The following is a 72,089-nucleotide window of genomic DNA, read 5'->3' as shown; positions in this document are numbered from 1 at the left end:
TTAGAAAGCTAAGGAACGCTACATGAAGCTTCACCTAGAGGGGAAGACAGACCTCTTCTAGTTCCAGCAATGATTTTGGGAAGATAGCGATGTCCTTCAACTAAATTAAGAGGGAGCTCTTTACTCTGCAAAAAGTGGATTTAATATTTTTCTCTCTTCTGTTTTTTGGCGTTCCACCTGCCCTCGATTGGAGGTATTGTCAAGGATGGTTAAAAATGTGTTTACCTTGCAGTCTATAGCCTGGCTGCTCGACCTCCTGCACCAGTTACTTTAGCTAGTAACATATATCTATATATTCAGAGGTGTGAAATGCATTTCAAACAGACATGACGTCTTGAACATGATCTAACCGGTGAATGTGTGATAGGAGGCGAACGGTGGAGTAGAGAAGGAGGAGGAGAAGTCATCAGGATCTGACGACAGCAGCAGTGAAGAGGAGGACGTTGTGAGTGCGGGATCTCCTTTTAATGTCTAGTCTGTCCACTAAGGAATTAGAAGTGTTGTGGTTTTACTGAAAGGCTTGTCAAGATGCACCTTCTCACTTTCAAAGTGTCACCTACCATTTACTTGCCAGCACTACCTCAGTCAGAGCTGCAGTGTTGGCTCTGTTCAATGTCGTGATGTTCTGTTACTGTAGAATAAGAAAAAGAGTGGAGTGGAAGGATTGATTGAGATTGAGAATCCCAACCGTATATCCCAGAAAAGTAAGAAGGTGACTGAGCTTGATGTCAACGCACCCAAAGAGCTGTCACGCCGAGAGAGGTGAGGATCTCTCTTTTCCTTCAAGTCTCAGGCCTAATGCCAATGTCTAAAATGAAAGGATTGAAGTCAGTGGATTTAGGAAGAGCCCATTTTGACTTGTTGGTGAAAGTCTTTGGAGTAGGTGTAGGCAAGGATATGTTATCATTCTAAAGTCTTGAAAGCAGGACCCTGTTTGACCATCTTGCTTTCTGTCTCAGGGAGGAGATAGAGAAGCAGAAAGCTAAGGAACGCTACATGAAGCTTCACCTAGAGGGGAAGACAGACCAAGCACGGGCCGACCTCGCCAGGCTGGCCATCATCAAGAAGCAGAGAGAGGACGCACAAAAGAAGAGGGACGGCCTCAAAAAAGGTGAGGGATAAGGAATCTCTCATACTGTGCTTGTCCTTTGTGCTATACTGTCTGACAGGAACACAGGGCTTAAATGGTTAGTCAGAAAGTCATACGGGCACTGTTTATTCAGACAGACTGTGGTTGCTCCTTTTGAATTCAGTGCCTGACTGTCTTTATCTGACGATTTCCTAGAAAAAGAAGCTGAAGACTCCAAGTCCAAGCGTTAGGCCTGTCCCCCGAGGACTTGGCCTGGAAAACGATCTGGGGAGGATGGAGAGACAAGAAGACTGTAGGAGGGGATCGATATGAGGGTTGTCAGCTCAGGGGTAACATGTGCTTGGGCTCCTGCCCTTCATCTCCGATGAGGGAAGGGTGTGAGCCGGGCGTTATGGAGGAGACGGAAAAGGAGCACTTCAGGTTTGCCTGTTTAGTTCCTCCGTATTCTGTGAGGTCACAGCGGCAGGCGTTCTAGTGTCTTCACTCCTCCCCTGTGTTCTAATTCTAAAGCTGCTGGAGATCATTTTTTGATTATATTTTTTTGCATTTTAACACTGTTTACTTATGAATGGGAAGTGTTGTGGGAGGATGAGTAGGGGTTTGTATACTTTCATCTGACCTGTTATTAAGGTGAATCAGGTGGTGGTGGTTGGGACAGAGGAACATGTTATACAGGAAATCTTTATGTATTCTTTATTATGTTCTGTTTCATCTCTACCAGTTGTCTTCATTCACAACTTGACAGTTCAAAGTCATTTGCCTCCAAAGGAAAGATGTGGGAAAGAAGAGGTCCCATAGGCAGAAGTGTCTCAGACAAAACATGTATAAAGGAATGTCAGCCTTTATGCAACTTCTATTTAGGTGTTGGAGTTTTTACCCTTTATTCTGTTGGTGTTTCTGCCTAGACATGTTTAGCGCGTTTCAGCCGCCAGCTGGCTCTAATTTCTGATTGAACCACCTTGCAGCGTAATGTCTTGTAGTCAAAAAGGAGCTCTGTTGGCATAAAAATTCATTGTTAATATTTCATAATTACCTTGAAAAAGCATTGCTGGGGCCTCATACTGTAAGTCTCTTTTTCAGTGCTACGGTTTTCTCTTCTATAATTCTTTTGCCTTTCACAGTTTACACAGGGCAATGTCAATGGTCGCGTTCCCCTGCTCAGAAGTTGCATGCATCAACAATGGTTGCGTGCATCCTCATCGACTGTGGTCAGGCACTAGATTGCTATAACATAATGTGGTTAGCTGATGGGTGAAATACCTTTCTGGGCATTGTAAGATTTGGCATGCATAAGCAACGGCTGGGCAGAGGAACGCGCCCACTCTATTAGTCATAAGGATGCTATGTTATAGTGTGATGGTTGGAACCTGAGATGCCTTTTAACAGGAAAGCAATATTCTATGAATGGAGGTGGCTGAAACTCATTTCTCTCTTGAAAACATACAGTATATACAAAGTGTTTTAATGTTTATAATAATGACTCTCCAGGATTGGTCAATTGTTTGATTTGTCTGTATTTGAGTTCATTTGTTGTATAGAAATAAATACATTAATAGATAAATGATACCCAAAACAATGGTTATTAATTTCTTTTATTGAATGGACTCGTAATACATTCTTAGCCTACGCTGCACCATACACATCACACAGTGCATTTTGAAAGTATTCAGACCCCTTTTTACACATTTTGTTTTGCTCCAGCCTCATTCTAAAATGTATTAAATGAAAAATATTTTCCTCATCAATCTACACACAATACCCAATAATGATAAAACAAAAACAGGTTTTTAGAAATGTTTGCAAATGTATTTTTTTAAAAACAAGTTATTTACGTAACTATTCAGACCTTTGCTATGACACTCGACAATGAGCTCAGGTGCATCGTGTTTCCGTTGATCATTGTTTCTACAACTTGATTGGAGTGCAATTGTCGTAAATTCAATTAATTGGTCATGATTTGGAAAGGCACACAGCTGTCTATGTAAGGTCCCACAGTTGACAGTGCATGTTAGCGCAAAAAGCAAGCCATGTGGTCAAAGGAATTGTCCGTAGAGCTCAGACAGGATTGTGTCGGCACAGATCTGAAGGGTACCAAAACATTTCTGCAGTATTGAAGGTCCCTAAGAACACCGTGGCCTCCCATCATTCTTAAATGGAAGTAGTTTGGAACCACCAAGACTCTTCCTAGAGCTGGCCGCCCGGCCAAACTGAGCAATCGAGGGAAAGAAGTCTGGTTCCCAAGAACAGTGGCCTCCATCATTCGTAAATGGAAGAAGTTTGGAACCACCAAGACTCATCCTAGAGTCGGCCAAACTGAGCAATCGGGGGAGAAGAGCCTTGGTCAGGGAGGTGACCAAGAACCCGATGGCCACTCTGACAGAGCTCCAGAGTTCCTCTATGGAGATCGTAGAACCTTCCAGAAGGACAAACATCTCTGCAGCACTCCACCAATCAGGCCTTTAGGGCAGAGGGGGCAGATAGAAGCCACTCCTCAGTCAAAGGCACATGACAGCCTGCTTGAAGTTTGACAATAGGCAACTTAAGGAATCTCAGACCATGACAAGCAAGATTCTCTGGTCTGATGAAACCAAGATTGAACTCTTTGGCCTAAATGCCAAGTATCACGTCTGGAAGAAACCTGGCACCATCCCTACAGTGAAGCATGGTGGTGGTAGCAATCATGCTGTGGGGACTGAATGGAGCTCAGAGAGATCCTTAATAAAAACCTGCTCCAGAGCACTCAGGACCTCAGACTGGGGTGAAGGTCCACTTTCCAACAGGACAACAACCCTAAGCATACAGCCAAGACAATGCAGGAGTGGCTTCGGGACACGTCTCTGAATGCCCTTGAGTGGCCCAGCAAGAGCCCAGACTTCAACTTGATCGAACATCTCTGGAGAAAGCTGAACATTTGCTGTGCAGTGATGCTCCGCAGCTATTCTGACAGCATGAGAGAAACTCCCCGAATACAGGTGTGCCAAGCTTGTAGCGTCATACCCAAGAAGGCTTGAGGCTGTAATCGCTGCCAAAGGTGCTTGAACAAAGTACAGAGTAAAAGGTTTGAATACTTACGTAAATGTGAAATGTCTTTTTTTAAATTTATTTTATCTAAATTTTGTGATATCCAATTGGTAGTTAGTCTTGTCCCATGCAGTAAATCCTGTACGGACTAGGGAAAGGAAACACTGTACAACTGGTGACCGTGTCAGCGTGCATGTGCCCGGCATAGGAGTCGCTAGACCGCGATGGGACGAGAACATCCCAGCCGGCCAAACCCTCCCCTAACCCGGACAACACTGGGCCAATTGTGCGCCGCCTCATGGGTCTCAAGGTCACAGCCGGCTGCGAGTCAGCCTGGGATGGAACCCGGATCTATAGTGATGCCTCAAGCGCTGTGATGCAGTACCTGTGCCACTCAGGAGGTCAGGTTTTTAAAAATATACTTTTGCAAACATTAAAAACCTATTTTTGTGTTGCCATTAAGGGTTATTGTGTGTAGATTGATAAGGGGGGAAAAAAACAATTTAATCAATTTTAGAATAAGGCTCTGACGTAACAATGTGGAAAAAGAGAAGGGGTCTGAATACTTTATGAATGCTCTGTATGACATTGCAGAAGCTGTAGGCCTAATTATACGGACTCTTTTTTTTATGCCTCTCATATAGAACATTTTGTTCTTGCACACCCCAAGCTTTTCAGAGCTGGACAAAAGATCTGCTTTGGCTTCAGTAGCTAATGTGAATGCTCTGACAGACGGTGTGTAATATGTTGAGTCCACTGCTTGGCTTCTAGGGTGTCGTTGAACAGAGTGAAAACACACAAGATTATGATACTGTAGTGGATTTGGGGGACAGCACTGATGGTCGCTACAATGCATATAGGTGAAACCATTTTTTTTCCCGAGATGGTAGCTGAAGACTATAAGCTTTGGCTATTGCTTATTGCTCATTTTCCACACCGTTCACCAATCTACCCATCACCCCATACCTAGTGACTATCTCTTTGCAATTTCACTGTGACCACCAGGCTGCAGTATTTGATAAGGCCACAACAGCCAATCTACCCATGGGCCGACATGCAACTGTACTGATGTTGTACATAAACTGGACATTTTCAGAAATGTCAACAATGGTATAAGCCTATAAGAAAACATAGCTAGGATAGATTGCTATTATGTCACCACTCACATACCATAGTTATTAGACTCAATATGAGAAGTGACGCCCAGACTTCAATAGATTGTGTTTCCCCTTTTCTCTCTCTCACATCCTGTTCCTATGAGTGCTGTGGACAGACCGCTTTCATTTACAGAAGCAGAGACCGAACAGAAGCCATGAATGTTAGATCGTCCAGTATTATTAGCCCATAATATCACCATAGACGTTGTATTTAGATTCTCATGTAAAGTAAAAGTATCGTGCATAGCCTCAAGTCATCGGGGGACTGATGTTGACACAGACAGGCCTGTATTCAGTGATGTGCTTTGAAAATAAATGGATAGGTGTGTGTGTGTGTGTGTGTGTCTTGGTAAATCCTTGTTAGTAGCTACTACAAGATTCACCAAGGGCCCTTGCACAATCTACTATGCATTATGCATCCTCAACCAGCACACCCAAAATTAAAGATGCAGAATACTACATCTAGGCAGACATACAGTATACAGCAGGGATCATCAACTAGATGGCTGGCTGGCTGAACTGGCTGAAGCCATGGGCAGATATTTTCTTGACCAAGGCCCTTCTCCTCCGATTGCTCAGTTTGGGGGGCGGGAACATAATTACAAATAATTTCTAGATTTCAAATTAACCACAAGAAGCCAAAACGGATATAATATTTGACTAAAACATAATAATTTCAAACCGTGCCTACATTTGTATACAATCACGTCTCTCTATTATGTTTTGGAATACTTGGGAACAGATTTACAAAATTAATATAACTTGGAGCTGATTTCCTGGAGTTTTTACAGTCTATTATGTCCAACAATTAAAATATTTTATTTATGATCCTAAAACATGAGTGTCCACATAAAACCACCCGTGGGTCACCAGTTGGGGAAATCTGGTATACAGTATACTTTGAGTGTACAAAATATTAGAAACAACCTCCTAATATTGAGTTGCACCCACTTTTGCTCTCAGAACAGCCTCAATTCATCGTGGACTCTACAGGGTGTTAAAAGCGTTCCACAGGGATACTGGCCCATGTTGACTCCAATGCTTCCCACAGTTGTGTCAAGTTGGCCGGATGTCCTTTGGGTGGTTGACCATTCTTGATACACACGGGAAACTGTTGAGCAGGAAAAACACAGCAGCGTTGCAGTTCTTGACACAAACCGGTCTGCCTGGCACCTACTACCATTCCCCGTTCAAAGGCACTTAAACATTTTGTCTTGCCCACTCACCCTCTGAATGGGACACATACATAATCCATGTCTCAATTGTCTCAAGGCTTAAAAATCGTTCTCTAACCTGTCTCTTCCGCTTCATCTCTACACTGCTTGAAGTGGGTTTATCAGGTTACATCAATAAGAGATCAAAGCTTTCACCTGGATTCACCTGGTCAGTCTATGTCATGGAAAGAGCAGGTGTTGCTAATGTTTTGTATAATCAGTGTATATGACTCAGACCATTAGTTTATATCATCAATCATACATATGGAAGTTTACATCCTATAACTGTATAGTACAGTAATATATTCCATCAAACTGATCATCCTCAATTAAAGGTGAAGATTACGACATCTAGGCAGGCATACAATGCATTTGGAAAGTATTCAGACCCCTTAACTTTTTATACATGTTATGATGTTACAGCCTTATTCTAAAATTGATGAGACATAATGACAAAGAGACAATAGGTTTTTAGACATTTTTGCAAATGCATTAAAAAAATACCCAGAAATACTTTAATGACATAAGTATTCAGACCCTTTGATATGCGACTCAGAACACTTTCCGAATGCACTGTAAGGCTATCCATGACTCAGATACTGTATGTACGGTGCATTCGGAAAGTATTCAGACCCCTTGACTTTTTCCACATTTTGTTACATTACAGCCTTATTCAAAAATGGATGAAATAGTTTTCCCCCCTTATTAATCTACACACAATACCGCATAATGACAAAACAAAAACAGTTTCTAATTTTTTATTTTGCAAATTAAAAACTGAAATTTCACATTTACATAAGTACTCAGACCCTTTATTCAGTACTTTGGCAGCAATTATAACCTCAAGTCTTCGTGGGTATGACGCTACAAGCTTGTTACACCTGTATTTGGGGATTTTCTCCCATTCTTCTCTGCAGATCCTCTCAAACTCTGTGAGGTTGGATGGGGAGCGTTGCTGCACAGCTATTTGCCGGACTCTCCAGAGATGTTAGATCGGGTTCAAGTCTAGGCTCTGGCTGGGCCACTCAATGACATTCAGAGAATTGTCCCGAAGCCACTCCTGTGTTGTCTTGGCTGTGTGCTTAGGGTCATTGTCCTTTGGGAAGGTGAACCTTCGCCCCAGTCTAAGGTCCTGAGCGCTCTGGAGTAGGTTTTCATCAAGGATCTCTCTGTACTTTGCGCCGTTCATCTTTCCCTCAACCCCGACTAGTCTCCCAGTCCCTGGTCTGAAAAACATCCCCACAGCATGATGCTGTCACCACCATGCTTCACCGTAGGGATGGTGCAAGGTTTCCTTCAGACGTGACGCTTGGCATTCAGGCCAAAGAGTTCAATCTTGGTTTCATCAGATCAGAGAATCTTGTTGTGAGTTCTTTAGGTGCCTTTTGGCAAACTCCAAGCGGGCTATCGCACCTTTTACTGAGGAATGGCTTCCGTTTGGCAACTCTACCCTAAAGGCCTGATTGGTGAAGTGCTGCAGAGATTATTGGGTTTCTGGAAGGTTCTCCCACATGCACATAGGAACTCTGGAGCTCTGTCAGAGTGACCATCGGTTTCTTGGTCACCTCCCTGACCAATGCCCTTCTCCTCTGATTGTTCAGTTTGGCCAGGTGGCCAGCTCTTGGAAGAGTCTTGGTAGTTCTAAACTTCTTCCATTTAAGAATGTCCGAGGCCACTGTGTTCTTGGGGACCTTCAATGCTACAGTGCCTTGCGAAAGTATTCGGCCCCCTTGAACTTTGCGACCTTTTGCCACATTTCAGGCTTCAAACATAAAGATATAAAACTGCATTTTTTGAAAAGAATCAACAAGTGGGACACAATCATGAAGTGGAACGACATTTATTGGATATTTCAAACTTTTTTAACAAATCAAAAACTGAAAAATTGGGCGTGCAAAATTATTCAGTCCCCTTAAGTTAATACTTTGTAGCGCCACCTTTTGCTGCGATTACAGATGTAAGTCGCTTGGGGTATGTCTCTATCAGTTTTGCACATCGAGAGACTGAAATTTTTTCCCATTCCTCCTTGCAAAACAGCTCGAGCTCAGTGAGGTTGGATGAAGAGCATTTGTGAACAGCGGTTTTCAGTTCTTTCCACAGATTCTCGATTGGATTCAGGTCTGGACTTTGACTTGGCCATTCTAACACCTGGATATGTTTATTTTTGAACCATTCCATTGTAGATTTTGCTTTATGTTTTGGATCATTGTCTTGTTGGAAGACAAATCTCTGTCCCAGTCTCAGGTCTTTTGCAGACTCCATCAGGTTTTCTTCCAGAATGGTCCTGTATTTGGCTCCATCCATCTTCCCATCAATTTTAACCATCTTCCCTGTCCCTGCTGAAGAAAAGCAGGCCCAAACCAGGATGCTGCCACCACCATGTTTGACAGTGGGTATGGTGTGTTCAGGGTGATGAGCTGTGTTGCTTTTACGCCAAACATGACAGCTTTGCACGCATAACGTTTTGCATTGTTGCCAAAAAGTTCAATTTTGGTTTCATCTGACCAGAGCACCTTCTTCCACATGTTTGGTTTGTCTCCCAGGTGGCTTGTGGCAAACTTTAAACAACACTTTTTATGGATATCTTTAAGAAATGGCTTTCTTCTTGCCACTCTTCCATAAAGGCCAGATTTGTGCAATATACGACTGATTGTTGTCCTATGGACAGAGTCTCCCACCTCAGCTGTAGATCTCTGCAGTTCATCCAGAGTGATCATGGGCCTCTTGGCTGCATCTCTGATCAGTCTTCTCCTTGTATGAGCTGAAAGTTTAGAGGGACGGGCGGGTCTTGGTAGATTTGCAGTGGTCTGATACTCCTTCCATTTCAATATTACTGCTTGCACAGTGCTCCTTTGGATGTTTAAAGCTTGGGAAATATTTTTGTATCCAAATCCGGCTTTAAACATCTTCACAACAGTATCTCGGACCTGCCTGGTGTGTTCCTTGTTCTTCATGATGCTCTCTGCGCTTTTAGCGGACCTCTGAGACTATCACAGTGCAGGTGCATTTATACAGAGACTTGATTACACACAGGTGGATTGTATTTATCATCATTAGTTATTTAGGTCAACATTGGATCATTCAGAGATCCTCACTGACCTTCTGGAGAGAGTTTGCTGCACTGAAAGTAAAGGCGCTGAATAATTTTGCACGCCCAATTTTTCAGTTTTTGATTTGTTAAAAAAGTTTGAAATATCCAATAAATGTCGTTCCACTTCATGATTGTGTCCCACTTGTTGTTGATTCTTCACAAAAAAATACAGTTTTATATCTTTATGTTTGAAGCCTGAAATGTGGCAAAAGGTCGCAAAGTTCAAGGGGGCCGAATACTTTCGCAAGGCACTGTATATACAGGTGTGTGCCTTTTCAAATCATGTCCAATCACTTGAATTTACCACAGGAGAACTCCAATCATGTTTTAGAAACATCTCAAGGATGATCAATGTAAACAAGGATGCACCTGAGCTTAAATTCGAGTCTCATAGCAAAGGGTCTGAATACTTACAGCACCAGTCAAAAGTCTGGACACACCGTCTCATTCAAGGGTTTTTCTTTATTTTTACTCTTTTCTACATTGTAGAATAATAGCTAATACATCAAAACTATGAAATAACACATGGAATCAGGTAGTAAGCAGTGTTAGACAAATCAAAATACATTTTATTTTTGAGATTCTTCAAAGTAGCCACCCTTTGCCTTGATGACAGCTTTGCACACTATTGGCATTCTCTCAACCAGCTTCATGAGGAATGCTTTTCCAACAGTCTTGAAGGAGTTCCCACATATGCTGAGCACTTGTTGCTGCTTTTCCTCCACTCTGCGGTCCAACTTGTCCCAAACCATCTTAATTGGGTTGAGGTCGGGTGATTGTGGAGGCCAGGTCATCTGATGCAGCACTCCATCACTCTCCTCCTTGGTCAAATAGTCCTTACACAGTCTGGAGGTGTGTTTTGGGTCATTGTCCTGTTGAAAAACAAACGATAGTCCCACTTTCATTTGGTACTGTCCATACATAGCTCGTTTTGGTCACAGGTCAAGGAAAGGCTGAAGAATTTAATCATTTACCTGGAGGTAACACTGTAGATAGCAATACTGGGTGATTTGAAAAGTCATAGTCATACGAACAATAATATAAAACTACTTTTAGCAAAAACGTTTATCTTTAATTTACAATCTGTAGAAGCTATGAGAATACGAAGGTTCAGAACGTTTGTGAAGCATCACAGCACAGTTGAAAAATATATGGCAAATGGAAATCCACTTTGGATGGTGTTAAGAGATAGTGGAAGGGGTTGAATGGAGCTAAATGGTGGGACTAATAACAAGATAATAAATGTAAAATATACTGTGTCTGTAAAATGTGTAAATAGAGTTTCAGAACTTTTGTGAAATAGCACAGTTAAAAATATATAGCAAATAGAAAACCAAATGAATGGACATCAGAAATAGTGGAAGGCCAGGACTAAAAACAAACTAAATATAACTATTGTAAAATAGATTCTGTCTGTGTCTGTAAAATATATATAGTATGTATAAGCTGGAAGTAGAAGCCTAAGTGTTGTTATCTAGTAGTTTACTCCAATTAGGGGAGTAAGGTTTCAGGGAAATAATAAAGTAAAATGCATTTTAAAAAGATATGTATGTGTATTTGTATGTATATTTATATATATGTGGGTATGTGTATGTATGTATATAAATATATATATTTACCCTCAAATGTATGGGAGATTGGAAATTATGCAGGCAATTACATTGATGTGGGTTGAGTCACTGACGTGATATTCCTGTCCAGGTTGACGCCCCCTTCTTGGAGTGATGCCGTGGCAGAGATCTTTGTGGGCTATACTCGGCCTTGTCTCAGGATGGTAAGTTGGTGGTTGAAGATATCCCTGTAATGGTGTGGGGGCTGTGCTTTGGCAAAGTGGGTGGGGTTATATCTTGCCTGTTTGGCTCTGTCCGGGGTTATCGTCGGACGGGGCCACAGTGTCTCCCGACCCCTCCTGTTTCAGCCTCCAGTATTTATGCTGCAGCAGTTTGTGTCGGGGGGCTAGGGTCAGTCTGTTATATCTGGAGTATTTCTTCTGTCTTATCTGGTGTCCTATGTGAATTTAAGTATGCTCTCTCAAATTCTCTTTCTTTCTTTCTTTCTCTCTCTGAGGACCTGCGCCCTAGGACCATGCCTCAGGAATACCTGGCCTAATGACTCCTTGCTGTCCCCAGTCCACCTGGCAGTGCTGCTGCTCCAGTTTCAGCTGTTCTGCCTGCGGCTATGGAACCCTGACCTCTTCACCGGATGTGCTACCTGTCCCAGACCTGCTGTTTTCAACTCTCTAGAGACAGCAGGAGCGGGAGAGATACTCTGAATGATCGGCTATAAAAAGTCAACTGCCATTTACTCCTGAGGTGCTGACCTATTGCACCCTCGACAACCACTGTGATTATTATTATTTGACCCTGCTGGTCATCTTTGAACATTTGAAAATCTTGGCCATGTTCTGTTATAATCTCCACCTGGCACAGCCAGAAGAGAACTGGCCACCCCTCATAACCTGGTTTCTCTTTAGGTTTCTTCCTAGGTTCTGGCCTTTCTAGGGAGTTTTTCCTAGCTACTGTGCTTCTACAACTGCATTGCTTGCTGTTTGGGGTTTTAGGCTGGGTTTCCGTACAGCACTTTGTGACATCAACTGATGTAAAAAGGACTTTATCAACAAATTTGACTAATGTATTGATTGATTGATGAAAGCTACAAGCAGACCACCATAGTCCCTGTGCCCAAGAACACTAAGGTAACCTGCCTAATTGACTACAGACCCGCAGCACTCACGTCCGTAGCCATTAAGTGCTTTGAAAGGCTGGTAGTGGCTCTTTCAACACCATTATCCCAGAAACCCAAAACCCACTCCAATTTGCATACCACTCAAACAGATCCACAGATGATTCAATCTCTATTGTACTTCACTCTGCCTTTTCACACCTGGACAAAAGGAAACCTACGTGAGAATAATATTCATGACTACAGCTCAGCGTTCAACACCATAGTGCCCTCAAAGCTCAACACTAAGCTAAGGATCCTTGGACTAAACACCTCCCTCTGCAATTGGATCCTGAACTTCGGGCCTCCCCCAGGAGGTGCGGGTAGGTAGCAACACATCTGCCACGCTGGTCCTCAATACTGGAGCCCGTCGGGGGTGTGTGCTCAGTTCCCTCCTGCCCTTCCTGTTCACCTACGACTGCATGGCCAGGCACAACTCCAACACCATCCATAAGTTTGCTGACGACACAACAGTGGTAGGCCTGATCACTGACAACAACGAGACAGACTATAGTGAGGAGGTCAGAGACCTGGCCGGGTGGTGCCAGAATAACAACCTATCCCTCAACGGAATCAAGATAGAGGAGAGGATTGTGGACTACAGGAAAAGGAGGACCGAGCACGCCCCCATTCTCATTGACAGGGCTGTAGTCGAGCAGGTTGTGAGCTTCAAGTTCCTTGGTCTCCACATCACCAACAAACTAGAATGGTCCAAAAACACCAAGACAGTTGTGAAGAGGGAACGACATGACGTATTCCCCCTCAAAGATTTGGCATGGGTCCTCAGATCCTCAAAAGGTTCTACAGCTGCAAAATCGAGATTATCCTGACTGGTTGCATCACTGCCTGGTGCGGCAACTGCTCGGCCTCCGACCGCAAGGAACTGCAGAGTGTAGTGTGTATGGCCCAGTACATCACTGGGGCCAAGCTGCCTGTCATCCAGGACCTCTACACCAGGCGTTTTCAGAGAAAGGCCCTAAAAATTGTCAAAGACCCCAGCCACCCCAGTCATAGACTGTTCTCTCTGCTACCGTATGTCAAGCAGTACCGGAGCACCAAGTCTAGGAACAAAAGGCTTCTCAACAGCTTTTACACTCAAGCCATAAGACATCTCTTTTACGCTGCTGCTACTCTGTTTATCATCTATGCTAAGTCCCTTTATCTCTACCTACATGTACATATTACCTCAATTAGCCCAACTAAGCGGGTGGCCCATTGAGTCTGTACTGGTACCACCTGTATATAGCCTCGCTACTGTTATTTTCACTGTCATTTTACATTTTTGTTTTTTTTCTTTACTTTACTATCTATTGTTTACCTAATACCTACTTTTTACTTAAAAAGTGCACTGTTGGTTCGGGCTTGTAAGTAAATATTTCACTGTAAGGTCTACACTTGTTGTACTCGGGGCAAGAGACAAATAAACTATAATTTGGTTTGATATGCCCTCTTACAAAAAAAGCAAACCAGATGGGATGGCGTATCACCGTAGAATGCTGTGGTAGCCATGCTGGTTAAGTGTGCCTTGAATTCTAAATAAATCACTGACAGTGTCACCAGCAAAGCACCATCCCAGCTCCTCCTCCGTACTTCACAGTGGGAACCACACATGCGAAGATTATCAGTTCACCCACTCTGTGTCTCACAAAGGTGCGGTTGGAACAAAGAATCTCAAATTTTGACTCCTCAGACCAAAGGACAGATTTTCACCGGTCATTGCTTGTGTTTTATGGCCCAAGCAAGTCTCTTCTTCTTATTGGTGTCCTTTAGTCGTGGTTTATTTGCAGCAATTCGACCATGAAGGCCTGATTCACGCAGTCTCCTCTGAACAGTTGATGTTGAGATATGTCTGTTACTTGAACTCTGTGAAGCATTTATTTGGGCTGCAAACTCTAATGAACTTATCCTCTACAGCAGAGGTAACTCTGGGTTTTCCTTTCCTGTGGCGGTCCTCATGAGAGCCAGTTTCATCATAGCGCTTGATGATTTTTGCAACTGCACTTGAAGAAACTTTTAAAGTTCTTGATATTTTCCGTATTGACTGACCTTCATGTAATGATGGACTGTCATTTCTCTTTACTTACTTATGTTGTTCTTGCCATAATATTGACTTGGTCTTTTTACCAAATAGGCTGTCTTCTGTATACCGCCCTGACCTTGTCACAACAGAACTGATTGGCTCAAACCCATTAAGAAAGAAAGTAATTCAACAAATTTACTTTTAGGAAGGCACACCTGTTAATTGAAATGCATTCCAGGTGACTACCTCATGAAGCTGGTTGAGAGAATACCAAGAGTGGGCAAAGCTGTCATCAAGGCAAAGCGTGGGTACTTTGAAGATTTCAAATATAAAATATAATTTTATTTGTTTAACACTTTTTTGGTTACTACATGATTCCATATGTGTTATTTCATAGTTTTGAAGTTTTCACTACTATTCTACAATGTAGGAAATAGTAAAAAGAAAGAAAACATTCACAAAAATGTCTACAAACCTGCTTTCGCTTTGTTATTATGAGTATTGTGTGTAGATTTATGAGGAAATGTTTTTATTTAATCCATTTTAGAATAAGGCTGTAACATAACAAAATGTGGAATTAGTCAAGGGTCTGAATGCTTTCCGAATTCACTGTATATAATATTTCACATTGATATTGAAAAACCCCTCTTCCTTTGCTGCTGCTTCAGTTGAGGCAACTTCCTCTTCTCTTAGAGCTCTGTGTGACTGAGTGGCGGTTGAACACAGTCACAGAGCACAATTTCAAAACAAGAACGAATACTGCTGGATGACAGAACATCACACCAACAACACACACTGAAGAAAACCACTTGCAGTGGTGTCTGCTCAACAAAATAATACAGACACTGACTTGGCAACATATGACTGAGGACCTGGCTGGAGTCAAGACAGAGGGATAATTTGTAAGAGGCGGGCTGACTCCTATGCAGCCATGCTGAAATCTTTCAACCTCTTGAAGCAGCTTGGCTCTGTAGGGAAGTAAGTACTTTCATGTGCCATTTTGGACTTTTTGTTTTTTTGGAGGGGGATATATTTGTGAAAATACAATAGCCTATTTCTTTTCAGTTCTAATACAATAGTTATTTTCAAAGAACTTGGAACTAACTGCATAGAATGGAGAATAAATGGTGAGATACTGTACTTCTAACCAATGCTATCAAGTTTTGTGACAATCTAAACTCTAAAGTCTGATTCTACGTTCTAATCTTAGTTATTTTCATCATGAGCATCTGTGGGTGAAAGAAGAACCTTTAGACAAGCTTTTGGTGAGTGGGTAGCCTGTTTGGTCCACAGGAGGTTGGTGGCACCTTAATTGGGGAGGATGAGCTCATGGTAATGGCTGGAGCAGAATCAGGGGTATGGTGTCATACATCACACACATGGATGCCATTCCATTTGCTCCGTTCCGGCCATTATTATGAGCCGTCCTCCCCTCAGCAGCTTCCTGTGGTAAAGTCATCTGACTTCTGCAAAGGACAGAGTATCTTTGGTGTCTGAGGACAACCACAGTGTTTATGATCATCATGCCACCGTTGGTATGAAAGTAGGAGGAAGAGTGAAGCAGACAGGGTTCCATGGTGTAGTGCAAATAGTGGATGACTGTAATGTTTCAACAATCATAACAATTAATCATTATTTTGAATGGCGTCACGGCAAGATGACGTGCATCATGTCTTACTTTGTGTGTAGCCTGTGACACAATGACACAGCAGAGCCATATATTTAGGAGAGTTAGGCCAACTTTTAGAATTTAGAATATTCTTCTAATTCTAGACATTCAGTAACATAGCATTGTTTAAATATTTGCCATGTCATGTTAATGGTGAGCTAACATGGCTACCATAGAATGTTGAAATGTCATGTACAATAAATACATTAGCCAGAAAACGACTGGCCACACCTCAGAGCCGGGTCCTCTAGGTTTCTTCCTAGGCTCCTGCCTTTCTAAGGAGTTGTTCCTAGCCAATGTGCCTCTACATCTGCACTGCTTGCTCTCTGGAGTTTTAGACTCGGTTTCTGTATATGCACTTTGTGACAACTGCTGTTGTAAAAAGGGCTCTATAAATACATTTGATTGATAATGCAGTAAATACATTGGCAAAACTCTCTAAATATATGACTCTGGGGGGTTAAATTGTTAACCCACAAGATTCATATCTACCTCAATTACATCGTACCCCTGCACATCGACTCGGGTACTGGTACCCTGTGTATATAGCCAAGTTATCGTTAATCATTGTGTATTTATTCCTCATGTTATTATTTTTCTCTCTTGTTGGGAAGGGCCTGTCAGTAAGCATTTCACTGTTACTCTACACCTGTTGTTTATGAAACTTGTGACAAATACAATTTTATTTAAGATTCCCCTATACCTTAAAGAGTAAACTGAATGACCTTTGATCCAGTAATGTCCCATGTACAAAAGCCAATCTGTACATTTGTATGTACGTGTATTATGCTTCAGATCAGCAAAAATATGTAATTGGATACCCACGTTGGGTTGTTGATGCCCACACTACCCTGGCTGATAGCTGAGCGTGTCTGCAGCAGGTTGCAACAGACCATGGAAGTGGTGTGTTTGCAGGCCTCCATGCCACTGACGTGTTTCAGGCTATTAATAATCCCTGGTAATTAACAGGCGGCTGCACCAGAACAGAGCTCTAACCACAGTAAAGGAGCCCCTACCTACACTATTCTCACTTTGTTCAGAATAACTGAATGTGATCTTAACTATAAAAAAAACACAGATAGAAAGACACCTATGGGCTTTTGTTGAAGAAGAAAAAAACAGTTAGAAAATGCTTGGGCTTCACTGCAGCTGTTTCACTGATGTAACACTGCTCTCTATCAGATGCTGCTGAAACTTCATTGCCATTCTTTAATTCTCTCTCTTTCTCTCTCACTCTCTCTCTGCCTGTCACTCACTCTCTCATCCCACCTGTAAGTCCCCTAAAACAGCCCCCTCCCCCCTTTTCTGGCCTGGTTTCAGCCCACAGCAGTAGCCTCTACTCTAACTTTAAAGAATATCTCTCAACCCCAATTTCAGCATTTGCCCGACCGCTGTCCATTTTTTATAAAATGCATTTAAGTGAGAAGTTGTGGGTTGGAGGGAATTACTCATAAATATTGATTTGGGGGATGGGTAAACATAGTTGCAATTGATCTCAACATTTTCTCACTAAAGTATACTTACCAGTCCACTGGCACGCTTTTATCATAAAATGATGTGCGTTGTGAGCAAATACAGCTCTGGACAGAAAATATAATCTTTCTAATGTAGTATTGTGTTGGTAGGAACAGTGTAATCATCACCTTGAAAATGAATCCAACCTGCATTGCAGTATTTACACAGTAGCTCTTTTTCCAATGGTCAAATTAACTCAGATTGCTCTTGGCTACTGTTTAAAAACATAGTTACGGTTTTCTTCCGTCGAAGGAGAGTCGGACCAAAATGCAGCGTGGTTATTTTTGATTAATCTTTAATAAAAGATAACTACGAAGCCGTGAAACCCTAAACCAGCCTTATCTGGTAGAGACAGGAACAATCACCCACAAAACACTCAAAGAATATGGCTGCCTAAATATGGTTCCCAATCAGAGACAACGATAAACACCTGCCTCTGATTGAGAACCACTCCAGGCAGCCATAGACTATTCTAGACAACCCCACTAACCACTATCCCATAACCTACAACAAACCCCTAGACAAAACACACCACATAAAGTAACCCATGTCACACCCTGGCCTGATCAAAATAATAAAGAAAACACAAAATACTAAGACCAGGCGTGTGGCTATGAATATGAATGTCCTTGTAGCCTAAATGTTTTCTTTCTTCGTAAAAGCACATAGATGTATGAATGAAACGTTAAGCAAAAATGTTGTATTTGATCATATGCGGAAATGTGCCTTACTGTTTATTTTATTTTGTGTAATGTCAGTATTCGAGTCAAAGAAGCATAGTGCAAAATATACTGTATTGGCACACTCCACTCACCAAGAACATTGCCAAATAAGACTGCAACACACTGTAACACAAATATTGCCTGAAAGCCTTTTTTAACATTATTAATAGGTCACAGGATGCCACAGATCTTCTCACAGAAGATCTGGTTATGGTGAGTTAAGGCTGATGATAAAAGGTGACAGTGGTGGCTCATTTCACTACGTGAAAAGATTTCTCAGTGAATACATTTGTACCTAGCTCAGCGTGAACATAAGATACGCTCTATATCTGTCATTTTCATTGGTCTAAGGTGGAGCAGCGGGTGGAGCCAGCCAAGAAGGCAGCGCAGGTTATTCACAAGAAGCTGCTGGGCTGTCTGCAGAGTCAACTAGGGCTGGACACAGACAGAAGAATTGTAAAGTCTACTCTTTCACCTTTCACCCCTGACCCTTGACTTGAAGTCATTCTATCATGATTATCAATATAAAATTATCTCTCTCTCCAGAAAAAACTCCCTCTCATGCTGCTCTCTGTTAGCATGGCTGAGAGCTTTAAAGAGTTTGATCCAGACTCTTCTATCAGGTACTTTAAGTAACCTAACCATTTATTTAATCATCCAAATGATCAGTTAAAAATTCTTTAATGAATCAATGAGTCTATTTCCTCTCTGATAGGAAAGTATTGGAGATGTGTTGCTTCATGGAGAGTCATCTGGCCGCAACACTGTCTGACTTTGAGCTGAAGCTGGAGAAGGAGGTTTTGGAACCTCTCAATAAACTCAGTGAGGTAAGGGCTGCATTAGCAAGAGTTATTCAGACACTTTTGGATAACAATTTAATTTTGTGATTATGTAGTATTACATATGAATACTTTAAAAACATATATATATATTATTATTCAAAACATGTTATTGCCCCCCCCCCTCTTCTGAGGACAACAGTCATTTTGTTTTATATTTTAGTTTTTTACACTTTTTTGTTACATGTGCATTTTACACACATTTGAGATACATGGTACTTTTACACACAGTAATTACACAACAAAGATATTGTTTTTGGATTATACACATGGCATTTTGGGCTACTCTCAGCCCATCCCACCTATCTCTGTAGACATCCTCTTTTGATATCCACGTGCCATGTATTTTTCAACTGTGATGTGATGTTTTACATTCATTTTGAACCTTTCTCATCGCACGGTATCCACAGATTGTGAGTTAAAGAGGAACATTTTTCCTAAGATTATTATTATATTGTTGATTGATTGATTGACTATGGCTTTCCAAATTGCCCAACACTGCTATTTGTAGGGATCATTTTAAAAGAATGTTGTGATTTTTCAGCCAGAAACAAGCTAGATGGGGACAATACCAGAATAAATTATCTAAGGATTCTGTTTCCTCACAGCAAGATATGCAGAGCTGAGATTGTTGTATGTCCCATATATATAACATTCTGTTGGTGGCAAGAATTTTGTTTAATATTTCAATTGAAAAACTCAATATTGAATGAAGCGTTGTTTTGTATATCAATTCATACACCATGTGCATGGAATCGGTACATCGAAAATCTCTTCCCAGATATTTTTGCAACGTGTATGGCCAGCTGTCAATATTTTTGTCCTCAAATGAAACTGGCATATTTTTCGATATATATGCCAACCTTTTTCAGCCAATTTTGGTCTTTAATATACAGTATGGCAGACAGACAATTCCCTACCTTCTCCACCTTCCACTTGACTCATCCATTTTTGAGGTAATGCTGCAATCAGTAAAACTTTGGATTGAGAAAACATTTCCATATATTTTCGATAGCTGCATATGCGACATAACTACACCATTCATATTCATAATATTTGTAATAAATATAATAACATTTTACAAAATCCATAATGTTTTTTTTATCAATCAGTATATTTGCGTTGAACCATAATATTGGTTCTAATATTTTTTCTGTATTTTCTGGTAGATAATATTGGAATTGTAACCAGCTTTGCAGGACTTTTTTAAGGAAGAGTGATACTTTGAACAAGGTTTCATTTTCAATTGAGAAGTTGTAATCTGTATAAAGGCCAAAAGGCCATTTTTAAACAAAGGATGAGCCTTTCTTAGTAATCTACTGGAGCTTTAGTGAAGCTTTAGTGAGATATGGGCTTCAGAGATATGTAATGACATATGTACACTATCTGTAGGAAGACCTTCCAGAGATTCTCAAAAACAAGAAGCAGTTTGCCAAACTCACAATGGACTGGCACAATGCACGCAACAAGTGAGTCACACGTTCTGTGTGTTTGTATTTCACAGACCCTATATGCTCCAGACAGTACACAGTTCATTTATACATATATAATAACTACCTTTAGTCAGTATCTCCATTGAGTCCTTTCTTTTACCTTTTATGGCTTCTGATCATGAATGACTTTGCCCCTTCAGGTCCCAGGCTAGTACGGGACCTCAGGCAAAGCAGGATGGGCTGAAAGAGGAGGTGGAGGAGGCCTGGAGGAAACTGGAGAGCATCAAGGTGTTGTGTGGTGTTGGATGTTACTGTTTCAGACACTTTGTTGTTTAATGCAGTAGTTTCAGCCTCTAACATACAGTATTAACTTTTTGCGTGGCTGTACATTCCCTGCAGGACCAATACTCTGCAGATCTGTATCACTTTGCCACTAAAGAAGATGACTATGCCAACTACTTCATTCGTGTGAGTGTGGCCTACTAATTGTCCTCCCTTTCAAGCTGGACTTCCGTTAATTATCATGTGCTATTAGCTATTAGGAATTATAATTGATAAGTGTCTGGGTTGTGCTCTCTCCTTAGCTGCTGGAACTACAAGCAGAACATCATAAGAATTCCCATGACTTCCTCGAACGAAACATCAGTGAGCTGAAAGACAGTCAAACAGGTGAATAGGGTGTGTGTATGTATGTACTGTGTGTATGTATGTACTGTGTGTGTATGTATGTAGTGTGTGTGTGTGTGTGTGTGTGTGTGTGTGTGTGTGTGTGTGTGTGTGTGTGTGTGTGTGTGTGTGTGTGTGTGTGTGTGTGTGTGTGTGTGTGTGTGTGTGTGTGTGTGTGTGTGTATTTGCAATTACAATACCCAGGCCATACTTAGTGTACATGGGTAACCCCCCCTATCCAATGTGTAGCACCCACTTGCCTAGGATTTGTCCAGTGTGTCACCAGTATGTGTGTTAACACAGACTCCCACGAGAATAACTATAAGGGGAAGGTTTACGGGGAGCCCCTGCTGACTCATCTGTACAACAGCGGCAGGGAGATCGCTGTTCCCATCCAGGAGTGTGTTCACATGCTGCTGCACACCGGCATGAGAGAGGAGGTGAGGACTGGGATTATTAGTCTACTACATGGTATAGATGTGATTGGGATATTATTAATTAACTGAGCAGGTGAAAGGACTGTAGCCAGTCTGCGATAATGTTTGCCCTCTTGGATCAAATCTGTCTATCTCTATCTCCCTTCATCTCTCTCCCAGGGTCTGTTTCGTCTGGCAGCAGCAGCCTCGGTAGTGAAGAGACTGAAGAGCAGTCTGGATGGAGGGGTCGTGAACCACAGTGAATTCACTGACCCTCATGCAGTCGCAGGTCAGAGAGACCGTTCCTGTTGACAGTACCCCTTATTCAAGGTTTTCAAGTTTCAAATATCTTTACTTGACAGTTAAACAACGCATAGGCACTAAGCAGCATTTTCTCTTTTATCCATGTAGGGGCTTTGAAAAGCTACCTGAGAGAGTTGCCTGAACCACTCATGACCTTTGAACTCTACAATGATTGGTTTCAAGCAGCAGGGTAAGGTCCTTGATTGGTCTACATCTTAAAAGCATACAGTACATAGTGTCTTTACATGATTTCGCTCCCCTCTAATTTCTGCTCTTCAAATGTCTGTCTGTTCCCCTCTTTATTTAGGGAGAAAGAATTGACAGACAAACTTGAGCAGTTTAAAATTGTGCTGAAGAAGTTACCATCAGAAAACTACAACAACCTCCGGTATGTCCATATCTCTGTAACCCATAGCTCTCTCAAATCTTGACCGATTCCAGTGTGAAGTTGTAAAAACTCAAGAATGATGCAGTGTGTATGATTGTGAATATCTCGCTAGCCATATTACAACTATGTGTTGTGATAATTGCATTGCTATGACCTGCTAGTTCATATGCCTTGGCACCGTGATATATAGGCCTACGGTCGAGGCAATAAGAAGACAGAGTGGCAGAACTAATTCAACCACACATTACAAAACCCGGAGAGCAACATCTGTCCGGTGAAATCCACAAAACATATTGCATGTAACAAACAGTTACATGACCTAGAGCATGGTCAAGCAAGGTAATGTTTCTGACATTTTCGAACTACTAAACAACTATAGATTTAGAACATTGAGATTGTCACAAAGAAAACAGGAGCTGTCTTCACTATTCCAGCATCATTTCAACTTCAACATTTCAGCATTATCTAATAATCTATGCCAAAAATGCCCAAAACTATTTAGTCCAACCAATGTAAGCTAAATATGATGTGGCTGTCCATGGTACTGATGTCTGTGCATGCCTGTGTGTGTGCAAGTAGAAAATATGTTGACTCACCCTACTTGTAGAGAAACGCCAATGCAGTCCTCCTCATGTTGTCTAAACGGTCTATGACTCTGTCAATGTCAAGAGAATCTTCAATCCCAATGATAATAACTATCAATCAATAAGCTTTGACCAATCCCCGAGGTTTGTAATGCCCTGGATTTAATAATAATTAGGAAAAGACTCAGCTTATGCAAAAGGTTCGTACAGTTTATTCACGACAGCGCTCTGAAGTCCATAATACAAAGACATCCATTTTATAACTCACTCCCTATTTAAGCACATACATACACACGAACAGTAGGTGAGTTGTATCCACTGTTTATCACTAACAAGCCGACAGTTCCATTCCCCCAAGATTAGATGGACCTTGAAAGGATTCCCTGTCCTATCATACGTTTCTCAGAGTTCTAGCCAGGTTGGGTCAAACACAGTTGAATTGTTCTTGGTATTTTCTTAGACACACACACATTTCTCTACCAAACCTTATTGGACTTACATTTAGTACTTGAATCATTCATTATACATGCTACATAAACTAATAATCACTAATAGTTATGTTTCAGGGTGGAATTCTTTAATCATTACCTTTAAGCATATAGTTCCCTTATCAGTCAATTAGTACACGCTTTTAGTTTTTGTTGTCCTAGGCTACCTGGCTAAATTTTTTGCTCGCTAGCCTAACTTCCTTTCATGGGCAATGATGCGCCAGGCCAGCTAGTTAACATTAGCCTACTACATCTAGCTACATGTTGAACTTCCATCCTCTCAGGCCAGGGGCACAATGTATGAATTTATGGTTGGATCCTAATCGCCGTTATAATCATTGGCCAGTACGGAGAATGAAGTAAAACCACAAGTCCAAATCCCTATCTCCATCCATGGCTAATTTAGGAAAGGGACAATTTTAGCTTGCGAGCCACCAGAGGACAATGACACAGAGAGATGCAACAATTAATGTTTTTCTTTGTCAATGACGTTTGCCTTCTGATGCAATGTGATTGGTCTGAAGCCAAATCCAAACTGGCTTCCCTTGACACTTTTTTGGTGTGCCAGGACAATTCACAACTGAGTTCACTCAGTTTAGCTCAACGCTGGTTGGCCATTAGCATATTTTTTTTTATGAAGGTAGGCCAAATGTTCGCTGGCTTCCCTTGCATTCAATGCTCTGGGCAGCAACAATGTCATACTTTTTTTGACCAGACAGAATCAGAATTGAAGGAAATGTATGTAACACAGAGAGACAAAAGATACATTTTATTTTTTTCTTTTTTTCTTAGTACATCTTTTTGGGAAGCCTGGCTTCCCTTGGCATCCATGATAATAATGGCACGGGAGGGGATGGCTGCCGTTTTACGGGCTGCTAGCCAACTGTGCTATTTAAAAAAAAAATCATATTGTTTGTAACTCATTTTCTACATAATGATGCTACAACCATCGCTCATGATTGAAAAGAGCTTCGGGACATCGGAACAGCGATTTCTTTCTGTAATGAGTCCGACTCGAAGTATATCCCTGTCATCAGCGTGAAGAAAAGAGACGGGGAGGGGAGGAGATGCGGGCTGATGAGTAGGTAAACCACCACTACCCTCCGTATTAATGGCCAACGTACAATCATTGGAAAACAAACGATCTACGATTAAGCCTATCCGGCCAACAGGGTATTAAAAACTGTAATATCTTATGTTTCACCAAGACGTGGCTGAACAATGACATGGATAATATAGGGCTGGCTTTTCCGTGCATCGGCAGGACAGAGCAACTACGTCTGGTAAGATGAGGGGTGGGGGTGTGTGTCCTTTTGTCAATAACTGCTGGTGCGCGATGTCTAATATTTAAAAAGTTTTGAGGTATTGCTCGGCTGAGGTAGAATACCTCATGATAAGCTGTAGACCACACTATCTACCAAGAGAGTTCTCATTTATATTATTCATAGCCATCTATTTACCACCACAAACCGATGCTGGCACTAAGACCGCACTCAACGAGCTGTATAAGGCCATATGCAAACAAGAAAATGCTTATCCAGAAGCAGCGCTCCTAGTGGCCGGGGATTTTAATGCAGGCAAACTTAAATCCATTTTACCTCATTTGTACATGCATGAGAGCACCAGCTGTTCTGGATGCTTGTGTGATCACGCTCTCGTAGCCAATGTGAGCAAGACCTTCAGACAGGTCAACATTCGCAAAGCCGCAGGGTCAGACGGATTACCAGGACGTGTCCTCATAGCATGCGCTAACCAATTGGCAAGTGTCCTTCCTGACATTTTCAACTCTCTGACTGAGTCTATAATACCTACATGTTTCAAACAGACGACCATAGTCCCTGTGCCCAAGTCAGTGAAGGTAACCTGTCTAAATGATTACCGCCCCGTAGCATTCATGTCAGTAGCCATAAAGTGCTTTGAAAGATTTTGAAAGGCTGGTCATGGCTCAAATCAACACCATCATGCCAGAAGTGGAGCGGGTCGAGAGTTTCAAGTTCCTTGGTGTCCACATCACCAACGAACTATCATGGTCCAAACATGCCAAGGCAGTTGTGAAGAGGGAAAGACAACACCTTTATCCCCTCAGGAGACTGGGTTCCCAGAGCCTCAAAAAGTTATACAGCTACACCATCGAGAGAATCCTAACCGATTGCATCACCGCCTGGTATGGCAACTGCTCGGCATCTGACCGTAAGGCGCAACAGAGGGTAGTGCATACGGCCCAGTACATCAAAGTAGCCAAGCTTCCTGACATCCAGGACCTATATACTATTCAGTGTCAGAGGAAGGCACAAAAAATGGTCAAAGACTCCAGTCACCCAAGTCATAGACCGTTCTCTCTGCTACCACGCGGCAAGCGGTACTGGAGCGTCAAGTCCTTAACAGCTTCTACCCCCAAGCCATAACACTGCTGAACAATTAATCAAATGGCCACCCCAGACTAATTACATTGACACCCCCCCTCTGTTTTTACACTGCTGCTACTCACTGTTTATTATCTATGCATAGTCACTTTACAAATTACCTCAATTTACCTGTACCCCCACAAACTGACTCGGTACCGGTGCCTCCTGTATATAACCATATTATTGTTATGTCATTTTCTTGTGTTACTTTTTCATTTTGATAAAATGTTTTTACTTTAGTTTATTTAGTAAATATTTTCTTAACTCTATTTCTTGAACTGCATTGTTGTATTCGGCGCATGTGATAAATAAACTTTTATTTGATTTGATGAATACACGCCACTGTATGTGCTTCTCCTTCCTCCCTCCCTTCCCTCCCTCCCTTCCCTCCCTTCCCTCCCTCCCTTCCCTCCTCCCTCCCTCCCTCCCTCCCTCTCTCTCTCTCTCTCTCTCTCTCTCTCTCTCTCTCTCTCCCCTGTCTCTCTCTCCCCCCCTCCCCCTAATAGGTACCTTATACAGTTCCTGTCGTGCCTGTCAGAACAGCAGTCGGTTAACAGGATGAGTCCCAGTAACATTGCCATAGTACTGGGTCCCAACCTGCTGTGGCCTCGCATGGAGGGGTGGGTACTACTGACATACTGACAGAGAGATGAAACTGAACCACTCTATTAGTCTGTCATAATCGCCCTGTCTCAATGTTGTTCCTGGTGTCACTTTCTATTGTTACATGATTGTTATTAATCTGATTATGTCTGTTTAGCTATGTTTCTGTGCTTTTTAGTACTTGACTTTAACCTATGTGTGTTTCTTTCTTTCTTTCTCTCTCTCCCTCTATTTCTGTCTCACTTTCTCATCTCTCACCCCCCATCCCGCTTCCCTTTCTTTCTTCCTTTCAATCTCCCTCTCCCCCGTCCAATTCTGTACCATCATACATTTTTCTCTTCACATCTCTCCATCAACCTCTCTCCCTCTCTTACAGGGAGGCAGCGCTGTTGGACATGGCATCTGCCTCCTCCGTCCAGGTGGTGGCGGTGGTTGAGCCTCTCATACAACACTCCAGCAGCCTGTTTCATGAAGGTACAGTACCACATTCAATGTGATGTTTGTGTGTTTGAGGGAGGAGCAGTGGGTGTTTTTTTAGGGATGAGTTGATTTGCATGTTGTGCTACTAGATACCTGAGAGGGCTGCTTGAGCCCCTTATGACCTTTGGATAGTATTTTTATTCATTCACTTATTTTTGTCTCACTATGTTGAACTGTATGTTAGGTAGGTCTATGTATTTTGTATGGAACACGGTTGCTCAAAGTAGGCCTGTGTTGTGTTCCTTTCCAGAGGTGGACTTTGAGATTCCTGAGCTTCCTGGGGTCCCAGATTTGAAAATGTCAGAACCTCAAACTTCAGAGTCTGGGAAAGAGAACCTTGTGCGAATGACCTCCTCCACTTCATCATGCGCTTCCTCTTCCTCTTCTCATGCTTCTCTCTGTAAAACAATCAGGTACCACAGGCACAGACTGAACAGGATGTATGTTCACTTTCTATTATGTCAGTGTGTTATCTAACACCGCCCGTCTCCTCCACAGCTCAGCATCTCAGGACAGTGGAGGTTTTTTCATCATTAAGTCAGGCTCCATTGGTCGTAGAACCACCACCTGGGGGAACCCTGCCTCAGACCCACCATGCTCAACCCCACTTAACCGTACCCCAGTCCATACCCAGAGCCCGTCCCCTGTCCCAAGCCCGACACTGTTCCACAACCCATCCCCACTACCCAACCCCAAACTGGCACCTGGCCCAACCCTGGTTCCCTCCCCACCACCAGTGTCTGTCTGCAGTCCGACCCAGAATCAGAGCCCTGAATTGGGCTCACTAGAACCCATCCTAGAGGCCCCACCGGACTCCCCCAGAGCTGCACTGAAGATCACCTCACCATACAAACGTAGGTGGCCGTCCATGACGGAGTTGTGTTTTCGATTCCCACAGGGGACTAGTATGAAAAAGTATTCAAATGTACAGTGGGGCAAAAAAGTATTTAGTCAGAAACCAATTGTGAAAGTTCTCCCACTTAAAAAGATGAGAGAGGCCTGTAATTTTCATCATAGGTAGACTTTAACTATGACAGACAAAATGAGAAGAAGAAATCCAGAAAATCACATTGTAGGATTTTTAATGAATTTATTTGCAAATTATGGTGGAAAATAAGTATTTGGTCACCTACAAACAAGCAAGATTTCTGGCTCTTACAGACCTGTAACTTCTTCATTAAGAGGCTCCTCTGTCCTCCACTCGTTACCTGTATTAATGGCACCTGTTTGAACTTGTTATCAGTATAAAAGACACCTGTCCACAACCTCAAACAGTCACACTCCAAACTCCACTATGGCCAAGACCAAAGAGCTGTCAAAGGACACCAGAAACAAAATTGTAGACCTGCACCAGGCTGGGAAGACTGAATCTGCAATAGGTAAGCAGCTTGTATTGAGTATTGAGTATTGAGTATTGAGATAAACTTTTGTTATTGACCAAATACTTATTTTCCACCATAATTTGCAAATAAATTCATAAAAAAATCTACTATGTGATTTTCTGGAATTTTTTTCTCATTTTGTCTGTCATAGTCGAAGTGTACCTATGATGAAAATTACAGGCCTCTCTCATCTTTTTAAGTGGGAGAACTTGCACAATTGGTGGCTGACTAAATACTTTTTTGCCCCACTGTATGCACTCACTACTGTAAGTCCCTCTGAATAAGAGCATCTGCTAAATTACTCAAATGTAAAGCACATAACTCGTGCTAGCTAGCTAACGACATCTAATGCTTAGACAGTGGTGAAGGCAATACTTACTTAGACAGTACTAAAGTCCCTCAGATCACTCACGTTGTGTTATAGACCACCCAGCAGAAGTGACAAACCACTGCCCCACTTTAGTACAAGGAAGCCACGATCCCCGGCAGCAGCGGCTAAAATAACCATCTTCTAATGACAAAACTGTCCTGATAAAAAAACTGTTGCACTACCACAACCCACACTTCTAGTTTCAAGTAGAAATACAGTGCCTTTGGAAAGTAATCAGACCCCTTGACCTTTTCCACATTTTGTTTGGTTACAGTCCCATTATAAAATTGATTAAATTGTTTTTTTTTTCATCATCAATCTACACACAAAACCCCATAATGACAAAGCAAAAACAGGACATTTTGCAAATGTCTAAAAAAAATAATGACCTGAAATATCACATTTACATAAGTATTCAGACGCATTAATCAGTACTTTGTTGAAGCACCTCAGCGATTACAGCCTCAAGTCTTGTTGGGTATGATGCTACAAGCTTGGCACACCTGTATTTGGGGAGTTAATCCCATTCTTCTCGGCAGATCCTCTCAAGCTCTGTCTGTTGGATGGGGAGAGTTACTGCACAGCTATTTTCTGGTCTGTCCAGAGATGTTAGATCGGGTTCAATCCCGGACTCTGGCTGGGCCACTCAAGGACATTGAGAGACTTGTCCCGAAGCCAATCCTGCATTTCTTGGCTGTGTGCTTAGAGTCGTCCTGTTGGAAGGTGAACCTTCACCCCAGTCTGAAATCCTGAGTACTCTGGAACAGGTTCTTATCAAGGATCTCTCTGTACTTCGCTCTGTTCATCTTTGCCTCGATCCTGACTAGTCTCCCAGTCCTGCTGCGATAAACATCCCCACAGCATGATGCCACCACCATGCTTCACCATAGGGATGGTGCCAGCTCTCCTATAGATGTAACGCTTGGCATTCAGGCCAAAGAGTTCAATCTTGGTTTCCAGAGAATCTTGTTTCTCATGATCTGAGAACCCTTTAGGTGCCAGCAGGTTGTCATGTGCCTGGAGGGGCTCCCGAGTGGCACAGCGGTCTAAGGCACTTCATCTCAGTGTAAGAGGTGTCACTGCAGTCCCTGGTTCAAATCCAGCCTGCATCACATCTGGCCATGACTGGGAGTCCAATAGGGCGGTGCACAATTGGTCCAGCGTTGGCTGGGGTAGGCCATCATTGTAAATAAGAATTTGTTCTTAACTGACTTGCCTAGTAAAATCAAGGTTAACAAAAAAATGTTTTGCATTTTACTGAGGAGTGGCTTCTGTCTGCCCACTCTACCATAAAGCCCTGATTGGTGGAGTGCTGCAGAGATGGTTGTCCTTTTGGAAGGTTCTCCCATCTCCACAGAGGAACTCTGGAGCTCTGTCAGAGTGACCATCAGGTTCTTGGTCACCTCCCTGACCAAGTCCCTTCTCCTCCGATTCCTCAGTTTGGACAAGCGGCCAGCTCTAAAAGGAGTCTTGGTGTTTCCAAACCTCTTCTTCCATTTATGAATGATGGAATGTTTTGGTACCCTTCACCAGATCTGTGCCTCGACACAATCCTGTCTCTGAGCTCTATGGACAATTCCTTTGACCTCATGGCTTGGTTTTTGCTCTGACATGCACTGAGACCTTATATAGACAGGTGTGTGCCTTTCCAAATCATGTCCAATCAATTGAATTTACCACAGGTGGACTCCAATCAAGTTGAACAAAAATCACCTGAGCTCAATTTCGAGTCTCATAACAAAGAGTCTGAATACTTATGCAAATAAGGTATTTGAGTTTTTTGTTTGTAATACATTTGCAAAAATGTCTACAAACCTGTTTTGTTATTATGTGGTATTGTGTGTAGATTTATGAGGAAATGTTTTTATTTAATCCATTTTAGAATAAGGCTGTAACATAACAAAATGTGCAAAATGTCAAGGGGTCTAAATACTTTCCAAAGGCACTGTAAATACATACCCCAAATACTCTTACATAATAATACACATCTATAGTCCCAAAAAGACGTATTCTAAACGTATCCTCAACACCCCTTTCTCCTTTTTCTCTTTACAGCGAGGAAATCCTTCCTTCAACACATGCCGCCCATCCAGAGTAAAGAGCAGGTGGCCGTTACATACTCCAAACCCAGGGCCCCAGCACCTCTAGCACCAGCAGAGACACCCAAAACCCAGCTACAACCTGCACCCAAGCCCCTTGCTCCAGTCCTGAAGAAGACCCTAAGCAAAAAGGGTGCAATTAGGCCACCCCAAATCCCACCTCCCAAGCCCCCAGTACTGGAAAGCAAACAGTTGACCTCTATAGCGCAGTGAGGGGGTAGAGATACACTATATACTGTATACAAAAGTATGTGAACCCCTTCAAATTAGTGGATTTGGATATTTCAGCCACACCCATTTGTTTATGTGTAACTCTTTGTTGTATTTGTTGCACTGCTTTGCTTTATCTTGGCCAGGTCGCAGTTGTAAATGAGAACTTGTTCTCAACTGGCCTACCTGGTTAAATAAAGGTGAAATAAAATAAAAATACTGACAGGGTGTATACAATCAGGCACACAGCCATGCAATCTCCATTGTCAAACATTGGCAGTAAAATGGCCTTACTGAAGAGCTAAATGACTTTCAACATGGCCTCGGATTCCACCTTTTCAACAAGCCAGTTCATAAAATGTCTGCCCTGCTAGAGCTGCCCGGTCAACTACAAGTGATGTTATTGCGAAGTGGAAACGTCTAGGAGCAACAACGGCTCAGCCACGAATTGGTAGGCCACACAAGCTCACAGAATGTGAACGCTGAGTGCTGAGATGTTTGACAAGCAGGTGTCCACATACTTTTGGTCATATAGTGTATAGTGTATTATCTAAGCCTGTGTAATGAAGTGTTCTTACGCTTTAGGTACAAATGTTGACTGTAACCTGACATTTGGAGTAACCTGCTTTGGGTTGCATATCAAGGCCAGAGATGTATTGTGCTTTTGCAGCCAGTTCAACTCTTAGAGAAAAAGTGCTTTGTAGTTTGAGAGCTAACATACATGTTGTGATTTCTTTAGTGCATGTTTTGTATCACAGTTGTATGAATGTTTTCAGACATGTAAATAAAATATTAATGCCCATGCTTATTAAAAACATTTTATTTCATTTATCATTATAGAAATATCATTGGTATCAATAGCAGCACATTGATGCGGATGGGGGACACTGTTTTTCTTAATATAGTCTAAAAATAGGATTCAACCATTGGTTGACAGAATAGCAGACAAGCAGTTGACTATCCTATCGAAAAGCAAGATGAGAGTTAGCTAGACCCATAATGAATTTGGGAAACATGTCTAAATGGGGTATGATGTAAATATGTGAATTAACAAACATACTGTAACAACATTATACTTGTGATTATTACATTGTACAAAATTATCTTCAATTTCATTTCTGAGTGAATTTCTCATGGTTTGTGCTTCATACTATATCGGTAGAATAAGCAAAAATGAAGTGTTTGTCTTGGGTGTAATCTTCAGGCAAAAGAGTATTGTTTTCCTGAAGTTAACATCACGTGCAAAGAGTTAAGATCTCTCTCTTGGCGTAGTTAATTTCCATGGGACTGGTTGGTGGTGAGGGAAAGATGAAGTTGGGTTGAAACCGCTACTACCTTGTTTTCGTGTCCTGCCTTTTGCCTTGAATAGTTACATGAAGTCACACTGAGCATTTTTCTCAGGAAGTCCACGCAGTAGATATTTAACCAGCTGCTAACAGACTTACACACTGTTGAGCAATGTCTTTAGTGTTTACATCACAGGAGGCTGCTGAGGGGAGAACAGCTAATAATAATGGCCGGAACGGCACAAATGGATGGCATGGATGGCAAATAGATGTGTTTAATGTATTTGATACTATTCCACTTCAGTCATTACCACGAGCCCGTTCTCCCCAATTAATGTGGCACCAACCTCCTATGGTTTCCATGGTAACTCCTCTGTGTCCAACCACTTTCTCTGGTACATTCTCACACTTTCTACCCCATCTCTTTATTTCTTTGTTCTCCACTGGTTCCAGTGACCTCTTTTAAAAGGACATGTAGTTAGCTATTATTAGCCTGTTCTAGCTCCTTCCATACAGCATGTTTGCTTGGGGAACTTTCAGCATCCATAATCTTTCAATGAGTCTTTCAACAAACATACTTTCCATTACATTTAGGTGAATTTGGGAACAATTTGGGAACAATCAAAGTCTTCAAGTGAGTCTCCTGACGACATAACATTACATTTCTGAAAGGAATATTTGAAAATTATGAAGGGTTCAAAGCTGAGTCAGGTCAATAGAGCCAGTTTCTTAAAACAAGACTTTACAAGGAATTAACCAATAGTCACAACCCACTGGTCACAGACGTCAATTCAACGTCTATTTCATGTTGGTTCAAGTAATTTAATTGAAATGACATGGAAACAACATCGATTTAACCAGTGTGTGCCCAGTGGGACATCTGTTGTAGGTAATTCTAGTTAAACACAATTGAGACTGTCATTGTAGTTCAGACTTTGATTTCCTCCTCCTCCTCCTCATCAGGTGTAATGCAGATGTAAGGGGTTTTCTTCATGGTCTGGCACATGGTCACCTTTCCCTCCAGATCCATCCTCTGCTGCCCCTTCAGGAGCCCTCCAACCCCATAGAGCACCCCCAGCACATCAGTGGAACCCTGGAACCTCTCACTCTCCATAGCAGGCCTCTGTCTAGAGGGGGAGCCCATAACTAAATCAGGCACTGCCCCTTTAAGATGCTGCTCACCTCCATTCACCTCCATTCTCCTAGCCTCCTCTTCCTCCTCTTCCCACTCCATCCCATATGGACTCTTCCTGCTGCTACTACAGTCCTCTCGAAGCAGAGAATCCACCAATGAGGCAGTGGTGGCATCCATCTCCGAGTCCATCTCCGAGCCTTCATTGGTCGCAAACCCAAACCCAATCGCAGTGCCGCTTGGCTCTTCCGCCTCTTCTGCCTCCCAGGCGTGGCTGGGCTCTGGGTGGCCATTAGGGCTGTCAATCAAACCGAACACCTCGCTCATGAGGGAGGGCCCCAGGTCGAATGTGAAGGATGCCATGGAGGACAAGGAGTCGAACCGGGTCATGTGACTGGGGCCAGAGGTCAGGGTCGGGTCAGCGGAGGAGGACAGGAGGGCAGAGACGTCGGTGAGCGAGCCGCAGTGGGTGTTGGGGGTACAGGAGTTAGAGCCTCCCTGCTGCGACTGACGCTCCGCTGAGCGGGAGAGACGGGGCAGAGTGACAAAGCCTGACTCCAGACCTGAGGTGGAGTAGAGACAGGGAGATTAGGCATAACATTCTGTATTGTGATTTAGATTTTGACAGAAACTTAAAAATCTAAAATAATAAATGGAATTTCAGTTGGCACCATAGTTTTAACATTAAATAAACATGTGCTTAACAAGTCATATAATCATTTTCATGGACTCACTGTGTTCAATAATAGTTAACATGATTTTTGAATCTTTGTACCCCACTCATACAATTATCTGTAAGGTCCCTCAGTCGAGCAGTGAATTTCAAACAAAGATTCAACCACAAAGTTTTCAAATGCTTCGCAAAGAAGGGCACCTATTGGTAGATTTCATTACACATTGGATTGTGCATCAATACACCTAGTCACTACGAAGTTACAGGTGTCCTTCTTAACTCAGTTCCCGGAGAGGAAGGAAACCACTAAGGTATTTCACCATAAGGCCAATGGTGACTTTAAAACAGTTACAGAGTTTAATGGCTACGATAGGAGAAAACTGAGGATGGATCAACAACCTTGTAGTTACTCCACAATACTTACCTAATTGATAGAATGAAAAGTAGGAAGCCTGTACAGAACACAAATATTCCAAAACCTGTTTGCAACAAGGCACTAAATACAGCAGAAAATGTATCAAAGCAATTAACTCTTTGTCCTGAATACAAAGTGTTATGTTTGGGGCAACTCCAATAAAACACATTACTGAGTACCACACTCCATATGTTCAAGCACAGTGGTGGCTGCATCATGTTATGGGTGTGCTTGTAATTGTTAAGGACTGGGGAGTTTTTCAGGATAAAAAAGAAATGGAATGGAGCTTAGCACAGGATCCTATAGAAAGAGACGTTATAGAAAGAGAGTTGGCGAGTTACAGTTTTGACTTAAATTTGCTTGAAAATCTATGGCAAGACCTGAAAATGGTTGTCTGACAATGATCAACAACCAATTTGACAGAGTGTGAAAAAATACATTGAGAATAATGGGAAAATGTTGCACAATCCAGGTTTGAAAAGCTCTTAGAGGCCAGAAAGACTCACAGCTGTAATCACTGCCAAAGGTGAATTTTAATCCCACTTTGTTACACAACAAAATGTGGGGAAAGTCAAAGGGTGTGAATACTTTCTGAATGCACTGTAGATGCTCTCCCATCACCAACAGAGGGCAGTGTAAACTATGTCATAAAATAGTGAGTCCTGCCAGTTTCAAAATGCTGAAAAATTCCAACTCTTTCTCTATCTCTGAGTTAGACATCACCTCTCAGGCACGTTGTTCCCAGGACATATTACTCACATGACATGTCACACACCAGTGCCCTCATGACTTACTGCTTCCATAGCTGAAACAAGACCTGGGATAACTATAGTTTTAACTATGCTTTGTGGAAAGTAAAATATTATTCCGGGGGAACAAATAGTTACTTTGGAGGTGACAACAACTATTTGAATTCCCATAAATAACTACTTTTTAAAACTAGTGGAATACAGATTTCAGAAAGTGACTACTTTTAAAAACTACACAGAACAAAAATATAAATGTAACATGCAACAATTTCAAAGATTTTACTGAGTCACAGTTCAAATAAGGAAATCAGTCAATTGAAATAAATAAATGAGGTCCTAATATATGGATTTCACATGACTGAGAATATAGATATGCATATGTTGGTCACAGGTACCTTAAAAAAAGGATAGGGACATGGATCAGAAAAACTGTCAGTATCTGGTGTGACCACCATTTTCCTCATGCAGTGCTGAGGAATAGAATGCTCCTTTGCATAGAGTTGATCAGGCTGTTGATTGTGGCCTGTGGAATTTGCTGGATATTGACAGGAACTGGAACAGGTGGTCGTACACGTCGATCCAGAGCATCCCTAACATGCTCAATGGTTGACCTGTCTGGTGGGTATGCAGGCCATGGGAGAACTGGGATATTTTCAGCTTCCATGAATTGTGTATAGATCCTTGCGACATGGGGCAATGCATTATCGTGCTGAAACATGAGGGGAGGACGCCGGGATGAATGGCAAGACAATGGGCCTCAGGATCTCGGATGTGGAGGTCCTGGGCTGACCCGTGGTCTACGGTTGTGAGGCCGGTTGGACGTACTGCCAAATTCTCTGAAAAAACATTGGAGACGGCTTAGGGTAAAGAAATTTACATTCAATTCTCTGGCAACAGCTCTGGTGGACATTCTTGCAGTTAGCATGCCAATTGCACACTCCTTCAAAACTAGAGACATCTGTGGCATTGACAAAACTGCACATTTTAGAGTGGCCTTTTATTGTCTCCAGCACAAGGTGCACGTGTGCAATGGTCATGCTGTTTCATCAGCTTCTTGATATGCCACACCTGTCAGGTGGATGGATTTTCTTGGCAAAGAGAAATGCTCACAGGGATGTAAACAAAAGTCTGCACAACATTTTAAAGAAATAAGCTTTTTGTGTATATGGGAAATTTCTGGGATCTTTTATTTCAGATCATGAAACATGGGACCAACACTTTATATGTTGCATTTATATTTTTTTCAGTATATTTGAATAAAGTTCACAGAAAGTAACTACTTTTGAAAATACTTGAATACAGATCTCAGGAAGTGACTACTTTTCTGAAACTATCAGATTGGCTGCGTTCAACTAATAGCAGGGCTGCATCTGGAACTGCATGTTGAAGATAGAATGAATAGAGCACACACAATCTCCTATACTATTGCAATTAATCTGACAGTCATATTTGAACCGTTTTGTTCCAAAACACTATATACATTATCCATTTAAAATGATATGTTTATAAAACATGTATCCATAGGTTGCCACAAGTACATACAGAGTTTAAGTGATGAATTCAATACAAGCAGAAAAAAAAGGGAAAAAAAGTGTGCCTCCAGCCCCAACCTCCCCCACTCCTGGAAACCATGTTTCCCACCCCTTCCCACCACCTAGCAACTAGGGTTGCTAATCAGTCTCCCGCCTCCTGTGCATTTCATGCACAACAGTTTCTAGGGTTTATCAAGAATGGTGTGACAAGCACAAAACATCTTGTCAGCGGCAGTCCTGTGGGCAAAAACAGCACGTGGATGAGAGGTCGAGGGAGAATGGCAATAATCGTGCAAGATAACCATCATGCCACTAACAGCCAAATAACGACGCAGTACAACGGTGGTGTGCAGAACGGCATCTGTGAATGAACAACTCGTCGGTGCTTATCATGGATGTGCTATTGCAGCAGATGACCACTCCAATCAACCAAGCGCAAGAAGAAGCAGCTTCTATGGGTACGCAATCACCAACACTGGACAATTAAAGAGTGGATAATAATAGGAGTGCACAATTGTGAGCAATAATAGTACCAACGCCTAGTTACATTGTTTAATGGATAAATCAGTTCACCTCTACCAGGGTACACTATAGCTTACCTTGCCATATGCAGTAGGCCTACCAGTCAAAAGTTTGGACAAACCTGCTCATTCAAGGGTATATATTTATTTTTAATATTTTCTACATTGTAGAATAATAGTGAAGACATCAAAACTATGAAATAACACATATGGAATCATGGAGTAACCAAGGGTGTTATACAAAATAGATTTTATATTTGAGATTCTTCAAAGTAGCCACCCTTTGCCTTGATGACAGCTTTGCACGATCTTGGCATTCTCTCAACCAGCTTCATGAGGTAGTCACCTGGAATGCATTTCAATTAACAGGTGTCCCAAAGTTAGTTTGTGGAATTCCTTTCCTTCTTAATGCGTTTGAGCCAATCAGTTGTGTTGTGACAAAGTAGGGGTATACAGAATATAGCCCTATTTTATGAAAGACCAAGTCCGTATTATGGCAATAACAGCAAAAATAAGTAAAGAGAAACGGCAGTCCATCATTACTTTAAAACATGAAGGTCAGTCAATCTGGAAAATTTCAAGAACTTTGAAAGTTTCTTCAAGTGCAGTTGCAAAAACCATCAAGAGCTATGATTAAACTGGCTCTCAGGAGGACCGCCACAGGAAAGGAAGACCCAGAGTTATTTCTGCTGCAGAGGATAAGTTCATTAGAGTTACCAGCCTCAGAAATTCCAGCCCAAATAAATGCAGAGCAGGTGAACCGATGATCTGTGATTTATTTAGAATTCAAGGCACACTTAACCAGCATGGCTACCACAGCATTCTGCAGCGATCCGCCATCCCATCTGGTTTGCACTTATTGGAACTATAATTTGTTTTTCAACAGGACAATAACCCAACACACCTCCAGATTGTGTAAGGGCTATATGACCAAGAAGGATGGAGTGCTGCATCAGATGACCTGGCCTCCACAATCACCCGACCTCAACCAAATTGAGATGGTTTGGGATGAGTTGGACAGCAGCGTGAAGAAAAAGCAGCCAAGAGTGAAGCTGGTTGAGGTGAAGCTGGTTGAGAGAATGCCAAGAGTGTGCAAAGCTGTCATCAAGGCAAAGGGTGGCTACTTTGAAGAATCTCAAATATAAGATATATTTTGATTTGATTAACACTTGTTTGGTTACAACATGATTCCATGTGTTATTTCATAGTTTTGATGTCTTCACTATTATTCTATAATGTAGAAAATAGTGAAAATAAAGAAAAACCCTTGAATGAGTAGGTGTGTACAAACTTTTGACTGGTACTGTATGTTTTGAAACCACACTATGGATTTTATCCCAAAAGCCAGAAGAGGAAGACAAGAGAAGCATTGAACTACACACACATGCTTTATCTTGGCCAGGTCGCAGTTGCAAATGAGAACTTGTTCTCAACTAGCCTACCTGGTTAAATAAAGGTGAAATAAAATAAATAAATAAAATTAAGCTGTGGCAATATATTCATTTTGACAATAGATATTCTGCAGGTTAAAGCAACTGGGATATTAGTCCATCTACTGAGGTTGGATTGAATTGATTTGAGCGTTCTGTTAAAGTTTTTGGCAATGGTTTTATCTAAGGATGGAAATATATCTATTCCCAAATATTTAAATATGTAGTGATGGTTCGGGATCTTGATAGGCAATAGAGCAGATTTTGTTCAATTTATTTTTTATTAATAGTTTTTTAACAAACCCGCTTTGCTCCAGATACCAATTTGGGTAAGTAAGTGTAGAGACTGGGCGACAGAAGTTTTGAATATAGTTTAATATCTGTGTTTATCAAAGCTAGATGGCGTCCTTAACTTTTTTATAAAAGCTAAATTAGTGCTGTATTTACATCTCTTCCAAATTAACCTTCGTGAAGAGCTGTATTAATCCTTTTAAGCAACACCAGACCTAACTGGTTCCAACATTTTAAATATCCTTCAAGAGGAATACTATCACAACCACGTGATTTGCCTTTAATCATGTTATCCAATGCCCTTTTTTAGGTCATGGAGAGAGATTTGGGCTCCCAGCAAGCCCCCTTCCTCAGTTGAGAGAAGAGGAGTTTTTATATATTTTAAAAAGGACTCAATCTGGCTTGGTGTGGATTTACAATCAGAGGTGTACAATTCTTTATAGAACCGGGATAATCTTTGGTCGATTGATATGGGATCTGATAGTAATTCACCTGATTCAGATTCGATTCTTCACGCAAAAGGCGTGGATCTGGGCCTGTTCCAGTGAAAGCAGGATTTCCTTCTCGTCGGACTCGTTAAAGGAAAAAGTTTCTTCCAGTCCGTGGTAAGCAATCGCTTTTCTGATGTCCAGAAGTAATTTTTGGACATAAGAGACGGTAGCAGCAACATTATGTATGCAATAAGTTAAAGAATAAGTTACACAAAATGCAAAAAAATAAATACAAATTGCACAATTGTTTGGGAGATTGTAAAACGTCAGCCATTTTTTTCTGCGCCATCTTAATCATCTTATCCTACCAACGGAACATTAAAAACTGTAACATCCTATGTTTCACCGAGACGTGGCTGAACAAAGAAACGGACAATATAGAGCTGGCTGGATTTTCCATGCACCGGCAGAACAGAGACGCTACCTCTGGTAAGACGAGGGGTGTGGGTGTGTGTCTTTTTGTCAATAACAGCTGGTGTGCAATGTCTAATATTAAGTCTCAAGGTATTGCTCGCCTGAGGTAGAGTACCTTATGATAAGTTGTCGACGACACTATCTACCAAGAGAGTTCTCATCTGTATTATTCGTAGCCGTCTATTTACCACCAGAAAGCGAAGCTGGCACGAAGACCACTCTCAACCAACTCTATAAGGCCATAAGCAAAGAAGAAAATGCTCACCCAGAAGCGGTGCTCCTAGTGGCCGAGGACTTTAATGCAGGCAACAGTTTTACCAAATTTTTACCAGCATGTCACATGTGCAACCAGGGGGAAAAAATCCTACACCACCTTTACTCCACACAGATATGCATGCAAAGCTCTCCCCATTTTGCAAATATGACCACAATTCTATCCTCCTGATTCCTGCTTACAAGCAAAAACTAAAGCAGGAAGTACCAGTGACTCTCTCAATCCGGAACTGGTCAGATGACGCGAATGCTACACTACAGGACTGTTTTGCTAGCACAGACTGGAATATGTTCTGGGATTCATACAATGGCATTGAGGAACACACCACCTCAGTCATTGGCTTCATCAATAAGTGCATCGATGACGTCGTCCCCACAGTGACTGTACGTACATATCCCAACCAGAAGCCATGGATTACAGGCAACATACGCATCGAGCTAAAGGCTAGAGCTTCCACTTTCAAGGAGCGGGAGACTAATCCGGAACCTAGTAAGAAATTCCACTATGCCCTCAGACGAACCATCAAACAAGTAAAGCGTCAATACGGGATTAAGATTGAATCCTACTACACCAACTCTGACGCTCGTCGGATGTGGCAGGGCTTGAAAACTATTACGGACTACAAAGGAAAACCCAGACGCAAGCTGCCCAGTGACACGAGCCTACCAGAACAGCTAATTGCCTTTTATGCTCGCTTCGAGGCAAGCAACACTGAAGCATGCACGGGAGCAGCAGCTAATCTGGATGATTATGTGATAAAGCTCTCGGTAGCCAATGTGAACAAAACCTTTAACATGTTGAGTGTAGGAGGCAGTATTTTGATGTTTGGATGAAAAACGTACCCAAATGAAACTGCCTATTTCTAAGGCCCAGAATCTAGACTATGCATATAATTGTCAGATTAGGATAGAAAACACTCTTAAGTTTCCAAAACTGTTACTGTTACTGTTATATTGTCTGTGAGTAGAACAGAACTGATATTGCAGGCGAAAACATGAGGTAAATCCAAACCGGAAGTGCTGTTTTTCCCGAAAGCTCTCTGTTCCATTGCCTGCCTTCGCTCCATTTAAAAGGGATATCAACCAGATTCATTTTCCTATGGCTTCCACATGTTGTGAACAGTCTTTAGACATAGTTTCTGGCTTTTATTTTGAAAAATGAGCGAGAAGGATCACATCGTGTCATTGTATGGCTGGGTGCCAGCAGCGTTTTGCATGCACAACAGCTTGGAGCAGACATTTTCTCTCTCTCTCCTATTGAAGAAGGTACAGTCCGGTTGAAATATTATCAATTATATATTGTAAAAAACAACCTGAGGATTGATTATAAAAAACGTTTGACATGTTTCTATGAACTTTATGGATACTATTTGGAATTTTCATCTGCCCGGTTGTGACCGCTCGAGCCTGTGGAATTCTGAACATAACGCACCAACCAAACTGAGGTATTTTGGATATAAAAATCATCTTTATGGAACAAAAGGAACATTTATTGTATAACTGAGAGTCTCGTGAGTGCAAACATCCGAAGATCATCAAAGTTAAGCGATTCATTTTATTGCTTTTCTGACTTTCGTGACCAATCTACTTGGCTGCTAGCTGTTTGTAATGTTTTGTCTGCTGAGAGAGATGTCCTTACATAAACGCTTGGTATGCTTTCTCCTAAAAGCTTTTTTGAAATCTGACATGCCAGGCGGATTAACAACAAGCTAAGCTGTGTTTTGCTATATTGCACTTGTATTTTTAGTAACTTAATTTAAATTTGGCGCTCTGCAATTCAACGGATGTTGACGAAAATGATCCCGCTAACGGGATGGGTGCATCAAGAAGTTAAACAGGTCCCCATTCACAAAGCAACTGGACCAGACGGATTATCAGGACGTGTACTCAAAGCATGCGCGGACCAACTGTCAAGTGTCTTCACTGACATTTTCAACCTCTCCCTGGCCGGGTCTGTACTACCTACATGTTTCAAGAAGACCACCATAATCCCTGTGCCCAAAGAAGCAAAGGTAACCTGCCTAAATGATTACCGCCCCATGGCACTCACGTCGGTAGCCATGAAGTGCTTTGAAAGGCTGGTCATGGATCACATCAACAGCATCCTCCCGGACACCCTAGACCCACTCCAATTCGCAAAACGCCCCAACAGATCCACAGATGACACAATCACAATCGCACTCAACACTCGCCCTTTCTAACCTGAACAGAAGGAACACCTATGTGAGAATGCTGTTCATCAACTACAGCTCAGAAATCAACACCATAGTCCCCACGTATCTAATCAGTAAGCTAAGGATTCTGGAACTAAACACCTCTCTCTGCAAATGGATCCTGGACATCCTGACTGGCCGCCCCCAGGTGATAAGAGAAGGCAACAATACGCCTGCCACGCTGATCCTTAACTTCATACGGCTGCAGGGGCAGTATTGAGTAGCTTGGATGAAAAGGTGCCCATTGTAAACGGCCAGCTCCTCAGTCTCAGTTGCTAATATATGCATATTATTATTAGTATTGGATAGAAAACACTCTAAAGTTTCCAAAACTGACAAAATATTGCCTGTGAGTATAACAGAACTGATATTGCAGGCGAACCCCTGAGGAAAATCAAAACATGAAGTGACTTCTATTTTGAAAACTCCATGTTCCATAGCCTCTCTTTGCTGGATTTAAAGGAATATGAACCAGATTCCTTTTCCTATCGCTTCCTCAAGGTGTCAACAGTCTTCAGACATAGTTTCAGGCTTTTATTTTGAAAAATGAGCCAGAACGATAACATCGCGTCAGGTGGTCACATGAGATTTGCTTGCGCAACAGAATTTGGACAGCCGTTGTTTTCCCCTCTCCTACTGTGAAAGACATTTGTGGTTGATATATTATCGATTATATATCGATTTAAAAACAACCCGAGGATTGATTATAAAAAACGTTTGACATGTTTCTGTGGACATTATGGAAACTATTTGGAATTTTCGTCTGCGTTGTCGTGACCGCTCTTTCCTGTGGATTTCTGAACATAACGCGACAAACAAACTGAGGTATTTTGGATATGAAAATCATCTTATGGAAAAAACAGAACATTTGTTGTGTAACTGGGAGCCTCGTGAGTGAAAACATCCGAAGATCATCAAAGGTAAATGATTAATTTGATTGCTTTTCTGATTTTCGTGACCGAGCTACCTGATGCTAAGTGTAGTTAATATTTTATCATGTAAATATTTATAGTAATATTTATTGTATGTAGCACTATGCTTATTCAGCAGTTGTTGATGACACTTATACCGATAGGGGGATTGCAGCAATAACAAGTTAACACTGGGGTCCCTCAGGGGTGTGTACTTAGTCCCCTCCTGTATCCCCTGTTCACCCACGACTGCGTGGCCAAACACGACTCCAACACCATCATTAAGTTTGATGACGACACAACAGTGGTAGACCTGATCACCGACAACGATGAGACGGCATATAGGGAGGAGGTCAGAGTACTGGCAGTGTGGTGCCAGGACAACAACCTCTCCCTCAATGTGAGTAAGACAAAGGAGCTGATCGTGGACTACAGGAAAAGGCGGGCCGAACAGGCGCACATTAATATCAACGGGGCTGTAGTGGAGCGGGTCGAGAGTTTCAAGTTCCTTGGTGTCCACAACACCAACGAACTGTCATGGTCCAAACATACCAAAACAGTTGTGAAGAGGGCACGGCTAAACCTTTTCCCCCTCAGGAGACTGAAAAGATTTCCTCAAAAAGTTCTACAGCTGCACCACCGAGAGCATCCTTACCGGTTGCATCACCGCCTGGTATGGCAACTGCTCGGCATCTGACCTTAAGATGCTACAGAGGGTAGTGCGAACGGCCCAGTACAAGCTTTCTGCCATCCAGGACCTGTAAATAGACAGTGTAGGAAAGCTCTTAAAATAAAAAAAATCCCTGCTACCACATGGCAAGCGGTACCGGAGTGTCAAGACGAGGGCCAAAAGGCTCCTCAACAGCTTCTACCCCCAAGCCATCAGACTGCCACCGGACAAATTACATTGACCCCCCCCCCTTCAGTTGAAGTCGGAAGTTTACATACACTTATGTTGGTCATTAAAACTTGTTTTTCAACCACTCCACAAATGTCTTGTTAACAAACTATAGTTTTGGCAAGTCGGTTAGGACATCTACTTTGTGCATGACACAAGTCATTTTTCCAACAATTGTTTACAGCCAGATAATTTCACTTATAATTCACTGTATCACAATTCTAGTGGGTCAGAAGTTTACATATACTAAGTTGACTGTGCCTTTAAACAACTTGGAAAATGCCAGAAAATTGTCATGGCTTTAGAAGCTTCTGATAGGCTAATTGACATAATTTGAGTCGATTGGAGGTGTACCTGTGGGTACATCTCCAAACTCACTGCCTCTTTACTTGACATCATGGGAAAATCAAAAGAAATCAGCCAAGACCTCAGAAAAAAATTGTACACCTCCACAAGTCTGGTTTATCCTTGGGAGACATTTCCAAATGCCTGAAGGTACCATGTTCATCTGTACAAACAATAGTATGCAAGTATAAACACCATTTGACCACGCAGCCGTCATACCTCCCAGGAAGGAGACGCATTATGTCTCCAAGAGATGAACGTACTTTGGTGCGAAAAGTGCAAATCAATCCCAGAACAACAGCAAAAGGACCTTGTGAAGATAATGGAGGAAAGAGGTACAAAGATACCTATATCCACAGTAAGACGAATCCTATATCGACATAACCTGAAAGGCCGCTCAGCAAGGAAGAAGCCATTGCTCCAAAACCACCATAAAAAGCCAGACTACGGTTTGCAACTGCACATGGGGACAAAGATTGTACTTTTTGGAGAAATGTCCTCTGATGAAACAAAAATAGAACTGTTTGGCCATAATGACCATCATTATGTTTGAAGGAAAAAAGAGGAGGCTTGCAAGCCGAAGAACACCATCCCAACAGCAGCATGGGGGTGCTTTGCTGCAGGATGGACTGGTGCACTTCACAAAATAGATGGCATCATGAGGTAGGAAAAGTATGTGGATATATTGAAGCAACATCTCAAGACATCGGTCAGGAAGTTAATGCTTGGTCGCAAATGGGTCTTCCAAATGGACAATGACCCCAAGCATACTCCCAACGTTGTGGCAAAATGGCTTAAGGACAACAAAGTCAAGGTTTTGGAGTGTCCATCACAAAGCCCTGACCTTAATCCTATAGAAAATTTGTGGGCAGAATTGAAAAAGCTTGTGCGAGCAAGGAATTCTACAAAACCTGACTCAGTTACACCAGCTCTGTCAGGAGGAATGGGCCAAAATTCACCCAACTTATTGTGGGAACTTGTGGAAGGCTACCCAAAACATTTGACCCAAGTTAAACAATTTAAAGGCAATGCTACAAAATACTAATTGAGTGTATGTAAACTTCTGACCCACTGGGAATGTGATGAAAGAAATCAAATCTGAAATAAATAATTCTCTACCATTATTCTGACATTTTACATTCTTAAAATAAAGTGGTGATCCTAACTGACCTAAAACAGGGATTTTTACTTGGATTAATTGTTGGAATTGTGAAAAACTGAGTTGAAATGTATTTGCTATGGTGTATGTAAACTTCAGACTTCAACTGGAGCCTCATTATTGTTATTCTGTTACATTTGTTTAGCCTACTTGGTAAATGTTTTCCTCTTATTGAACTGCACTGTTCATTAAGTAAGTAAATAAGCATTACATGGTAAGGGTCTACACTTGTATTCGGCTCATGTGGCAAATTAAGTTTGATTTGATATAGGGCAGGTAATCAAGGAGGTGATGAGTCCAGGTGAGTCTGATGACGGGCAGGTGCACGTAACGATGGTGACAGGTGTGCACTATAATGAGCAGCCTAGGTGACCTAGAGGCAGGAGAGGGAGCACACGTGACAGTACCCCCCCTCCCGACAAGCGGTTCCAGCCGCAGGATGCCGACCAAAATGACGATCCCGGGGTTCAGGAGTGGACCGGTCACCTCTGCTGAGGCATGGGAGCATGGCGACCTAGAGTCCCGGAGAGAGAGCACACGTGACAGTACCCCCTCTTTGGCGCGTTCGGCTCCAGCCGCAGGACGCTAACCAAAAGGGACAATCCCGGGGATCCGGAGAGGACCGGTCGCCTCCACTGAGGCGCAGAAACCTGATGAACCGGCTGAGGCGTGAGAGTCTGATGAGCCAGCTGAGACCTCCCCAGTTGCCTTGTCGAGGCACGGGAACCTGTTCACCCGCTGAGGCATTGGATGAGGCGTCGTTCTGTAACGTGTGCGCTGAGAGTCGGGAAGCAAGTTCAGGGAGTGAGTGTTTTAATAAATAAAACACAACTAAATACAAAACAAGAAACACAAACATGACACTGGAACAGAAACAATGATGCCTGGGGAAGGAACCAAAGGGAGTTATATATATATATACGGCAGGTAATATATATATATATATATATATATGGCAGGTAATCAAGGAGGTGATTGAGTCCGGATGAGTCTGATGACGCGCAGATGCCCTTAACGATGGTGACAGGTGTGTGCCATAACGAGCAACCTGGTGACCTAGAGGCCAGAGGGAGAGCACACATGACAAGTATTGATAATCCCATAGATCTAAAATAAAAAGCAGGACCCACAGGAAAACCCACCCACTGGTCACTACCCACCCAGAAGACACTCTATAAATCGTTCCAACTTCCCTGCCCCCATTTCCCCAGCCCTCCCTCCCCGGTTCCCATACCTGCACTATAATTACAGAGTTTTGGCATAATGGCAGCCTTACATATGAAATAAATTAAGCAGCATATTTCTGTTCTAATGATAATTAAATAATAACAATGTCAAACAAAATAAGTAACCAATTCAGACCTTTACAATTAGGTTAGCAGATTTTACGAGTAAGGGTGGGTATTGAAGAAGCAAGAACGGGAATGAAAACAAAAAGATGATAACAGATACGCAACCCTTAATGCATAAACAGTAAAAAAAAATGGGATAGCTGTGTTGTTTCTTTGGCTATGCCGGATTAAGTGATATGACATGCTATTCTATAAAATCATTTCTCCGTAATTAATATTACCTGATTGAGCTAATCATGTAAATGTAATTAACTAGAGAGTCGGGCACCACAAAATAATATTTATAGAGCTGTTATCTTCCGAATAAACTCTTAAAGACCTAGTAATATTTTACATCAATAGCAGTCAATATTAATCGTCATCTTACTTCAGTCTCATCTGAAAGTTGTAAATTCTTGGTTATCTGCACGAACCCTGGCTAACAATTTGAATCAGCAATACAAAATTGGGTTTAATCATTTATTTACTAAATACCTAATTAATCACACAGAATTAGACATACACATAATTAATTCATAACTTGATTACAAATTACGTCATAAAGGAAAAAGGTCCCTAGCGGGCGGAACAGATATGACAGTTGGTTACACAAAAGAAAAGGGGCTGGGTTTGAGTGAAGGAGCGGGAAGACTGAGGAACAAAGGCCGATGCTGTGCTATCGTAAATACAGTATCTTATGCATTCTAAATTACCGGCCATTTGGAAAAGGAAAATGCAATAAACATTTACTCTGAGCTGCGCTTCGGTAGGTTGGTGGTAGATAGAAGGCCGTGTTGCCCAACCGATTCTTTGAAGAATGTCTCTGGTTGTCAATTAAATACGTTGTAGTAAGTTGTAGTGTGATAGACGGGATACTCTGTCTGTTCATTCCTAACCCTCGTTTGCATCTGCTGTTGCTAACTAAATGACTAGGAGGTATCACTTCTGTAGTGAATCAGAGTTCAAAGTTCATACCATTCGCAACCAAAGCTCACGCTGATGCTTCGTTCTGTAGTTATTATCTGAACCATTCTGACATCGGACCGTCGTCCTACATCCTCGGAACAGGAGGTTATATTGTCGTCAAGGGCTTATATAGGAAGGGAGAGGAGGGCATGTTTGAAAAGTTTTATAGCCCATGTCCCTTCACAGGGGCGGGCCACTGATTGAGCGCAGCCCTATTTTATGAAAACCCAAATCTCACATTTTAGAAGCTAAAATCACATTTCATCCCATCACGAATAATTTCATATTCAAACATTTAAATTGAACAACAATTCCATGTGAATCCGATAACTCTGATGTATAGACTTTCCACTGTAGAGTTTGTCATTTTATCATTGATGAGAATGTCTCAGATGACAACCGAACTGACATCATATTCATTAAGTACCACCGCATATGTTCAATGGGTCAGATTACCAGAATATAGTTAATTTCCCCCCAACTTCTGATGTTCCCAGAATCTCTATGTTAACCAAGGGGTTTGCAAATGTAACCTCAGTAGGGTAGAGAGAGGAAAAAGGGGGGAAGAGGTATTTATGACTGTCATAAACCTATCCCCCAGGCCAACGTCATGACAGCTGTATGATCCATATATTGTCCATTGTTCATTAATTGGCATGGTGTCATCACTATGTAAATGTCCTGGACGAAAGGCAATATAAAAATTATAACAAGTTCAATGCTTAGCAATACTAGTAATATCGTTCCTTGAACCCAAACATGAGGGGTATCCTCATCATTTTCTTATGCTGAGATAACCGGATGTTCGTGCCTGACGTGGTCCGCTCCACGGTCCTGGACTGGCCTGCCACCCGGGTTCCCGCCGGATTCTGGCTTTTTGCGATAATGCTTTTGGTGGCCTACCATGGTCCCTGACGTCTCCGCATTTGTCGTCGCTTGCACAGTGTGTGCACAAAACAAGACTCCTCAACAAGCTCCAGCGGGGTCTCCTTCAACCTCTGCCTGTCACTCACCATCCCTGGTCCCACATCTCCCTGGACTTTGTCACCGGTCTTCCCCCATCTGATGGCAACACCGCCATCCTGACTGTGGTGGATCGGGTTTCCAAAGCCGCCCACATCATTCCTCTCCCAAAACTATCCTCAGCCAAGGAGACGGCCCAGCTCATGGTGCAGCACGTCTTTCTGGATCCATGGACTGCCGGTCGACATGGTCTCTGACCGGGGCCCTCAGTTCTCATCTCGGTTCTGGAAGGCGTTCTGCACCCTCATTAGGTCATCGACCAGCCTGTCCTACGGATTCCACCCCCAGTCCAACGGCCAGTCGGAGCAAGCCAACCAGGATCTGGTGACTACTCTGCACTGCATGGTCTCCGCCAACCCCACCTCCTGGAGCCAGCAGCTGGTGTGGGTTGAATATGCCCGCAACACCCTTCCCTGCTCTGCCACGGGCTTATCTCCTTTTGAGTGTTCCCTGGGGTATCAGCCCCCGCTCTTCCCCAAGCAGGAGGAAGAGTGTGTCATGCTTTCTGCCCAGATGTTTGTCCGCCGCTGTCATCATACCTGAAGGAGAGCCCGGTCGGCTCCATCGGACCCCGGCTCCCCGGCATCATCTTGGGCAGAAGGTATGGCTATCCACCAGGGAACTGCCCTTCCGGGTGGAATCCCACAAGTTCTCCCCCCGGTTTATTGGCCCATTTCCCACCGCCAAAATGATTAGCCCCTCAGCTGTTTATCTTCTGTTGCCACATACCCTTCGTATACATCCCACCTTTCATGTGTCCAGAGTTAAACCCATGTCTTTGCAATTGTCTCCACCTCCTCCAGATGTCACCAATCTTCCCCATTATCCCATGTGTATTTATACCTGTGTTCTCTGTTTGTCTGTTTGTCTGTTGCCAGTTCGTCTTGTTTGTCAAGTCAACCAGCGTTTTCCATCTCAGCTCCTGCTTCTCCCCAGTCTCTCTTTTTCTCACCCTCCTGGTTTTGACCCTTGCCTGCCCTGTCTCTGTGCCCGCCTGCCTGACCACTCTGCCTGCCCCTGACCCTGCCTGCCGTCCTGTACCTTACCTTCAAGCATGATACTTTTAACCCTATCCCAAAACTTAACCCTTACCTTAACCATTCAGAAATAGTAATCTCATGACTCTTGATCAGAAGGTTGTCTGTTCGATCCCAGTCGTGAACACTGTTCTTTTATTTTTATTAGAAAAAAATAATATATACTGTATATGTTTTTGTACTTTTTACCACTTTTTCTCCACAATTTTGTGATTTCCAATTGGTAGTTACAGTCTTGTCCAATTGCTGAAACTCCCGTACGGACCCGGGAGAGGCAAAGGTCGAGAGCCATGCGTCCTCCGAAACATGACTCCGCCAAGCCGCTCTGCTTCTTGACACACTGCTCGTTTAACCCGGAAGCCAGCCGCACCAATGTGTCAGAGGAAACACCGTACAGCTAGTGACCAAAGTCAGCGTGCATGCGCCCGGCCCGCCACAAGGAGTCGCTAGAGTGCAATGGGACAAGGACATCCCAACCGGCCTAACCCTCCCCTAACCCAGACGACGCTGGGACAATTGTGCACCGCCTCATGAGTCTCCCAGTCGCGGTCGACTGCGACACAGCCCGGGATCGAACCCGGATCTGTAGTGACGCCTCTCGTGCTGCGATACAGTGCCGCTGTGGAGGCATTTTGGGGTTTTAACCCTATCCCGAACCTTAACCCTTACCTTAACCATTCAGAAAGAGTTCCTAAACTTACACCTTAACTTCAACATTTGACATTTGGAGAAATGGAACGATAAAGAGCAGCAGGAGTCAACCCAGGGTGTGAAAAACACTTTGGAATTTTACATTTTGAGCAATATTGAAATTTAATGTTTGGAGAATGTGGATGAAGTTAGACTGTGAGAGTTTGTTGGTATTACCTTATGACTCAGACATTATGAAAATATATTTGTTTGTAATTTTGAAGCTGCAAAAGTGGTCTAATCTAATGTTGAGGTGATTCCATGTCCCTTGTGTATTTAATTATAGGCTATAGGCTACATTAAGATTAATATCTAAGAGCCCTCAAAACCATGTGCTTATGATCATATATTTCAAATAATTTGCATGTATTCAAATACATTCAAATATTGTTTAGTTTTCTGGTACTGTATTTAAATATCAAAGAAAATAGTTGCCTTTTAGTTTAAACTCTATATAAACTACAGTATATTCGACTACCATGAGTATTTGAAAAGTTGGTATTTTCAAATAAACTACAAAATGCTAAGAAAATGTGCCCAGGTCTGCTGGAAACAAACACGATGCAAGATAAATTAGTACCACTACATAGTTTGAATGGGAAGTGCCCTCTGCCTGGGAGTACAGGTCTCTTACACCAACAACATGCTTGCACGCACATAGATAAAAACATGCTTCCAAACACACACACCAAAATAGAGCAGAGAGGTCAGACAGTGAAACATGAGGGTATTAATGTGGGGTAGTCAGTCACATAGGGCCTCAGACCAGACACACAGCAGCACAGTAATGTCTGATGCGCCTCTCTCTTATCATCACATAACAAGCTAAAGAGAGTCTGAGGGTTGGTGTGTGTCAGCCAAGGTGATTCATCATGGCAGCTGTGGAAAATTTGTCTGAATTACTGTGGAAATGAGAGTATGTTTTCACAGCATGTCCAACAGCAGCTATTGCGTCTATGCATGCCACAAACAGTGTTAGCTTTCTGAGCTTAAACTTAGACCTTAGGTCCAGGATCTACTGCAAGTCTTCACAGGTATGGTTGCATGTTCATTTATTGTGTGGATGCGTGCATATGTTTGTGTATGTGTGTGTGTGGGTGTACAGTAAGACTCACCATAACCATAAGTGGTCTCATCCAGGGAGGTAGGAGAGGTGTGAAAGAGGTTTTTAATAGGGCAGCCATCCACATCCAGCCGGGGGAGGGACACTGCATTCTTGATGATGGGGGAGATGGGAGGGGGTGGCGGAGACAGGTCCTTCGACCCCCCCCTGGGATGCTCTGGTGTCTTCCGAACATGCCGGAGGGTCCGGGAGAAGAAAGCCCCGATCTTGTTGTCAGGACTTGTGACGGAATCATCATCCTCCTTTCCGTTGGCGGCCCCGCCATGATTGCTAAGGAACGAAGTGTCCCCGAACACGTCCCCTCCGCGGCCCACATGCATGGTGTGACGGAAGTCTCCCAGCGGAGGGCTGATCATGTCCAAGGTGAGGTCACCCTTGAAATGACGTTTACCCTGAGAGCCGGCCACCAGGCCCTTCAGGCCAGGGATCTTCCCCAGGTTCATGGTTATGGCCAAGGGTAAGGTTCTCTAAAAAAAATACAAAAATCCCTTTAAATCCACTAAAAGTAGGGATGGAAAAGGAATTTAAATATCTTTGGTGAAAGATTTGCTCCAGAAATTCTCAAAAGTAATGATCATGTAAGTTTAGGTTTTTAATAGAATTCCACCACCAGGTCTTGTAGGGTCAACCTCGGTAATGGAGACGTCTATTGTATTCTCTTGTTATCATGTGCTGTTTGCAATTTCAGTCCCATTTTCTGCTGTTTGTTGTCATCCATATCCAGCTGGATTAAGTCGAGAGAAATTAAGTCGAGAGAAATGGAGGGAAAAAGTATGCAGCTCGGTTCCTGGAATTCACTGCCAGTTTGAGTGTGGTCAGAGACGCTATGCTCTACAGTTGTTTTAGGCTTTGGGTTTTTAAAACATCAGCTCAGGAATAACCCCAGTTCTAGCTGCAAATATCCCTCCTGTGGTTGTACACTGGAACCATTTATTAAAAGAAAGCACAAAAAATGTATTCAATTCTCCGCCTAGAAGAGGCTCAAATGCAGCTATAACAGTCCAGTAACCCTGAGGGGATTTTTTTTTGCTAGAGACTGATTTAGTGTATAGATGTAAAACCAGGTAGGAGATCTGGCAGAACACATCACTATCTGGAACATTCAGTCATAAAGTAATTGGATCAGGTTTTTCTACAGACCCTTGCCTGCTGTTTGTCATCAAAGTTCCGGGTTTCAAAGTCCACTGTTCTAGAACCTTCTAAATGTAGACCACAGTGACTCTCCTGTCACTGCCCTCGAGAACAAATTAAATGTAAGTATGTTTTAATTGTCTGAGAGTTTCAGGGTATTTTGTCTCTCTCTCATCCTGTGTTTTGTTACAACATGAGTGCGTGCTACTTAATCAGATCACATATTTCCCCAAAATACTTTTGCAAAATCTCTATAAAAGCAGAGCAGAGACCCTCATTCAACACTTACAACTGATCTGACCAGAAGCCCCAAATCTTGTTTTCAAACATGCAAAGTATGTTCCACTAGAAAAAAAACATACTGTTCTATTTTTAGCCCAAAATTCATAAAATACTGACAAATGTACTGATAAGAAAATCACTTAGCTGACTTTGATTGCACAAAATACCCCAGTAAGTCAACACTGGCAGGCGGTATGCAAATAATGGACTTTTCCTTTGTTATCTTTAGCCAGCAAAATAATGGATATTGCTTTCTGTAATAATTTGATAGTGTAACGTACACTGACAAGGTGTTCTTGTTCTTTTAAGAGCTTTCCATTACTGAGGCCCTCCCACGAGCGATAGCCTGTCTTTATTAATGACTTGGAGCAGACCTCTGAATGGGATTGCGTCAGGGTTAAAGCAGCCTTTTAATTTGCTCCTGACCACAGTCCCAGGCCCTCTCCTTTAGGTCTCCACTGGCTGGCGTTTTAAGAGGGGCAGCTGGGAGCAGCACTGAGGGAGGAAGCACACCTCATACCACAGACTGGAAAGAGAGAGAGCGAGGGAGAGGAGTCGGGAGAGAGATAGAGAGCAGTACCAGGGGTCTACTTACCAGACCAACAGACTTCTATTAGGTGTGATGTTGAATTTGAGATAGTCTTAACCTCTCAAGAGCATGAACCAGACACTCATAACCAGACTTCATATACTTACAGTTCAAGCCACCACCTCAACATCTCTGACTAACTCTCCTATGTGACTGTGAGCTGCAGAGTCAAAAGCAATCATGCACTGCTCAGCTTGTGTGTGAATGTGAAGCAAAGCAGATTCTCTCTCATGGTTGAAAGAAAGAGAAAGAGAGCGAGACTTTTTGACCTCTCGTCTGACTCCCGCAGACACAGCTGGAGCCCGAAGGTTTATCCCCACACGTCTTTAAGGAACGCTCCTAGATGTCTCCTACACGTTCCAGCATCCCCCCATGCCCTGCTCTGTCCTCCTCCTCTCCTTCTGATCCTTTGTTTTCAGAGTTACACAAATCCAGCCGCCCACACTCCAGGCATCTGATAGAGCAGGGCTGAAAATGAGCACCAGTTGGTTTCAGAAAAAATAACAAAAAGAGAAGACTCTAATAAAAGGTAATACGTTTAATGCAGTAATCCGGGCGGCTGTCTGAGTTTTCAGAAGGAAAAAGGGGGGTCTCCTCAGGGGATTGGTTGTAGCCTGGATGAGCCCCTAATCCTGGATCTCTTCTTCCCCTCGCCTGTCCGTCAATACGTTTTTGGGGCTCTCTCCTCCCTCTTTCTGGGCTGTGTCCTGGCACTGACGCTCCTCTCTCTGGGTCTGTGCTGGTCCTCTCCACCAGGCCTGCTGGTTATCTGCTGGTTATCTGGGTCAGAGAAGCTACCTTGGCCTCACTCTTGAACATGCTGTCTGTTGTGGGAGAGAGAGAGGGGGAGACAGGGAGTTAGAAATGGTGGGTCATGGTACCGGTATATACAGTTGAAAGTCAGAAGTTTACATACACGTATGTTGGAGTCATTAAAACTTAAAACCACTCCACAAATTTCTTGTGAACAAACTATAGTTTTGGCAAGTCGGTTAGGACATCTACTTTGTGCATGACACAAGTCATTTTTCCAACAATTGTTTACAGATAGATTATTTCACTTATAATTCAGTGTATCACAATTCCAGTGGGTTTACATACACTAAATTGACTGTGCCTTTTTACAGCTTGTGAAATTCCAGAAAATTATGTCATGGCTTTAGAAGCTTCTAATAGGCTAATTGACATCATTTGAGTCAATTGGAGGTGTACCTGTATTTCAAGGCCTACCTTCAAACTCAGTGCCTCTTTGCTTGACATCATGGGAAAATCAAAAGAAATCAGTCAAGACCTCAGAAAATCTGGTTCATCCTTGGGAGCAATTTCCAAATGTCTGAAGGTACCACGTTCATCTGTACAAACAATAGTACGCAAGTATAAACACCATGGGACCATGCAGCCATCATACTGGAGGAGATGCGTTCTGTGTCCTAGAGATGAACGTACTTTGGTGCTAAAAGTGCAAATCAATCCCAGAACAACAGCAAAGGACCCTGTGAAGATGCTGGAGGAAACAGGTACAAAAGTATCTATATCTTCAGTAAAACGAGTCCTATATCAACATAACCTGAAAGTCCCTCAGCAAGGAAGAACCCATTGCTCCAAAACCACCATAAAAAAAGTCAGGCTACGGTTTGCAACTGCACATGGGGACAAATATCGTACTTTTTGGAGAAATGCCCTCAGGTCTGATGAACAAAAATATAACTGTTTGGCCATAATGGGCATCATTATGTTTGGAGGAAAAAGGAGGAGGCTTGCAAGCCGAAGAACACCATCCCAACCGTGAAGCACGGGGATGGCAGCATCATCTTGTGGGGGTGCTTTGCTTCAGGAGGGACTGGTGCACATCACAAAAAAGATGGCTCATGAGGGAGGAAAATTACGTGGATATATTGAAGCAGCATCTCAAGACATCAGTCAGGAAGTTAAAGCTTGGTTGCAAATTGGTCTTCCAAATGGACAATGACCCCAAGCACACTTCCAAAGTGGTGGCAAAATGGCTTAAGGACAACAAAGTCAAATTATTGGAGTGTCCATCACAAAGCCCTGACTTCAATCCTATAGAAAGTTTGTGGGCAGAACTGAAAAAGCGTGTGCGAGCAAGAAGGCCTTCAAACCTGACTCAGTTACACCAGCTCTGTCAGGAGGAATGGGCCAAAATTCACCCAACCTATTGTGAGAAGTTTGTGGAATGCTAACCCAAAACATTTAACCCAAGTTAAACAATTTAAAGGCAATGCTACAAAATACTAATTGAGTGTATGTAAACTTCTGACCCACTGGGAATGTGATGAAAGAAATAAAAGCATAAATAAATTATTCTCTCTATTATTATTCTTACATTTCACATTCTTAAAATAAAGTGGTGATCCTAACTGAACTAAGACAGGGAATTTTTACTAGGATTAAATGACAGGAATTGTGAAAAACTGAGTTTAAATGTATTTGGCTATGGTGTATGTAAACTTCCGACTTCAACTGTCGGTAAGACACACATAGAAATATAATGAAAGATAAATCATCTGGCATTTGGAGTGCAGCTGGTACTGACAGTTGTTTTCATTGTGCAGCTGGTACTGACAGTTGTTTTCAAAGTGCAGCTGGTACTGACAGTTGTTTTCATAGTGCAGCTGGTACTGACAGTTGTTTTCATAGTGCAGCTGGTACTGACAGTTGTTTTCATAGTGCAGCTGGTACTGACAGTTGTTTTCATAGTGCAGCTGGTACTGACAGTTGTTTTCATAGTGCAGCTGGTACTGACAGTTGTTTTCATAGTGCAGCTGGTACTGACAGTTGTTTTCATTGTGCAGCTGGTACTGACAGTTGTTTTCAAAGTGCAGCTGGTACTGACAGTTGTTTTCATAGTGCAGCTGGTACTGACAGTTGTTTTCATAGTGCAGCTGGTACTGACAGTTGTTTTCATAGTGCAGCTGGTACTGACAGTTGTTTTCATAGTGCAGCTGGTACTGACAGTTGTTTTCATTGTGCAGCTGGTACTGACAGTTGTTTTGGTTTGTACTCCACATTTTTTCCACTCCTTTTCCTGCCACTACCCAAGTAGTAACTATATAATAGTTTCTGTTTGACTGTTATTCTACTGGCTAAACATAACACAAAACTCCAAAATTACACAAGCTGAGTATTAAGGGGGTTTCCTGAATATCTCTCTGGTAGGCTACATCCCAGAACCATCCATCCAATCCACCCTCTCCACCATGTAGCTGCCATACCTGTGAGCCAAGGTGAGGGATGGTGGATGTTCACTGACTGGTCTGTGAGGTATGGTATGGCAACATTCCAAATGGCACCCTATTACTTATATAGGTCACTACTTTTGACCTGGTCAAAAGTAGTGCACTATGTAGTGAATAGGGTTCCATTTGGGACGCACTGTAGATGGAGAAGCCATCTACACTGTAAACCGGAGAAGCCAGGCTCTAATAGGAGCCGTGTGTGTGAACACATTCCTGGGAGCAACATCACTGGACTCTCTCTCTCCATTACAACCATCACATCAGAGAGAGAAGAAAAGAACCCAACCACATCCCTGATTAGAAACACCTTAAGGTCTGATCCCGCTTTCCTTCTCTGAGTCTGGCTGTGTTACAGTACTATATGAAGATCTCATGCAAAAAAAAACACATGGCTAAATCAATGGACTGGAGAGATACTGTACTGTACTCTCAATCATCTTTTATTGAATCGAATGAGTCAGGATTTTATACAGAATTATGTTTTGTTGGGTGTACCAACCAGCATTTGACCCCTCTCCTCCTTTCCAAACTCCGGTCCTATTGTAAGTCCCTTACTCACTAACTAAGTTAACCAGGTGAACAAACATACAAGATAAGGCTGCATTTTTCACTCCCCCACCACATCCAAATAATTTATCTTCCCCTTAGCTGTGCTCTATTTGAATCCAAGGAAAATAGAGCAACACTTCCCCTAAGCCAATCATTTTTTAATGCTTCTTCAACAAACATCCATAGGCTCTTGAAGCATCTATCCTTCCTTCATCCTTTGTCCTCCTTTTCCCTCCTTTCAGCGCTCTCTCCCGTCCCCCTCATTCTCTCTCTACCCCTCTTTCTCTCCATTTGTCATTTGCCATGCTGTTGTGGACAGACTTTGAGGGGGTCAGGAAAGGAAAAAGGAATCAGTCAGGCCCATTTGGTGACATTGACAGGTCATGTACCCTCTACTCTTTATGTGTGGAAACCAAGACACCAACAACAAGTAGCCTCAGGTGTTAAAACAGACAGTTCATCCATACTGGGAGTTCACACCTTCTAAACTAAACTCTTTCCTGGTTGCGTCAATCAAAGATGGTGGATAAATGAAGATAGTTCACTCAGGCCGTTTGCCATTGAATTATTTTCTGTCCGCTTAACGGGATGGCTCTCCCATAGACACCAATGAGATAGCATCTGGGTCTGGTCTGATTAGGTCATTGACTTCAATGTAACCAGAACAAAACCTGAGAGTGGGGTGTCTCGCTTCCTCTTCAGACTCTGGCGTCAATGACACGGGTCACATTGGAGGAATGTGGGGCACAGGTACAAAGGTCTAGAGTTCAAATAAAGGAATCACATTGGATGAGGCCAACAGGGAAGGAATGCCCCAACTCTACATTCCAATACCTCATCATCAGGTTCTGATTCTAAGTGTTTGCTTGGTTATTCTGGTTCAATATGCATGAGTAAGGCCGGCGGCAGGCCAAAATTGAAAAATAAAAATCAATAGAGGTAAACAGGTCTACTGCAGCCATGCGTGAACAAGAGTAGATCCATCAGACCTGCCTGGTGTTGGAGGCAGAGCACCAGGAAAACATTGCTATTATCACAGAGCCTGCTCTCTCCATTGATCTGCCTTGTGTGTGAAGCTAACAAGCTCTCCAATCAATTGTATTGGCTGATCTCCCTAATGAGGTCAGAGTAATGAGAGCTCTGTTATGTGGTGTTGCTACCCTTGGCATGTGGAGCAGGGGCTGCATCATTAACTTGTCAACATGTGAGTCAGGGGTTCCCCTATGGTGTTCTGTTAAACAAGTCATTTTAATGAATAGTTGAATCCTCAATGGTAAATGTTCTGATTCCCCCCATAAAACATCTGATGAGCATAAGCAAAACGAAGAATACAGGAGAGGATAGATTCATATAATTTGTGGACAATATTTTTGATCTGCTAAGACCTAAGCATAGACCAGTGATATATTGCAACACAAGCAACCCTAAATATAATGCAGGACAGATTATGTTTCATGCCAAATGATCTATGGACAGTCACCCTCAAAACTTTTACCACAATAACAAATGTGCATGTTAGGATACAGCGAGGCTACAGAGCCATAGAACCGTATACATCAGCAGCCTATGGCTCATAATTTCAGTTATCAAATATGATGACTTGATTGTGAATAGACAGTAAGACAACATTAAACAATTGAACAACAAAAAAAGTGTTCCTCCATACTTTACTTTCAGTTGACACAAGAGTATATTGATATTTGAGAGATTGCATTTATAGAAGACTAATTAATAGCTTTAATATTTATTCAAATAGCCTAATGAAAGAAGAGGCTACGAGAGGAAAATAAAACGTTGAGTGTAAAGAAAAACTTACCTGGGCAAGTAGACTAAGAGCCGTTCACGCAGATGGGATACGATTAAAAGAGCGTACTTTTTATGATAATGCCAAAAATCCGTAATTATGATGAAGTATCATGATGTATTGTGAGTTCTAGTAGCCGGTCTTGTAACCGGACAGTACGTTTAGCGCGTTCAGCTTCAGCAGAATGAGCTTGAGTAGGCGGTGAAGAATGGTGCGGGCTACTCATAAACTGATGACGAGGCCATCATCGAATCAGCAGAAGCGAAGCAGGCAAGGGGAATTTACTGTATGAAGTAGCTCGTGATACGCGGGTTTACTCATAACCTGCAGTCCCGCAGTTACATGCAGGTTATAGGGTTAAACAGGCTATAATTTCGTTAATTTGGGGTATAATTTACGTTTTCTTTTATGTATTCACAAAAAAATCCATTATGTTATTACTTTTTACTTTGTTTTGCTTTAGGCTTATTTAATCATGCTTTAAATTCATTTAATCTAGAAAATGCTCCAATGTGTACACAAATTGAAAACTTAAGTAGTATTTTTCTTTGCTTATAAAAGATGCCACATAAAGACAGAGACAGAAACAACATTTAAAAAAATATCCTATACCATACCTGGAACATCTGCAAATAGACAGAGAGAGATACTGGAAGAAAAAAGAGATGGGAGAAATTAAATCTATCTCTGAGCTTACAAAGCAAGAACGAAGAAGCAAGAGATGGCAATGGAAATGTAACCAACGGAATAGAAGACAGACTTTAAAGAGAACAGTTGCAATGGAAACCTACCTCTCAGGCGACACACCACCTCAGTCACCAGATGACTTGCAGCCAGAACATGAGGCCAACATACCTGCCCCTAACTTACCTGCCCTTAATGCATGCCCTGATACCCCTTCCTCATCATATGCAACAGGAATGAGAAGTCAAATACTTGCTGGAAGGAAAAAGGTTGGAAGAGGCCACTCAAAAACATACAGATTTCATTGCATGTCAAATGTCAAACTTACAGAAAGCTGAGAGAAAAAAAGGTATGATCAACTGGTGAAGAAAATAGAGAGACAAGATTCTCCTTAGACAAAGTCAAAACAGCAAATGAAGGGAACACCGAAGAACTTGTGAAGGATTTTAATTGTTTCAAAATGCCACCATTGCAGAGCTAAAGCAAAAGTATCAAAAAATGCAGAGTGCAAAGGGGCTTCAAAAATGCTCACAGGCAACATCCTGAGAATGTATGGCCTGGTCAAAGAGCAAATGAAAATAGGCCAACAAGTCTTCAATACTCCAGGAAAAAGCAGTGTAACATAATTAGCACAGCCACAGAAGAGAAAATCACAAGATTCTATGAACGTGATGTCAACCGTAGAGCAACAACAGGGAAAAAGCACATACTAATGAGCAACAAGAAGAAAAAGTAGAAGCGCTTCTTGAATGGCACAATTGGAGTGCCAAGTCTGGGACCAAAAGGCATCTGAACAGCTTCTACCTTCAAGCCATAAGACTGCTGAACAGTTAATCAAAGGGCTACCCAGACAATTTACATTGATCCCTTTAATTATTTATTTACTTATCTTTATCACTCATCACTGTCAAATGCTCCCTACAACACTTCAGCGAGCAGGCCTTTCTAATCGACCTGGCCCGGCTATCCTGGAAGAATATTGACCTCATCCCGTCAGTAGAGGATTCTTGGTTATTCTTTTAAAGTGCTTTCCTCACCATCTTAAATAAGCATGACCCATTAAAAAAATCTAGAACTAAGAACAGATATAACCCTTGGTTCACTCCAGACTCGACTGCTCTTGACCAGCACAAAAACATCCTGTGGCATACTGCATTAGCATTGAATAGTCCCCGCGATATGCAACTATTCAGGGAAGTTAGGAACCAATATACACAGGCAGTTAGGAAAGCAAAGGCTAGCTTTTTCAAACAGAAATTTGCATCCTGTAGCACAAACTCCAAAAAGTTCTGGGACACCGTCAAGTCCATGGAGACAAAGAGCACCTCCTCCCAGCTGCCCACTGCACTGAGGCTAGAAAACACTGTCACCAAGATAAATCTACGATATTCGAGAATTTCAATAAGCATTTTTCCACGGCTGGCTATGCTTTCCACCTGGCTACCCCTACACCGGTCAACAGCTCTGCACCCCCCACAGCAACTTGCCCAAGCCTCCCCTATTTCTCATTCACCCAAATCCAGATAGCTGATGTTTTGAAAGAGCTACAAAAAATCTGAACTTACAAATCAGCTGGGCTAGACAATCTGGAACCTCTCTATCTAAAATTATCAGCTGCAATTGTTGCAACCCCTATCACTAGCCTGTTCAACCTCACTTTCGTATAGTCCGAGATCCCTAAAGATTGGAAAGCTGCCGTGGTCATCCCCTTCTTCAAAGGGGGTGACACTCGAGACCCAAACTGTTACAGACATACAGTGGGGCAAAAAAGTATTTAGTCAGCCACCAATTGTGCAAGTTCCCCCGCTTAAAAAGACCAGAGAGGCCTGTAATTTTCATCATAGGTACACTTCAACTATTACAGACAAAATTAGAAGAAAAAATCCAGAAAATCACATTGTAGGATTTTTTATGAATTTATTTGCAAATTATGGTGGAAAATAAGTATTTGGTCAATAACAAAAGTTTCTCAATACTTTGTTATATACCCTTTGTTGGCAATGACATAGATCAAACATTTTCTGTAAGTCTTCACAAGGTTTTCACACACTGTTGCTGGTATTTTGGCCCATTCCTCCATGCAGATCTCCTCTAGAGCAGTGATGTTTTGGGGCTGTTGCTGGGCAACACGGACTTTCAATTCTCTCCAAAGATTTTCTATGGGGTTGAGATCTGGAGACTGGCTAGGCCACTCCAGGACCTTGAAATGCTTCTTACGAAGCCACTCCTTCGTTGCCCGGGCGGTGTGTTTGGGATCATTGTCATGCTGAAAGACCCAGCCACGTTTCATCTTCAATGCCCTTGCTGATGGAAGGAGGTTTTCACTCAAAATCTCACGATACATGGCCCCATTCATTCTTTCCTTTACACGGATCAGTCGTCCTGGTCCCTTTGCAGAAAAACAGCCCCAAAGCATGATGTTTCCAACCCCATGCTTCACAGTAGGTATGGTGTTCTTTGGATGCAACTCAGCATTCTTCGTCCTCCAAACACGACGAGTTGAGTTTTGCCAAAAAGTTATATTTTGGTTTCATCTGACCATATGACATTCTCCCAATCTTCTTCTGGATCATCCAAATGCTCTCTAGCAAACTTCAGACGGCCCTGGACATGTACTGGCTTAAGCAGGGGGACACATCTGGCACTGCAGGATTTGTGGCCCTGGCGGCGTAGTGTGTTACTGATGGTAGGCTTTGTTACTTTGGTCCCAGCTCTCTGCAGGTCATTCACTAGGTCCCCCCGTGTGGTTCTGGGATTTCTGCTCACCGTTCTTGTGATCATTTTGACCCCACGGGGTGAGATCTTGCATGGAGCCCCAGATCGAGGGAGATTATCAGTGGTCTTGTATGTCTTCCATTTCCTAATAATTGCTCCCACAGTTGATTTCTTCAAACCAAGCTGCGTACCTATTGTAGATTCAGTCTTCCAAGCCTGGTGCAGGTCTACAATTTTGTTTCTGGTGTCCTTTGACAGCTCTTTGGTCTTGGCCAAATCAAATCAAATCAAATTTTATTTGTCACATACACATGGTTAGCAGATGTTAATGCCAGTGTAGCGAAATGCTTCTGCTTCTAGTTCCAACAATGCAGTAATAACCAACAAGTAATCTAGCTAACAATTCCAAAACTAATTTCTTATACACAGTGTAAGGGGATAAAGAATATGTACATAAAGATATGAATGAGTGATGGTGCAGAGCAGCTTAGGCAAGATACAGTAGATGGTATCGAGTACAGTATATACATAGGAGATGAGTACGTAAACAAAGTGGCATAGTTAAAGTGGCTAGTGATACATGTATTACATAAGGATGCAGTAGATGATATAGAGTACAGTATATACGTATACATATGAGATGAATAATATAGGGTATGTAAACATTATATTAGGTAGAATTGTTTAAAGTGGCTAGTGATATATTTTACATCATTTCCCATCAATTCCCATTATTAAAGTGGCTGGAGTTGAGTCAGTGTGTTGGCAGCAGCCACTCAATGTTAGTGGTTGCTGTTTAAACAGTCTGTTGGCCTTGAGATAGAAGCTGTTTTTCAGTCTCTCGGTCCCAGCTTTGATGCACATGTACTGACCTCGCCTTATGGATGATAGCGGGGTGAACAGGCAGTGGCTCGGGTGGGTGTTGTCTTTGATGATCTTTATGGCCTTCCTGTAACATCGGGTGGTGTAGGTGTCCTGGAGGACAGGTAGTTTGCCACCGGTGATGCGTTGTGCAGACCTCACTACCCTCTGGAGAGCCTTACGGTTGTGGGCGGAGCAGTTGCCGTACCAGGCGGTGATACAGCCCGCCAGGATGCTCTCGATTGTGCATCTGTAGAAGTTTGTGAGTGTTTTGGTGACAAGCCGAATTTCTTCAGCCTCCTGAGGTTGAAGAGGCGCTGCTGCGCCTTCTTCACGATGCTGTCTGTGTGAGTGGACCAATTCAGTTTGTCTGTGATGTGTATGCCGAGGAACCTAAAACTTACTACCCTCTCCACTACTGTTCCATCGATGTGGATAGGGGGGTGTTCCCTCTGCTGTGTCCTGAAGTCCACAATCATCTCCTTAGTTTTGTTGACATTGAGTGTGAGGTTATTGTCCTGACACCACACTCCGAGGGCCCTCACCTCCTCCCTGTAGGCCGTCTCGTCGTTGTTGGTAATCAAGCCTACCACTGTTGTGTCATCCGCAAACTTGATGATTGAGTTGGAGGCGTGCGTGGCCGCGCAGTCGTGGGTGAACAGGGAGTACAGGGGAGGGCTCAGAACGCACCCTGGTGGGGCCCCAGTGTTGAGGATCAGCGGGGTGGAGATGTTGTTGCCTACCCTCACCACCTGGGGGAGGCCCGTCAGGAGGTCCAGTACCCAGTTACACAGGGCGGGGTCGAGTCCCAGGGTCTCGAGCTTGATGACGAGCTTGGAGGGTACTATGGTGTTAACTGCCGAGCTGTAGTCGATGAACAGCATTCTCACATAGGTATTCCTCTTGTCCAGATGGGTTAGGGCAGTGTCCAGTGTGGTTGAGATTGCGTCGTCTGTGGACCTATTTGGGCGGTAAGCAAATTGGAGTGAGTCTAGGGTGTCAGGTAGGGTGGAGGTGATATGGTCCTTGACTAGTCTCTCAAAGCACTTCATGATGACGAAAGTGAGTGCTACGGGGCGGTAGTCGTTTAGCTCAGTTACCTTAGCTTTCTTGGGAACAGGAACAATGGTGGCCCTCTTGAAGCATGTGGGAACAGCAGACTGGTATAGGGATTGATTGAATACGTCCGTAAAAACACACACCAGCCAGCTGGTCTGCGCATGCTCTGAGGGCGCGGCTGTGGATGCCGTCTGGGCCTGCAGCCTTGCGAGGGTTAATGCGTTTAAATGTTTTACTCACCTCGGCTGCAGTGAAGGAGAGACCGCATGTTTTCGTTGCAGGCCGTGTCAGTGGCACTGTATTGTCCTCAAAGCGAGCAAAAAAGTTATTTATTCTGCCTGGGAGCAAGACATCCTGGTCCTTGACTGGGCTGGATTTCTTCTTGTAGTCCGTGATAGACTGTAGACCCTGCCACATACCTCTTGTGTCTGAGCCGTTGAATTGAGATTCTACTTTGTCTCTATACTGACGCTTAGCTTGTTTGATAGCCTTACAGAGGGAATAGCTGCACAGTTTGTATTCGGTCATGTTACCAGTCACCTTGTCCTGATTGAAAGCAGTGGTTCGCGCTTTCAGTTTCACGCGAATGCTGCCATCAATCCACGGTTTCTGGTTAGGGAATGTTTTAATCGTTGCTATGGGAACGACATCTTCAACGCACGTTCTAATGAACTTGCACACCGAATCAGCATATTCGTCAATGTTGTTGTCTGACGCAATACGAAACATGTCCCAGTCCACGTGATGGAAGCAGTCTTGGAGTGTGGAATCAGCTTGGTCGGACCAGCGTTGGACAGACCTCAGCATGGGAGCTTCTTGCTTTAGTTTCTGTCTGTAGGCAGGGATCAGCAAAATGGAGTCATGGTCAGCTTTTCCGAAAGGAGGGCGGGGAAGGGCCTTATATGCGTCGCGGAAGATAGAATAACAGTGATCCAAGGTTTTGCCAGCCCTGGTGGCGCAATTGATATGCTGATACAATTTAGGGAGTCTTGTTTTCAGATTAGCCTTGTTAAAATCCCCAGCTACAATGAATGCAGCCTCAGGATGTATGGATTCCAGTTTGCAAAGAGTCAAATAAAGTTTGTTCAGAGCCATCGATGTGTCTGCTTGGGGGGGAATATATACGGCTGTGATTATAATCGAATCAGAATTCTCTTGGTAGATAATGCGGTCTACATTTGATCGTGAGGAATTCTAAATCAGGTGAACAGAAGGATTTGAGTTCCTGTATGTTTCTGAGATCACACCACGTCTCGTTAGCCATAAGGCATACGCCCCCGCCCCTCTTCTTACCAGAAAGGTGTTTGTTTCTGTCGGCGCGATGCGTGGAGAAACCCGCTGGCTGCACCGCCTCCGATAGCGTCTCTCCAGTGAGCCATGTTTCCGTGAAGCAAAGAACAGTCTCTGATGTCCCTCTGGAATGCTACCCTTGCTCGGATTTCATCAACCTTGTTGTCAAGAGACTGGACATTGGCGAGAAGAATGCTAGGGAGTGGTGCACGATGTGTCCGTCTCCGGAGTCTGACCAGAAGACCGCCTCGTTTCCCTCTTTTACGAAGTCGTTTTTTTGGGTCGCCGGTTGGGATCCATTCCGTTGTCCATAGTGGAGTTTGGAGTGTGACTATTTGAGGTTGTGGACAGGTGTCTTTTATACTGATAACAAGTTCAAACAGGTGCCATTAATACAGGTAACGAGTGGAGGACAGAGGAGCCTCTTAAAGAAGAAGTTACAGGTCTGTGAGAGCCAGAAATCTTGATTGTTTGTAGGTGACCAAATATTTATTTTCCACCATAATTTGCAAATAAATTCATTAAAAATCCTACAATGTGATCTTCTGGATTTTTTTCTCATTTTGTCTGTCATAGTTGAAGTGTACCTATGATGAAAATTACAGGCCTCTCATCTTTTTAAGTGGGAGAACTTGCACAATTGGTGGCTGACTAAATACTTTTTTGCCCCACTGTATACACAGTAATGAAACCGATTTCCAGTTTCCAATGCTGACATGTTCAACAGGTTACTACGTTCTTATCAACAAGAACACAGAAGTATCCTGAAGACGGTCTTCAAAGTATTTTATGTGTCGGCCGCTAAGTTGCAACAACTCCCAGGTGGCCTGAGCTTCTGGCAAGGCTGATCGAGTTTTGATGACACCCACTCTTCATATTTTACCACTTACCACTTTACCACACAAACACACAATCTCACACACACCTACACGCACACGCGCACACACACACACACACACACACACACACACACACACACACACACACACACACACACACACACACACACACACACACACACACACACACACACACACACACACACACACACACACACACACACACACACACACACACACCACCTCTGTAGAACTGTAAAAACCAAGTAAACACCCTTCCTCATCTCATCACTTAAATGTAGGACAAAGTTTCCCCTCAGTGCTGATCTATGGACAGTTTTGCTTTTCACCTCCACATGTTTATGGCTATAGACCTGTGGAACAATAAGCTGATCCAAATCTGTGCCTAGCAACAATGTCTACCTCAAGCCTTCGCTGAGGTGTCTGCCTGGCCGTTTTGGATCACACACTTGTATCAGTATAAACAAGTAGAGTAGGGCATGTGAGGATGGCAGGGCTGTTTATGGTCTGTCCTGTGTCCAGCTGCCACCTCTACCCACACTTCTCTGATTCAAATGGTGTGGCATGAGACGTTGACAAGGCTGGTACTTATACAAACCACTTGCTGTGCACAGCTCTAGGTGTCTTGAACCAAATGTGACTTTTTTTCACCCACAAACTAGGTTCAATGCCTGATCGAAATTGTGATCTATCTTGTGACAAGGAGCATTGTGACATCAGCAATTTGAAGCCAACTGATCCGGCTTTCCAATCTGGTTTAAACCAGGATGGATGAAGGGATAGTATCAGGCTTAGGCCTACTTCTTTTTCTTTCTCTCTCATCTTTCTCATCTCTCCCTCTCTGGCTTTCTTTCTTCTGTTGCCTTTGCATAAGCTCATACTCTATCTTCCAATCCATTTATTTGGGTCTGTTTTCTCCTTCTTTTCTCACAGGCTATCCCTGAATCCCTCCGTACTACCTCCCCTCTCTGTCCCAAGATAAATAACCCAGTGCTGAAGCATGCCAGCTATTTGTCCAAAAAAGCACACAGATTTTGGACACTGTTCAGATATATGGGTCCCCACAGGGAGGCAAGATTACAAATGTAATCCTTTTTATTTTTCTCTCTTTCTCCCTTTGTCTGACTAGCTCTTTCGTTCCCTCACTCTCTCAGATGAGGTTTAAGTCAATCATTCAAAGGGCCCTGTGGACTCACAATTTGGGTAATTATCACACCCAGTACCGTAATACTGGCACCCTTACATTTGACCTGCACACCCTCTCCATAGCCCAGCAGTTGTACTGTATCAAGTCCCCCTCTCCCTCATTGTTTAACAATCACTGACATGTTTCTATGACTGGCCAGGGGTTTCAACACTCTCCCTAAATGATCATAAGGGGAAAACCTCTGGTTCTCAGGCTTCAAAGCTATGGCTAAACTTCGGTATAGTCCCACAGGAGCTCACACACATAAGCACGCACAGACACACACAGTCACCCACACACACTTTAACGACACAGTTGGCGGTAACACACTACATTGTCTTTTAGGTTTGGATAATTGTCTTGATTGTTGTTGTTTTTTTGGTGGTCTTTGGTAGTTGTCTTGACATTAACCACTCTCTGTCTGTCTGCATCTCTTTACCCTCTGTCTGCCTCTCCCTCCTTGTGTTACGGCCCATCAGCACTGTGTATCAGCTGTGTGACAGTGTGCGATGACAGCAACCTCCGTCAGCCATGCACAGTAACCAGCCGGCGAGGTGAGCTACTGTCAGACCACAGCATCCTACACACATGCACACGCACACACGCACACAATCACACACACACACAAAAACATGGTATCCCATGTTTAGACTGGGCCACCATTCCTATATAGAGATACAGATAACTGTTTGGCTTCCTGAGCATGTTGAGGGTGTAATTGCACAATAACCAGAGCAACAACAACCGAGAGAGAGAGAGAGAGAGAGAGAGAGAGAGAAGGGAGATAGCGAGAGAGGTTGAAGTCAAGAACCAAAGAGAGACAAACGTGCCTCACAGGTTTTCATTTTTAGTGGACTGACTGTGTGTTTTGTTTTTGGGTTGTTTGGTAGGGGGAGGTGTGTACATGGCTGTGTGTATGTCTGGTTCATAGTATAAGCCCATGTTGTCTCCTGTTGTCTCCTGAGTTTTGTGTTTGGAAGTGTAAATATGCCAATCTTTTCCAAACCTTTGCTTGTGATTTGTGTCATTGTAATTGGATATAAGAACAGTTTGGATATTCTTACATTCTTCAAGGGGCCAGTAAAATGTGATGAGTATATCACAGACAGAACAGGGATGTCTTTCCAGGAAATGACTTTCACACAGTATAGAAGGTCTGCCAGCTATGTTGAAACCCTTTTACCAAACGCCTCCTCACATTTTTTGTTAAATGTAATGATTTACTTCAGATTTTAGCAGGATGCTTATCTTACTGTTCTGTCATACTTTCCAGGTCTATACCCAAACAGTTTGAACTTCTAATTTAAAAAATGAACCTCTCCAGAAATAAGTCTCTCACTGTTGCCACCTGCTATCGATCCCCCTCCGCTCCCAGCAGTGCCCTGGACACCATTTGTGAATTGATCACCCCCCATCTAGCTTCAGAGTTCGTTCTGTTAGGTGACCTAAACTGGGATATGCTTAACACCCCGGCAGTCCTACAATCTAAGCTAGATGCCCTCAATCTCACACAAATCATCAAGGAACCCACCAGGTACAACCCTAAATCTGTAAACATGGGCACCCTCATAGACATTATCCTGACCAACTTGCCCTCCAAATACACCTCCGCTGTTTTCAATCAGGATCTCAGCAATCACTGCCTCATTGCCTGTATCCGCTATGGGTCCGCGGTCAAACGACCACCCCTCATCACTGTCAAACGCTCTCCAAAAAAATTCTGCGAGCAGGCCTTTCTAATCGTCCTGGCCCGGGTATCCTGGAAGGATATCGACCTCATCCCGTCAGTCGAGGATGCTTGGTCATTCTTTTAAAGTAATTTCCTCACCATCTTAGATAAGCATGCCCCGTTCAAAAAATGCAGAACTAAGAACAGATATAGCCCTTGGTTCCCTCCAGACCTGACTGCCCTTGACCAGCACAAAAACATCCTGTGGCGGACTGCCATAGCATTGAATAGTCCCCACAATATGCAACTGTTCAGGGAAGTCAGGAACCAATACACGCAGTCAGTCAGGAAAGCAAAGGCTAGCTTTTTCAAGCAGAAATTCGCATCCTGAAGCTCTAACTCCAAAAAGTTTTGGGACACTGTAAAGTACATGGAGAACAAGAGCACCTCCTCCCAGCTACCCACTGCACAGAGGCTAGGTAACACGGGCACCACTGGTAAATCCATTATAATCGAACATTTCAATAAGCATTTCTCAACGGCTGGCCATGCCTTCCTCCTGGCTACTCCAACCCCGGCCAACAGCTTCTGACGACTGCCTCGCCTGGTTCACCAACTACTTTGCAGACAGAGTTCAGTGTGTCAAATCGGAGGGCATGTGGTCCGGACCTCTGGCGGTCTCTATGGGGGTACCACAGGGTTCAATTCTCAGGCCGACTCTTTTCTTTGTATATATCAATGATGTAGCTCTTGCTGTGGGCGATTCCCTGATCCACCTCTACGCAGATGACACCATTCTGTATACTTCTGGCCCTTCCTTGGACACTGTGCTAACTAACCTCCAAACAAGCTTCAATGCCATACAACACTCCTTCCGTGGCCTCCAACTGCTCTTAAACACTAGTAAAACCAAATGCATGCTTTTCAATCGTTCGCTGCCCGCACACGCCCGCCCGACTAGCATTACCACCCTGGACGGTTCCGAACTAGAATAAGTGGACAACTATAAATACCTAGGTGTCTGGCTAGACTGTAAACTCTCCTTCCAGACTCATATTAAACATCTCCAATCCAAAATGAAATCTAGAATCGGCTTGCTATTTCACAATAAAGCCTCCTTCACTCACGCCGCCAAACTTACCCTCGTAAAACTGACTATCCTACCGATCCTCAACTTCGGCGATGTCATCTACAAAACAGCTTCCAACACTCTACTCAGCAAATTGGATGCAGTCTATCACAGCGCCATCCGTTTTGTTACCAAATCACCCTATACCACCCACCACTGCGACCTGTATGCTCTAGTCGGCTGGCCCTCGCTACATATTCGTCGCCAGACCCACTGGCTCTAGGTCATCCATAAGTCTATGCTAGGTAAAGCTACGCCTTATCTCAGTTCACTGGTCACGATAACAACACCCACCCGTAGCACATGTTCCAGCAGGTATATCTCACTGATCACCCCCAAAGCCAATACTTCATTTGGCCACCTTTCCTTCCAGTTCTCTGCTGCCAGTGACTGGAACGAATTGCAAAAATCGCTAAAGTTGGAGACTTTTATTTCCCTCACCAACTTTAAACATCAACTATCTGAGCAGCTGTACATAGCCCATCTGTAAATAGCCCACCCAATCTACCTACCTCATCCCCATACTGTTTTTATTTTATTTACTTTTCTGCTCTTTTGCACACCAGTATCTCTACTTGCACATTATCATCTGCTCATTTATCACTCCAGTGTTAATCTGCTAAATTGTAATTATTCGCTCCTATGGCCTATTTATTGCCTACCTCCTCATGCCTTTTGCACACACTGTATGTAGACTTTATTTTCTCTACTGTGTCATTGACTTGTTTGTGTTATTGGCTTGTTTATTGTTTACTCCGTGTGTAACTCTGTGTTGTTGTCTGTGTCACACTGCTTTGCTTTATCTTGGCCAGGTCATGTTGCAAATGAGAACTTGTTCTCAACTAGCCTACCTGGTTAAAAAAAGGTGAAATAAAATAAAAACAATTAAAACTGTATAATTTAAAATGTTCAGGTAATAAGCAACCCCACAAATGTATATGTAATGGTTTGAAAAAAAGTGGCGCTGCAAATGGTCCAGCAACAGTTTGCTAATAACATAGACACACCGTTTGTGGGAGATCTTGGACTGGGTCTACTACAAATACGTTCCATGATGAGACTATCTTTTAAATTGCAATTTACACCACAAATGTAACTTAACTTAGTTAAATTCAAATTACACCTCTAACCAATATCTTCCTAGCTTTATTGCAGTGAATGCTTAATTGTGGGCTTAACAACTGTTTTCAATTACTCATCTAGAGCTGCAATGAGGTTCCATGTTGAGGTCCAAA

The 72,089-nt window shown here is 42.8% G+C and overlaps 3 protein-coding genes across 4 annotated transcripts in view; 2 read left to right on the top strand and 1 right to left on the bottom strand.

Moving 5' to 3' along the window:
• Positions 1–2,666, top strand: part of LOC135523705 (28 kDa heat- and acid-stable phosphoprotein-like) — a 3,812-nt gene extending 1,146 nt beyond the window's left edge. The window contains exons 3-6 of the mRNA XM_064950540.1: positions 368–445; positions 638–762; positions 960–1,111; positions 1,286–2,666. Of these exons, the coding sequence (XP_064806612.1) occupies positions 368–445; positions 638–762; positions 960–1,111; positions 1,286–1,320 (390 nt within the window). The 3' untranslated portion in view covers positions 1,321–2,666. The remainder of the gene's footprint in view (positions 1–367; positions 446–637; positions 763–959; positions 1,112–1,285) is intronic.
• A 12,333-nt stretch (positions 2,667–14,999) lies between these two features.
• LOC135523702 (SH3 domain-binding protein 1-like) lies at positions 15,000–31,717 on the top strand. Its single transcript, XM_064950537.1, has 18 exons — positions 15,000–15,292; positions 18,391–18,433; positions 18,572–18,676; positions 18,767–18,843; positions 18,936–19,047; positions 20,452–20,528; positions 20,693–20,780; positions 20,892–20,960; positions 21,077–21,161; positions 21,462–21,598; positions 21,755–21,863; positions 21,986–22,067; positions 22,185–22,265; positions 26,249–26,362; positions 26,722–26,819; positions 27,076–27,238; positions 27,324–27,679; positions 30,633–31,717. The coding sequence occupies exons 1-18, from the start codon at positions 15,246–15,248 to the stop codon at positions 30,887–30,889; spliced, it is 2,100 nt and encodes a 699-aa protein (XP_064806609.1). The 5' UTR covers positions 15,000–15,245; the 3' UTR covers positions 30,890–31,717.
• LOC135523703 (cdc42 effector protein 1-like) lies at positions 31,691–59,609 on the bottom strand. 2 transcript variants are annotated; one of them, XM_064950538.1, is made up of 4 exons: positions 59,414–59,609; positions 53,899–54,615; positions 51,782–52,256; positions 31,691–33,867 (listed from the first exon to the last, which is right to left on the bottom strand). In XM_064950538.1, exons 3-4 carry the CDS (start codon positions 52,230–52,232, stop codon positions 33,101–33,103), a joined length of 1,218 nt encoding a protein of 405 aa, XP_064806610.1. In that variant the 5' UTR covers positions 52,233–52,256; positions 53,899–54,615; positions 59,414–59,609; the 3' UTR covers positions 31,691–33,100. The 2 variants fall into 2 exon arrangements, with proteins under 2 accessions (XP_064806610.1, XP_064806611.1); XM_064950539.1 differs by having other exon boundaries at positions 54,328–54,615.
• Positions 59,610–72,089: the final 12,480 nt, after the last annotated feature.

The sequence above is a fragment of the Oncorhynchus masou genome, chromosome 31, assembly GCF_036934945.1.
Source record: "Oncorhynchus masou masou isolate Uvic2021 chromosome 31, UVic_Omas_1.1, whole genome shotgun sequence".
Classification (NCBI taxonomy): Eukaryota; Metazoa; Chordata; class Actinopteri; order Salmoniformes; family Salmonidae; genus Oncorhynchus; species Oncorhynchus masou.
This window is presented reverse-complemented; position numbering and strand designations above follow the sequence as displayed.

Coding starts and splice junctions, on each gene's coding strand:
- LOC135523702 (XM_064950537.1), top strand. CDS start 15,246: ATGCTGAAATCTTTCAACCTCTTGAAGCAGCTTGGCTCTGTAGGGAA. Junction 21,162..21,461: donor GCTGAAAGACAGTCAAACAG/GTGAATAGGGTG, acceptor GTGTTAACACAG/ACTCCCACGAGAATAACTAT. Junction 22,068..22,184: donor GATTGGTTTCAAGCAGCAGG/GTAAGGTCCTTG, acceptor CTCTTTATTTAG/GGAGAAAGAATTGACAGACA.
- LOC135523703 (XM_064950538.1), bottom strand. CDS start 52,232: ATGAACCTGGGGAAGATCCCTGGCCTGAAGGGCCTGGTGGCCGGCTCT. Junction 33,868..51,781: donor TGAGACCACTTATGGTTATG/GTGAGTCTTACT, acceptor ACTCCACCTCAG/GTCTGGAGTCAGGCTTTGTC.